Genomic DNA, 72,089 nt, shown 5'->3' with positions numbered 1-72,089 from the left:
GCTAAGTTTAGAAAGTTCTGCGTTTGAACCGAGACGGTATGACTACGTGTCAAACAACAGGAAACCCATCAAGTCCAAGTCATCCGACCTGATGGGAATCACCCCGTACGATCAATTAACTGTTCTTGATGGTTGTTCATGTTCAACCCGTTAAGTCGGTTGTCTCTTTGATAGGAACCCGTTCTCAGACCGACACTTCACTAAAGAATGAGTGGAAGGCCTGTATAAGCTCAGATTCTATCGGTTTTGAGTAGAAAATTAAGGACATTGAAGAAGCATGGAAATTAGTTGGAAAATGTTTAGATTATGATGAAATCAGTGTTTAAACATGTTGAAATCTCTTAGATCTGAGTTGTTCTTGGTGGAATGAGGTCACACTTTGAAGTTCATGAGAACCTGAGATGACGTCATCAACGAACAGCCCAAATCAGATGGATCTCATGGTGAAAAGTTAAGATTTGATGGTGAAAATGATGAGAAAGTGTGTGTAGATGATAGAAGTACAAGATTTGAGTCGAGAACTTACAAGAATCATGAGGAGTCGAGAGAAATAGGGCCAAAAGCATGTTGGTCAAACGAGAGAGCTGTCATCATGAACAGTGATGTGACAGGTGCTATTTATAGGTGAGAGGAGAGTGAGGCGGTGTAAGTGATTCGATCGGAGGGCAACCAGATCAGATGGCCATCCGATCGGAGTCCAAAATAGCATTTTACTCTTGTGTTGATCCCTTTATTCCATGCCGATATTCATCAAGAACAAAGCTCACATGATGGCATATCACTGTCATCAGTCACTTTTTCTTTAATATTTGTCCATCTCATTCAGCAAAATATTATTGAGATAACCCCCTCAGAAGAAGGATCCATTTCAGTGAAAGCTTTGCCATCTGTGGCGTTTTAAAGTGAGTGGTTTCTAGAGGATATGGCGTTTGTGTTTTCTGGGTGTGATTAATTTCATTGTGTATAGACCCCTCTCTTGTAGGAGTTTTTTGGCACGTAGTTTAGGTGGGATTTTTTTATTGTAATAAATGATAGTAATAAAGTAACTGTCTTTTCAGTTACTGTTTTTGTATTTACTATGTTGATCAGCTTTTATCAGTTTAGGTTATAGACGTCCCATCTTCTAAGTTTGGCGTTTTTTAAAATGGCGTTATGTAGACCAAGATGACAAAATACAATAACGAAGTAAATAAAATATTAAGCAGGAAAAATATTTATTGTTATTTTTGGCGTTTTGTAAGGATTAACCATTTTTAGTATTTTTTTGGCGTTTTGCTAATAAAGAGTGAAATATTTCATTTAATTATCTTAAAAAAATGAAGATTACATAGAATAAAAAAAGAGGAAAAAAATTAAAAGCCTTCGTCAGAAGGTACTTTATCCTAAAAGTATCCATCACTTGCGTCATCTTCTTCCTCCTCGGAGTCTTCATCTGGATCTTCATCCATGTCATCACCTTCACCTTCATTAGCTTCTTGTTCTCGAAGATTCTGAAGCCTCCCCTTGAACATGTTTTGCATTAACTCCAATTTTGAGTCTATTTCTGTGTTGGTACAAGTGGCGTTATGCAATTCTTCCATGAAACCCAGACGCTGCTTTGTCATGATGTTTTCTAGCCAGTATACTTCCTGCTCTCCGATGTCGTATGTAACCGTCACCATGTCTGTTTCATCATCAAAACGCCATGATGTCATGACAGGGTCCGACTTCACATCTGCTTTGATTGGTCCAAATTTCCTGGTTAATGCTTTCATAAGTGTATGTGTTTCATGGCATTCGTTGTCTAGAGCGATGCCAAGGGATAAGATTCCCCTCTGTATCTCTTATTCCATCTTCAGAATTCCCCTGACCGTCTTAACATACACCCTCCTTCTGTTGTTAAATCGAAGGACGAATTGCCTGATTGCCAGAGTGTATCTTAAGGAAACGATTGTTTCCATTTTTGGCGTTTTGGTTAAGTTGGCGTTTTGGTTAAAGATGTTTTTTTTTTTTTTTTTTTTTTTGCAGAAATGGATAGATTGAAGTGATTATGGAAGCTATGTTTTACCTCGTTTATATAATGATGTTTTTGGCACGTAATTTAGGAGGGAATTTCTTCTAATAAATGTTAATAACTGAAATTCAGTTACTGTGTTGTTTCATCTTCCTGTAATATCCAACGCCTTTTATCACTAATTTTTGGCGTTTTGTTCTTAATGGCGTTTTATTTTTTTAATGGCGTTTTATCATTTGATGGCGTTTTGAATATGAGCGATAAAAGACCCTTTTACCCTTTTTGAAGCGCGTCCCACATAATAAAATTTATGTTATTTACGAAAACGCCAACGCGCAATCTAGTCCATGGATTGTTTTGATCGGACGGCCCATAAGCGTTCTCACCGTTCTCACATTTTCTACCGTTTTCTCTAAATCCTGACCCTATATATATATATATATATATATATATATATATATATATATATATATATATATATATATATATATATATATATATATATATATATATGTGGGAAGGTTCATTGAGGAACACCAAAAAAAGTGGGGAACAGCGGGGAACCGACTCAAACGAACTTCGATTGAACTCATTCCAGCGGCGTTGGAACCGGCTTGTCGAACCCTAACTAGGATCTCTTAACCCTAAACCCTGAATCCTAACTCCTAAACTCTAAACCCTAAAGCTAAAAAATAAGGCTAAAACCTAAGCTAAACTGTAAATTCTAAACTAGAAACCCTAAAAGTTAAACCCTAAAGGCTAAACCTAAAGCTAAACCCTAAACCTTAAAGCTAAACCCTAAAGCTAAACCCTAAAGCTAAACCTTAAAAACCAAACCCTAATATATTTAGGGTTTAGGGGTCATGATTTAGGGTTTAGGGTGAAGAGATACTAGTTAGAGTTCGACGAGCCGGTTCCAACGCCGCTGGAATGAGTCCAATCGGAGTTCGTTTGAGTCGGTTCCCCACTGTTCCCTACTTTTTTAGTGTTCCCCAATGAACCTCACACTATATATATATATATATATATATATATATATATATATAAACGGGATCAGGAGAAAACGCCCTAAAGTGTGAGAACCGTGAGAACGCATCCTGGCCCAACACGTGGCGCAGGATAAGATCAGGGCGTGAGGGGTTTTTTTTGTCTTTTCAATCTTCTTTTATTTCCCAATTTTGTGTAACATGATGCTTAATTTTTGGCGTCTAAGATTATTTTGGCGTTAATTATAGTCATTAACTACCTGGCGTTTTATTGTTTCTTGGATCTGTCACGTTGAATTAATTTTTTTTTGTGTCACACAGATAATTTTTTTGGCGTTAAAGCGTTTTCCAAGTCAATTTTTTGGCGTTATTAGCATTGTTAATAATTCATTACGATTCATTAATATTTTCATAAGATTACAATAAGACCAAATGTTTTTAATGGCGTTTAGTCAATTTTTTTGGAGTTTAATATATTAACAAGGTGCTTTGCCAGTATCCGTTCTCACAGTTTTCATACTATTAGCGTTTTGGTGTTTGTAGTTTTTGGCGTTTTATATAATAATGTATTTTTTTAGTAGAGACTTAGATAACAAACAACAGATAATTATATAACAAAACAATAGAAAATGAAAAAAAAATAAAAATGGTAATCTAATTTCTCATCCAAATCTTCACTGTCATCAACCTCTTCTTCTTGAATTTGTTTTGGCGTTTTGAATCTTTGAATACCTTAGCTAGATGCCAACTTTCCTACATAACGCCCGTCTTTTTAGATGAAGCTTGTTAGTAGCATTCTGTTTTTTGGTGTGATATTCTTGTTTGGCGACATGTCATTGAAGATCAACTACTTCTTGAATGCTATTTATAATAATGGAGTCGAAAATAACATTTTACACTGGTATTGATCCCTTCATGCCATGCATATAGTCATCAAGAACAAAGCTCACATGATGATATATCACCGTCATCAGTCTTTTTTTCTTGAATATTTGTCCATCTCATTCAACAGAAGCTTATAGAGATACCCACCTTAGAGAAGAATCCATTCAGTGAAAGCTTTGCCATCTGTGGTTTTTTTAACTAGTTTTTGGTGTTTAAAGTGAGTGGCTTCTAGGAAACATGGTGTTTGTTTTTCTGGGTGTGATCAATTCATTGTGTAGAGACCTCTCTCTTATAGGAGTTTTTTGCCGCTTAGTTTAGGCGGGATTTTTATTATAATAAATGATAGTAATAAAGTAACCGTCTTTTCAGTTACTGTGTGTATTTACTTTTTTGTTCAGCTTTATCAGTTTTAGGGTGATAGACGTCCCATCTTTCAAGTTTGGCGTTTTTTCAATGGCGTTATGTAGACCAAGATGACAAAATACAATAACAGAGAAAATATTAAACTGGAAAAATACTTTTTATTAATTGTGGCGTTTTGTAAGCAATAACTTTTTGTAGTATTTTTTTGGCTTTTTGAAACTAAACAGAGAAATATAGCATTTAATTATCTTAAAAAAAGATTACACACAAGAAAACCAAAAAAAATAAAACTCCTCGTCAGAAGATACTTTATCCGAGAAGTATCCATCACTTTTGTCGTCTTCTTCCTCAGAGTTTTCGTCTAGACTTTCATCCATGTCATCACTTTCACTTTCATCGGCTTTTTGTTGTTGAAGATTCTGAAGCCTCCATTTGAACATGTCCTGCATCAACGCCATTTTTTAGTCAATGTCTGTGTTCAAACAAGTGGCGTTGTGTAATTCTTCCATGAACCTAATCCCCTGCTTTGTCATGATGTCTTCAAGCAGGTAGTCTTCCTGCTCGTCGCTGTCATATATAACGGTCACCATGTCTGTTTCCTCATCAAAACGCCATGACGTTATGACTGGGTCCGATTTTCCATCTGCTTTGCTTGGTCCAAATTTCCTTGTTACATGTTTTCATAAGTTTATGTGTTTCATGACATTCTTTATCCAGAGCGATGCTAAGCGATAGGATACCCCATTGTACCTCTTCTTCCATCTTCAAAATTGCTTTGATTGTCCTAACATACACCTTCCTTCTGTTGTCAAAACGTATGACGAATCGTCTGATTCCTAAAGTGTATCTCCACCAAACGAGGGTTGCCATTTTTGGCGTTTTGGTTAAACTTGGCGTTTTTGGTAAAAGATGTTTTGTAGAATGATAGATTGAAGTGATTATGGAAGCGATGTTTAACGTCGTTTATATAATGATGTTTTTGGCGCGTAATTTAGGAGGGAATTTCTTCTAATAAATGTTAATAATTGAATTTTATTTACTGTGTTGTTTCCTCTTCCTATAATCTCCAACGCGTTTTATCATTAATTTTTGGTGTTTTGTATTTAATGGCGTTTTACTTGTTTTGAATGGCGTGTTATCATTTTTGTTGGCGTTTTGAATTTGAGCGGTAAAAAACCATTTTACCCTTAATGAAGCGCGTCCACTTAATAGAATTGGTGTTATTTATGATAACGCCACCGCGCCAATCTAATCCATAGATTGTTTTGATCCGACGATCCATAATCGTTCTCACTGTTCTCACACGTTCCCTCGTTTTGTCTAAATCCTGACCCTATATATATATAGGATGAGGTTCTAGAGTGAACACTGGTGTATTTGTGAACTAAGTGAAGAAATCCTGGCCATTGATTTACACTTGTGTATTGATAATCAAGTGCTAGGATTAGTTCACTAGTGTTCACTATAAAGGGGGTCGTTCACAAATGAACCTAACCCTATATATATATATGGTTAGGTTCATTAGTGAAGAACCCCCTTGATAGTGAACTTATATGAACTAATTCTAGCCCTTGATTATCAATAAACAAGTGTAACTCAATGATCAGGATTTGATGATGAAAATACACTAGCGTACACTCTAGAACCCTACCATATATATATATATATATATATATATATACACACGTAACATTTTCATTTTTTTATATTAAAGTAAAGTATATAAAAGCTTATACTATTAAACGGGTAGATTACGGGTAAGTTAACTGTTAGAAATATGAGATATTTAGACGAACCTAGGATCTGTTTAATAATTTAATTATAGAAATACATTATATTGGAACTTACTCCATTTTATTGAAACTTGTGTCAAAATGTAGACAAAAAAAATCTCGTTCTAATGACATATTTATCGTTTTGTAAAACGTCATATTTTTAAAAGTTATAAGCGCCAAATGAGTGAAGTAGCTGAACTAATTATAAAAATAAAATAATAAAAAATTCAGATGTTACATTGAAAGAAATTGTGTACGTGGAGGGAATTTTTGTGGACTCCAAGCCACTATTCAAGTATAAATAGGATCATTCAGCCTACATTTCCTTCTGCTCACCTTCCCTTTTCTTTCACAGCTCTTTCGCCTCCTCTCTCTATCTCTTCATTCTATTTTTTTCTTTAATATTTCACTCCAAAGCCCTGCCCTGTTTTAAGTGTTTTAACCACTGATCACTGAGTCGATACCCTGTCCGATTGATCTAGAACCCAGCAACGCAAGTCAGAGCTCTGCCTGACTAAGTACGTTGGGGTTCTGTCTCATGACGTATTGATAAAGTTGAATTTGGGTTATTATACTTAACGTGAATGCATTATATATTTTATTAAATAGCTCAGGAGTTATACCCAAGATTGAGGCTTTTTTTGAACCCTAAAGTTACAAAGAGAGAGTTCAGAGACGAAAGACATTGGGTAATTGGTGGATTCGTGAAGATACGAGACTGGATCTTGAAGATTCAAGATGAAATGATTTCAGACACTCGGTTGAAGACCTTGATCAAGATAGTGGATGTACATTTTCAGAGTTTGGTTTGTTATTAACTTATTGAACCAAACTTCATGTCTTTGCAGAATTTGAAGTGTTCGATGTTGGGCACTGGAAATCTGACATTTCGTTCTTCTGTCGGTTAAGTTTGAAGAGCAAGTATCGAGCGATGTTCTTACATTTGGTTGTAGCTTGGTTCGCGTTAACACTATTCGGGATTAGTTTGAGGGAAATGATCTACAGTGCTTGATGTTGGATTCCTCGGGTCTCTCAAAGCGGCCATTTAAGTGATAGTCAGCAAGTCTTTTATTAGAAGGGTTGAAGATCGTTGTGCTCTGCCGGAAAGATCAAGTCTCAGCCAAAGTTGAAAGCAGGCATGATATCATCAGTCAAGGGGGAGTCTGTAAGTGTAGTATCCAGTGACTGAAGATCATAAATACCACACAGAAATGATAGCAACAATTAAGGGGGAGTCTGTAAGTGCAGTTCCTACCGGGTAACTGTGTTTTATTAGTTCTGGTCAACAAAGTCAAAGGTCCAAGTCAAAGAAGTCAAAGATGATGAAGCATGACAAGATTCCGGATTACAAGGTTAACTCGGAATAGTGGGTTCCGAGTTTGTTACTTTATCCAAGTTGTCCGGATTTAAGTCATAAACTCGGATGGTTCCTTGTGTGTTAAAGGTTCCGAATTTATGAGTTAAATTCAGATGATTGTTTGGTTATTATTCTGAGTTTGTAAGTAAGCTCGGACAAGAGTATTCGTTGTATCCCAAACAATAAGTTTCATCCGGATTTAGTCCCTAGTCTATATATATTTGTTATATAGCTTAGATTAGGGTCATCCTTGAAAACTTTGTGCACACCTTGGAAAGTTCTGTGTGACCCTAGAGGGAGAGACTGTGTGTCTAGGGAGAGAAAGTCCTGGTTTAGGTATGTGTGACCTGAACTAGGTTGGGGAAGATGATATATACTCTTTAGGTTTGTAAATTTGTGATGAATGATTCAGTAATAAAGGGTTTTCATCTTCTACATCTTTCTATCTTTCATGTTTTGATGTTTCACGTCTTGTTCTCGGGCAGTGGATGTTGTTAGGCGACGATCCAGGTGGTCCCGGGGACTTTCAATTATAAATGTTTACTTTAGGAGGTCAACAATAAGAGGGCAAACACGAGATAAATGACCATCAAGTAAATGTTAGTAATTACACAATCCTTATCTGAAAACATATGTGTTTACATTATGCATGTGTATGCTTTTGAGATATATTATGCATAAATGACATTACATTTTCATGTCCCGTCTCAAATAAGTTGCGCTGTATTTTCAAATATTACACATAAACTACATCACATTTTCACAACTTACAAATAAAATGCATTTCATTTTCACATCTTATATATAAATTACATTGCATTTTCATATCATACAAATAAAGTACATTTACATGTCGACATGAATAAACATGCACACATCAGAAACCAATGGGCCTACTTGCTCTAATCCCAAGAGTTTGGGAATCCCATTGGCTTATCACATCAATACCAAAGCTATACTTTAGGCCTTCATAAAGGGTGATGGAGTGCCGATGGAGTATCTAAATTTTGAGAGAAAACTAAAGAACATTTAGCCGTATTTGATAAAGAGGGAGGTTACCATACCTAGGCTTAAAAAATTGTGGCTAAACTTTTGGAAAGTTTTACCAACAGATAATCCGTCACAAATGGACCACACCCACAAACACAAAATGGATAGACCAACGCGAAATCCTATCGAAACATTTATGGGACGACCGAATGAGTAGGGATTGACTAGCACTAAAGTTCTATCAAACTGAAAAAAAAGCTGACCATAATTTTTTAAAAATGGTGGACTAACGGAAGATAATATGGAACACTATTGTTTAACTTTTTTTAACATCAATTCTTTTACTTTTAAATACCACCTAAATATGTAGTCGTAAGAATTTGAACATATATCATATTTTTAGGGTAATCACCAATACCATTGAATCACAACTTCATGGGATGCAAAGTTTGTTAACAACAATTATTAATCTTGGACATAGTTTTAGACCAAGTCAGTGATTGTTGTATGTCAAGAAAAATAGAAGTTATAACCATGTAGATATAAAATCTACTTTAATAAAGGTTGATCACCAAGTTGGAGTATTTTATTTTCTATTATTTATGTCTTTTTCCACACATGCCAACCACAAAAGTGTTTTATGACTCATGATGTAAATGAAAGATTTGTTTGTGATGCATGGAATATCATCTCCTAGAATGTCTCCAAAACCTCATGATCGTCCTCTCCCTTCGCATTTTTTTTCCAAATCTAATTAATTGATACATCTGAATACATGACTAAGTTTCTAAATTTAGTAAGAAAGACCCTCATTCTCATTCTCACTCACCTTGATCATACGATCAAAATAAAAAATTTGAGCTTGTTCATGTTATGTTATGTTTCTCCCACGAAAACAGGCCGATCATATTTCACCTTTTTGTTGTTATTCGTTTTTCCCAGTCTCCAATTCAACGGTCTAGATTTAGCTAAGAGAGACAGTCTTAGATTTCTTTTGTTTCCTTCATGACATCGTAAAACAAAACGAAAGGCGAAAACTGAGATATCTAACATGGAAAGTTGAGTCACCAAGACACAACCCATCTTTGAGGTACTTATATTGGAGCATTTGAAAGAATGTTTTGCTTCATATGTGAAATTGACATATATGTTGTGTAACATAAAAGCAATGATATTGTTAAAGATTTATTGGTGCCTCAATGCTATGTTTGATGATTTTGATATGTGTTTTTCTATATGTATCATATAGGTGGATAAGAAGAGACAATGTTTAATTTTCAAATAAGAGTGCGCCCAAATGTTTCTCCGACTCCTTCTCCTGGCGTATCAACCTCCGCAACAGGTTCACCAAATGCAACCGTTGGTGAGATCGATACTCGGGCACCCTTCCAATCTGTCAAAGCAGCTGCTGCTTTATTTGGAGAAGGATCACCAAGATCAAGAAAACCTTTTACTGGAAGAACCGGTGGCGAAGAGGTATACACACATTTAGAAATGGGTTATTTTCAAATCCAATGATTACAAATAGGTGGTTTTTTGGTTAGACTTAATGTTTGGGTCAATTGATATATACGATAGCGACTTCAAATGAATAAAGTCAAAGTCGCTATCTAAGATAGCGATTTCAGGTGAAAAAAGTACGAGTCTAAAAAGTGACTGTCTTTTTCACAAAAGGTGAAGTAGCGACTTTGACTTTTTTTTTCATCTGAATTCGCTATATTAGACAACAACTCTAAAATCCAACAAAAAATACACCACGTTTCAAAAGAACCCATTTATAATAAAAAGTTTCGCATTTAGCCAAGAAATCTTATCTATGTTGTTGGTGAGTTTAAATTTTAATATGCATGTTGACAGAGGGTGTTGGAGAAGGAGACACAACTACATTGGACATTGAAGGAGCTTGACAAGTATAAAGAACTTCTAAAAAGTGCAGAGAGTACAAAAGCACAAGCGCGCCTTGACCTTGAAAAGGCGAATAAGTCGTTGCAGGAGCTAACTAACAAGCTAGAGATGATAAGTGAAGGGAAGCACGCGGCAATTGAGACTACTGAGGCTGCAAAGGCACGAGCTCAAGAACTCGAGTTGCTAAAATCGAGCCAAACCCAAGTAGTTAATGACGGATGGAAAGAAGATGTTGATAATGAACAAAATCAGTATAAAACATCGGCTAATGAACTTATTTCAATCAAGCAAGAACTTACTAGCCTCAAACAAGATTTTGATGCTGCTTTAGAAGCTAAGTTGGCTGCTTTTCAACAGGCTGCAGATGCACAACATGCTGCAAAAGTAAACCATAAGAAAATGGTTGAACTGTCGAAAGAAGTTGAGGAAATGCGCGAAACCCTTCATCGCGTTGAAGTTGCTTCTGAAAAAGCACACGAAGAACATCTCAAGCTTATGGAAGAAAAAGAAGCACGCGTAGAGTCAAAAAAGAAAGCCAAAGAAGATTTAGATTTGAAAATTCAGTCTTTGAAAGAAGAACATAAACTTTCAGAACTTAGGAATTTAGGACAAAAGCTAGAAGAGACAACCGAAATGATTAAAGTTTTAGAAGAACAGTTACGCGAGGTTCGTGTTGCAGATATGGAAACTTTAGATAAAGCTAAGTTAGAGGTAGATGAAGCGAAAAAACGACTTGAAGAGATTAAACAAGAAAAGTCATCGGTTCAAACGATGGTGGAAAGATTAACACAGGAACTCGATAAAGTAAAGCGGGACATTACTTTGTTGAGGGGAGACGACTTAAAACGCGAGCAACAACAAGTCGAATTAGACAAAATTAAACAGGAAATTGAAGAGGCTAATTCCGAATTAACAAAAGCGACAAAGAGTATAAATGAACTAGAGGTAAAGATAAAAGAAACAATGGCTGTAGCTGAAAATGCGAGAAAAGAAGAAGCAGAAGTTAAAGAACAAGCAGAAACACTTAACAGACAAGCTGAACATTCTGAGACCGGGAACAAAGAAGCCGAAGAAAAGCTGGAGGCTGCTCTTAAAGAGCTTGAGAAAGCAAAAGCTGCAGAGGAGCTCGCGAATGAGCAAATACGTAAAAGAACTTCAAAGAATGCAGGTTCCGCCACGGATGATAAGATCAGGCTGACAGCTCAAGAGTATGAAGCTTTGAACAAGAAAGGCGAGGAAGCAGAACGAGCAGCTGATGCTAAAGTGGCAACTGCAATGTCACAGGTGGAAACAATTAAGAAAAAAGAGAGACTGACACTTCAGAAACTGGAGAGGAGCATGGAAGAAACTAAGGATATTGAGGCTGAACTTGCTGAAGCTTTAAAGATGGCGGAAATGGCTGATGCAGCAAAGGAGGCGATAGAAAGTGAACTCAGGATATGGAAAAACGTGAGTTGACCGCCTTGTTGTAGTATGTAACTTTGTGATGACCCTAGCTCCGACCAATAATTTCTGGTTCTGTGGCTGATTGCATAGGTTCATCACTAATCACACCAGATTTGACTAAGCTAGACTTGTTAGTTGTCACCCTTTGTTTTAGTGGACGATGAGTGATTATCCGCATGTATGTAAAAGTTTAAATCAAAGTACAATATACAGGATGATGGAAATCTTTATTAAGACGGGTGCGAAATGAAAACATTTCAATCTATGCACAATCTCATGATAATACCTAGATTTCCTTGCTGTTATTCATTATGGGAATCAGAAAACACATCAAAATGCATACATATGTTATGACCGTTAGTTAGCACACTCTAATCACTGATTTGGATATCATGTAACCGAGTAAGATCATCTTGACTATGAAACCTTTTCAACTCAGATTCAAGAGTTCGGCAGATCTCAGCCTTTTTGATGTCTGCCAATGGCATTTCCACATGCACCGATCCATGCTTTAGTGGTCTTGTTGGTGCACAATTCCCCGACTGCTTCTTCATGTAGTTGTATAGTTGTTGATGAAAAGGATGGTCGAGTGAGAAGCAATCTTCAGTTGTATTAACACCACGCCGAGAAGACCGAGAGCCATCTCTTTGACAAAAATGAGGAAGGGCAGAATAGTCCATTATCTACACACGACATATTAAAAATAAAACATCGCTACATTCATATGATTTTACTAAACAAATTGTATTCACCTTTAACAACTCATCACGGCCAGAGCCTTGCAACACTTGAACTTTTAACCTTGTCCGCTCATGCAAAAGAGGTTTTACAACCTGAAAATAACTACTTGTTACATGACATGCTCAAAAAATTGAAAGTCCAGTTTACATGGCATGAAACTTACCTTCCAACAAGCCGAGAATACGTATGGAACATTGACTATATAGTATGTGATTGTTTTCTCAGGATAGTTGAGGTCATCAATGGTAGAGATAGCAGTCAGCAGCTGTAGTCCATCAACCATAAAGTTAAACTATTACGCACAAGTATAAAGTTTTGTAAAACATTTACCTTAATTTGGTTCAATGCTGAAAGTTTCAGGCCACTCATATCTAAAATCTTCACACACTTGCCAACATAGCGTCCGGTTTTCTTCGTTGCGGCAGGCTGCAACAAATCAATGCATAAGCATATATATATAGTCTGTCATGAACTAAAGAGTAATATAGTAACCAGTGACTGCAATGGTTCCCTCACCAATATTACACGATCACGGTACTCATTAATTTGAATATGTGATTGCACATAATACTGGACCTGCAGTTAGTAAATGAATAAAATTATATAACCATTGTGATATTGTTAAAAACATTACACCAGAAAATACTATTTTAAAGTCTTACAGATGCTTTGTCAAATGTACTGAGGCCTACACCGATAGCAAAGACCGGAAGGCCCTGTCATAAACAGCATACAAATATATGAGTGAACAAACAATATGATTGTACACCTTTTGTGCGAGAATCGAAGTACCTCTCTTGTATAACCGGACACTCCGATCAGCTGTGAATCGCGCACTCCTCTATAAAAATTTGTAGGAACTATGGGTTTCTGCATAAAATTGTTGATAATTATATAAAAATTTATAGTTTAGTTTTGTTAATATGTTTTGTAGTAAAAGATGCTTACAGATAGAATGTCATCTATACCATTTTCCAACCTCCACTTTAAACTATCTAACAGCTGTAAATTCATGCAAGGAGATACCATCAAAACGTGTATAGAAAATAAAGCATAAATAAAAAAAGGGTTAAAGATTGAACCATCTTGTGGGCTTTTGCAACACTCCCATCTCTTGCTTTTAAAAACCTTTCCAATGTTTCTGCTTTATACCCTTGATGAACATTCTGTAGGTAGAGAAGGCAATCTATAGTTAGTAACCGCCGAGAGTAGGAGTGTTCGTGGTTCGGTTTGAAACCATGAAATCAACCGAACTGTTCATTGGTTGGGTTTCACCATCCACCGGCTTTGTGAATTTCAAACAGTGTCGAACGGTTTTGTTTATAGTTTATACTCAAAAAGTGTCGGATAAAAACAAACTCCACCTTAAGAAATTAGGCTATATATTTAACTTGGTTGTATTTTACTTGGATCTCTTAAGTTAGACTACATGATTGATTGAGATTTACGTAACAATACAATATATACACGTGTCATTAAAGTTTTAACTTTCGGAATAACAGTACATAATGTAACTTTTTTTTTTATCATAAACTACTAACAAGCCCAAACCCAACCATGAAATCAAACTGAATCCAAACTATTTTATGTTTGGTTTTAGTTATCAACGGTTTGGCTCACGGTTTAATCGAAAAACAGTATAAAAAACGAGAAAACCTCTAACTAACAAGCACATGATAAGAAGATAAACTGGTAATGGAAAACTCAGCATACCTGAAATGTTCTTTTGAGACGCCCATCAACTGCATCAAAAATAAAGTCCCAAAATTGTCAAAAGTTAGTAAGATTTATATATAAAGATGGAAATAAATAAGATGATGATGATAAATTCAAAAGGAGGCAACAAACCTTGGTCCATCAAGGTCTTGAGCTGATTGATTGCTTCATGAGAAACTGCACCCATCAGCTTATTCTGACTTCTGAGTTGTTCCAAAACAAAACAACCTTTCAGATGGTTTTATAAAGAAAAATAAAAAATATACTTCAAAGATGGAGGCTCTTTTATATGTCTTCAATTCTCTCTCTGGTTACTTTCAATTTACAGTGTGAAAAAGAAAGATAAAGATGTGTACTAGAAAGAATCCATTCTTTATTCTTTATTACTAGTAGAGGGAAGCTAATTTAAAGTGGGGTCAAGAAAGACAGGTGTGTGTATGTGACACATAAAGAGAGAGACCGACGTCATCATCATTTTTTTCCTAATGTTTGGTCATGCTATGATTGGTAACAGTCCAAGTCTAGAGGTCTCTTCCACTTTTAGTAAATAAGTAGTCGGATTATATGCTTTTAGCGACCAGCTTTCAATCGGTATTACTCCGGTTCGTACGATACTAGTAATTAATATTACAAGGATTGAAAATCATAAAACGAATGCCGGTACTGATACCGATACTATTCGGTCTGTATCGATTCATCACAATACTGACACCGCACCATTACTTGTTATAGCTTATGGTACAAAATAAATATTCTATGGCAAATACAATTTCACTTTTAACAAATTCTATATGGCCACTTCGAGAAAACCGTTAAAACGGATACGATACTGACATCAAAAGAAGTTTAAAATATTTTTTTATTTGTATTATTATTATTATATCCCCACTTAGATAATATTTGATTCCTTGTAAACTTAGTTGCAAAACAAATTTTCTCATAGAATCTATCATTAATGTGATCCTGAAAATTAATACCAGATATACCCTTGTACCCTCCTTGTTTAAGTCTAAAGACCTAATGTGTACAAAACCAAGGCTCAAGGCATACTCCTTGTCTTCGGTCCAATTGGGAACACATGGAGGCATTTCGGTAGTATGGTGAAGTGAACCTTTTAAGAGACGATAACATTTTTTTTGCATTTTTTCGTAAGCATTGTTTTTCGGTAGTATGGTGAAGTGAACTTTTTGTAAGTTGTGATCAACTAAATACATCCACCAGCTATACTAACATGTAATGGCAAAATGGTGAATTTGTGGGGAAAAAAACAACTAGAAAAGGGGTCCCAATAGTCAAATTAACTTTTTCTAACGAGTAAATTGCCATTTTAGTCCCTGAGTTTTGTCCAAATTTGTCATTTTAGTCCAAATAGTTTTTTTTTTGCCTCTGGGTCCCTGACTTTTACATTTTGTTGCCATTTTGATCATTTTGTTTAACTCCATCCAAAAACCCAGTTTGTAACAGGGGTATTTTAGGGATTTCCGTAAAAAATGTTTTCAGTTGCCATTTTGATCCAATTCCAAAAAATCAAAAAAATTTCAAAAAATTCAAAAAAAAAATCAAAAAAATCTAAAAATCAAAAATATTCTAAAAAATCATAAAAATTCTAAAAAATTCAAAAAAATCTAAAAATAAAAAAAAATTCTAAAAAATCATAAAATTCTAAAAAATCCAAAAATCATTAAATGTTTCGGCACGAACCGTTTCGACCCGTACCGTTTCGAACCCGAACCGTTTCGAGCCGAACCGTTTCGAAGCGAAGCGTTTCTACCCGTACCGTTTCGAACCGAACCGTTTCGACCAGTACCGTATCGAATCGAACCGTTTCGACGCGAACCGTTTCGAGCCCGTACCGTATCGAAACGGTTCGCTTCGAAACGGTTCGGTTCGATACGGTACGGGTCGAAACGGTTCGCGTCGAAACGGTACGGGTCGAAACGGTACGCTTCGAAACGCTACGGTTCGAAACGCTACGGGTCGAAACGGGACGGTTCGAAACGGTACGGGTCGAAACGCTTCGCGTCGAAACGGTTCGCTTCGAAACGGTTCGGTTTGATACGGTACGGGTCGAAACGGTACGGTTCGAAACGGTTCGCGTCGAAACGGTTCGGTTCGATACGGTACGGGTCGAAACGGTTCGCGTCGAAACGGTTCGGTTCTAAACGGTTCGCGTCGAAACGGTACGGTTCGAAACGGTACGGGTCGAAACGCTTCGGGTTCAAAACGGTACCGGTCGAAACGGTTCGTGTCGAAACAGTCGAGCTCGAAACGGTTCGCGTCGAAACGGTTCGGTTCGATACGGTACGGGTCGAAACGGTACGGTTCGAAACGGTTCGCGTCGAAACGGTACGGTTCGATACGGTACAGGTTCGAAACGGTTCGCGTCGAAACGGTTCGGTTCGAAATGGTACGGGTTCGAAACGGTTTGCGTCGAAATGGTTCGGTTCGATACGGTACGGGTCGAAACGGTACGGGTCGAAACGGTTCGGTTCGATACGGTACGGGTTGAAACGGTTCGGTTCGATACGGTACGGGTCGAAAAGGTTCGTGCCGAAACATTTAATGATTTTTGGATTTTTTTTAGAATTTTTTTGATTTTTTGGAATTTTTATGATTTTTTAGAATTTTTTTTTTATTTTTAGATATTTTTGAATTTTTTAGAATTTTTATGATTTTTTAGATTTTTTTTTTATTTTTTGATTTATTTTTATTTTTTTATTATTTTTTTGACTTTTTGGAATTTTTTTGGTTTTTTTGGAATTGGATCAAAATGGCAACTGAAAACATTTTTTAAGGAAATCCCCAAAATACCCCTGTTACAAACTGGGTTTTTGGATGGAGTTAGACAAAATGATCAAAATGGCAACAAAATGTAAAAGTCAGGGACCCAGAGGCGAAAAAAAAATTATTTGGACTAAAATGACAATTTTGGACAAAACTCAGGGACTAAAATGGCAATTTACTCTTTTCTAACATTCAAAGTGCTCAAATGGTCAAAACTAATTTGGAACCGGTTTCACCAGGTCGGGTTAGGAATCGGTATGTGTCTGAAACCGGTTCAGGTTTGTTTGGGGTCCAAGAGGAGGAACCTGCAGTTTGAATAGGTTTGGGACCAGTTTAAGCGGAAACCAGTTTGAATCCCGAATCGGTTCGGGCTAGTTCGTCGGTTTTAGTTCCCGAATTAGTTTTTTGGCCACCTCTAGTCTGATGGTATTGGTTTTGTCCCCACAAAGGTGATGTGGTTTCAAATCCTTGCATGTAGAGGTTAACGGTGATTAAGTGTAAAACTGATGAGAAAAACTAGAGATTAAATTACAAGCCAATTATTCTTTTTTTTCTTAGTTTCTTTGTCGATGACTTTCGTTTTGCCACAAAATCGAAACCCCTTTTTGGAATTTATTCACCTAGGTATGTCACGTTTTGAATTGGGCCACTAATGTGAAGGATAGCATCTTGTCGTACAACATAGGCTGGAACTTTGGTTGCAAGGTCACCTGTGATATTTTGAAGGTGCTCGTTTGGGTGGCTTTAATGAGCGATTTGAATCCGAGAAAAAGGTCAATGAAACGTGAAACCTAGTTTTTCTTATATATATATATATATATATATATGTGCGTATATATGTATATATATATTATTTATCCTTTTAACAAAAAAAGAAGCTAAAATCATAATTTTGAAAAAATTTACAAAAATTTTAACAATACTTGGTCTTAGACCTAAAGATGTTACGGAAATGAAACCACACAACCCAAACTTACAATTTTAAAAGTTGCCAAATGTGTGATTGGCACAGACTACTACAAGGACTATTTGTGTAATTAATTCTACACATCACTTTGATAAATATTTTTAAAACATCGGGTTGTGAATGTTTTTTTTCCAACAACACTCTTTCAAAGAATAACTCTAAAAACCTACTGCTAAACAAAATGAAAAATAACAAAAGATAGTCTTTAAAGAAAAAAACAACGATGTAATATTGAACCGAAATGACCTTCTAAAAGGCGGGCTTTCTTTTTGTTTGATATAACAAGTTTGGTTATTTAAAACATATAGTCCCTGCGATTTCTAAGTTTTACAAAATGACTAAAAACTTTAATTATTAAAGGGCATTTTAGTCATTTTAGTAAGATTTAACAAAAAAGTTAACAATGTTTGGTCTTAGTACTCTACATTTTGATAAGATTTAGCTTTAGTACTCAACATTGTGACAAATTAGAACGTTAATACCCGATTTTGCAACAAAAATCTATTGGTATCCGACATTGAAATTTGACAGAAATCACAAGAACGAACGGTGTAATTTTTTCTATATATTATTACACAAAGCACTCTCTAAACGGTTAAACCTACATTTGCCGGTTCGAGTTAAATTTTGACAAAACTGGAGTTTACTTTCTAGTTATGAAAAATGACTTTCTCGATAAACACGTAAATTGCTTGAATCATAGATTTACGCATTATTGTATAGACTAAGGGGTTGTTTGTTTACCTCTTAATTAGGCTCTTAATGGTTCAGACGTCTTACTGGTTCAGCACTTAATGGTTCAGACTATTTGTTTCATAAGCATACTCTGAATGGTTAAGCATTATACACAGTCTGAATGGTTAAGACCTCTAATCTGAATTGGTCAGACATTTGTCTCTGAACGGTTAAACATTATACTGGCTCTTAATGGTTTAGACTTCTTACAAGTTCAGCACTTATTGGTTCAGACCTCTTACGGGTTCAGCACTTAACCATTCAGATGTTGTCAAAAAGCACCTAAGAAAAAGCCATAATAATTGGTTGTAATTAAATCAAGTAAAGATGGAATACTTTGTGTATAGTTTGGCATATGTTAGTTATCCTGCCACAAATGAACAAAGACATAGCAGCCCGGCCAAACAAAAGGACATCATGATGTCTTTAGGCAAACTGAATATGCCCATGTATACACTTAACATAAAACAAGAATAACTAATAATTTATTTATGTATGGTATAACCAAAAGCAACGGACCATGAGCCATCACTTTATTATGGGCATAAGATTCTTTTTCTTAAAAAACAAAATGCTATAAAATTCATTGTTTCTCTTGAATCAAGCTGATTGATTTGAAGTTTTGGTTTTCTTTTTGTTTCATCAACTTTGCTTTTGATCAAAGCGGATGGTTCTCGATTGCGAAACAAACTTTATCTAGGTTTCTTGGTAGTGAAGCTATTATGTAGAAAAACATGGGGTAATCCTTGTTTGCATGATCAGTGGTGGAACTTGTTTTAAAATTTAAAATTTGGGTTATATTCAAACCCCTTAATGACAAGTGGTCGAACTAAAACCCTACTAACCAGTGGCGGACCCAGGTTTTTTTTTTCAATGGGGTCAATTTTTACGGTGTTTAAAATTTTCATGCCAAAACGTTAAAATTTTCGGGTCGGTCCTCGTTGGGGTCGGGTCAAAGCGAAGTTTGAACTAGATATAAAAAAACAAGCTATACAAGGATTGAACCCATGACCTTTTGTTATTAGAGAGAGAGGTTTACCACTGCACCAACTTTTGTTATATTTTTATGATGTCCACCTAATTGTATTTATAGGTTCCTTATAAAATTTAATATACTGGATCTACTAATTTTTTTAAAAACAGTGGGATCCGGGGACCCCGACCTGTTCAATGAGGGTCCGCCCATGCTACTAACGATGCGTGACACATCAGTACTCATATTAATCAGCAAACCTAACTTCATAATAGTTATTCGTGATAAGCTCTCATCTCACAAATGCTAGTTTACTTAGCTACGTTTGTTTAAAAAAAATTGAGGTTATAATGATATATTATTTGCTAAAGATTTAAAAGATGATTTTTTAAAATATACATATTCTGTGGTATAGAGTAATGGAATGGATGTGAGAATGAAATGGACAACGAAATGAAATGAATCATTTCATTCCATTGTGATGTTTGATTATTTATATGTGAATAAAATGAATTATTACTTTGTACAATTTGATAAACAAAAAAGACGAAGTAATGAAACACAATTGTATTAAAAACAACAAAAGTCAAAAATATAATTGCCTCATTAATAATATTACATGTATATTACATATATATATATATATATATATAGGGGAAGGTTCATTTGAGAATAAAATGTAATTGAGAAGAAAAAAAGAACAAATGGTAATTTTGTAAAACATTAAATAGTTTTTTCATTTATCTCATTTATTATCATTTTTAACTAATTAATTAGTCATAAAGACTATTATCCTTCACACGAACTTTTTTGTCTACACACATCAAAAGTTATCCTACATATTTCGAAAGTTGAAATTCATCCTACACAACTCGTAATTTATCTTACACTTTAAATTATTTTATTTTATTTTTTTGAAAAAATATATATTTTGAAGATAAGTTACAAATTATTTAATGTAGATAGCTATTAAAGAAGAAGACTACAAATTAATGATATATGTAGATTTACTAATGTACCCTTATAGTAAGATTAAATACTTATATTAAATGAAGTAAAATAAAGCATTCTTATTGGTTGAAATTTCTTTTTTTTTCTTCTTACAAAAAATTTCTTCTCATTTGAACCCTCCAGTATATACACACATACATATATATATATATACATATATATATATATATATATATATATATATTGTTAACGAAGGACGATGAATAGTTACTTTATTTTTATAATAATATATAGTTTTTTTATTTTTTTTATTTAATATATTATAATAGTTTATTATTATATTTACTTTTAATAACATATTTTTTATTTTTTTCTTTTTTAAAATCATATATTTCCTTTACCATTTTTTTAATAATTCTATTTTCTTTTTTTAGAACATATATTAATATATCAATTAATTTGATACTACTTTAATAATTTATGTTATAACTTTTTTTCTAAAAACTTAAATACGTAGTTCTGCTTGATTTTTTCTTTCGACATTCCGTTATAAGTTTTGTTAAAAATAAAGTTGTACTCAAAATAAAGTATTTATTTGGTATCATAAAACGGTTCAATAATAAACTAAACCGTTCTAATGGCCTGACTTTCTAAACAACATGCTTTATTTTCAATCACGTTTGTTTTACATTATCATTTGATCGGTTTCGCCGCAACGCGCGACATAAAAAAATTAGTAATATATTAACGGTAAAAAAATTAATAATAAAAATCTTGATATATATTTATACTTGTATTTTGATTAATAATTATTAATATAAATACAAATATAAATATACGTATAATAATAATATATTTCTTTCCATTCCTTGAAAGAATGAAAAAAACACCCCCTTACCGAGGAATGAAAATTGTTATATTTGGAAGGTGTTACATTCCTTTGGAATGCTCCATTCCATTACCAAATGATAACCAAACATGTTTCTTTTATTCCATCTGAATGATCCATTCCATTCCATATTCTATTCCTTATTACCAAACGCTATCCTAATTTTAATATGGTACTATAGAAGAACGAACAAAACACTAAACATGCATTGTTTAGTGTGTCGGCTTAACCCTTCTTCAAAGTTTGAGTTTTAGCTATTGTGTAACACATTAGGCAAATTCTATGTTCATATGATACTGGATCATTAGGTATGCTCCATCTTTGATGTTGCGAACGAGTTTTGAATGTAATGATGCGGAGAAGATGAAAGCTCAACCCTTAAACGTGTTTTAGTGGAAGTAGCACCAAGATGAGTGACCACATGGGAAGTCTCCACATAGACAACCAAAACAAATCAATGAGCTTTATGTTTTGTTTGCGATTGTGGGGCAAACCTTATCGAGGATGAAGAGTCTTAGGATAGTGCTTGTAACACCTTAGGTAAATCCTACATAGTTTTGTTTTGTTCTACCCATAGAAGAAATATTGGGCGAAAAGGAGTGTCCTGCCTTGAATATTACCAATGCATTTCCGACTGATGGTTGTGGAGAAGATCATAACTCCACTTTTAAGTGTGCTTTAGTGGGAATAGTACCATGATAAGTGACATCATGAGAAGTCACCACCTAGGCAGCCAAAAACAAATTTGTAAGCTCACTGTGGGCAAAACAAACAACCTTAGTGCTACGAGAGGCCGAACGTTACATGTTCACTTCTTTTAGATTACATTTAACACAAATAATCAAAGATAATATCCTTTATCTCTAGCTGGACATTAAGATAATGTTATAAATCAAGTTCACTTATTAACATGAAGTTATCTTTAGAACCCCGTGTGACGTCCCTAGTTGCATGGGGATAAGCCAATTCGTCATACTGTTGATTCAGGTCGCTGGTTTCGTCCTGCCTTGGACTCATCAGGAGAGAGGCAACAGATGATCTCGACCAGTGATGCGTTCGTCGGATATACACGACTAGGCATGTACACCTTCTTAATCCACTGAGGTCGTCCCTAATAAAGTCCAGGACTAGCCACTAAACCTAAGCGGTTAAGTGCAACCCAAGCAAAACGACATTCGAAAGTTTGGGATGTGACACTCTCGCACCACCATTTCATGCACATCCTCGTACATGTGCCTCACAATCGCGCTAGCACACCATAAGACAATGCATCTTCACCCGTAAGTTAAGCATAATTCACTTTGGTAAGATGGTTACCCGATAGCACAACGACAATGATCTTCATTTGGATGGTTCTGTATATTGCATCGGATTATTTAAGTCGACACTGATGTTTGTCAGTAGTTTCAAGCATATGAGGACCTGAAGAATGTGCAACCTTCATTCTGGTGACGGTGCTGCTAGACTGTACTTGCTAAACTAAATCTCGGTTGGCTTCATTGATACTATACTAGGGCGACGCTCACGATTCAATACTTGCAGCGTACAAAGACCTTCACCGAAGTGCCCGTTATTTGGTCTTCTCCTACCACCATTGCGCAAACATACTAAATATTTTTAAGCACATTTTGGCTAAGTGTCCACGTCCCAACGTATCTGATAATCGACCTACTCTGATACCACTTTGTCACGGAGTTATCTTTTGATCCCTGTGTGGCATCCTCGACTGCCTGGTGATGCCATTTCATCGCATTCTTGATCCGAGTCACTAGTTTCGTCCTGCCTTGGGTTCATCAGGAGAGCGACAACAACTTTCGACCAGTGGTGTGTTCGTCAGATAAACATAACTAGGCACATACACTTTCTTAATTCGCCAAGGCCGTACCTGATAAAAGTCTAGGACTAGCCAGTAAACCCAAGGGTTTAAGTATATCCCAAACGAAATGACCTTCGAACATTTGGCCTATAACATCATGCTGATCATAGGTACCAAAGCACTTAGGGATGAGCTTGGTACCAACCGATACCGAAAATCATCAAAAGTGAGTACCGGTACCAGTACCGAATATATCCGGTACGGTATGATTCGATACCGGTATTTGAGGGTAAAAACCGATACCGTACCGGATTGGTACCAAACCGCTACAAAAAATGTACCCGGTTCAGTAAATTCGATACCGGTACCCGATACCATTTGATCATCCCTAGATGCACCTAAGCTAATTACAAGCTTCAATCAAAAGACTTTACAGAAAAAAAATTACTCAAGGTAAACAATAGTTGCGACTCACCTTCTCTGTTAACAACAGAGTAGTTATATTATCCGTCAAGAAAAATCTTTTAGATCAGGGGAGCATGATAATCATTGTCGAACTTCAACATCAAGGATTGACCATCCACAAAATTTTAGTAGTAAGAGGAAACCAAATTAAAAATTGTAAAAAAGATGACAAATTTTGACTAAGTTATCGATTATATTATATAGTTTTATAAATTATAATATTAGTTATAATAGACCAACATATTAAAATAAATAAAAAGCAAATGAGTAACTCAAAAGTCATTAAAAAAATTCGTCCTTCTAAAAAAAGTCATTAAAAAAATTCGTCCTTCTAAAAAAACTCAAAAAGTTATTAAATATTTTTAATAAAAAATTCACCATCAAATAGAGTTGACATTGATTTGGAATAAAATAAAACGATGTATGGTAGCCATCGATTCTCCAAAAGGTGAAACATGATAATCTATTAAATTAAAATCCATAGAAAAGTCATACTTTGTGAACATGACAATTGTTTGAAGGCAGAAGATGACATTTCAACCAGAAACTATTTGCGACCATACAGCTTCACATGGCCACTAATTTTTTATTAACAAATTCTATTCACCGTTACAATATCTATATAGGGTTAGGATAAAATAATAAGAACCTAAAATTATGAAAACCAGAAGAACTAAACCTTTAAAAGGGTTTTTTTTTTCAAAAAAAGATTCACAAAAATATTAAACAAATCACTTATTTCAACAATTTATTTTTTTTAAATGCCACATGCAAAAATTTACATGAGATGTAAAAAAATTCACCGCCGTAACAAAATTTACATCAGCGCGTAAAGATGTTGGATCTGAGTTTCCTTTTGATTGTATTTTTGTTTGAAGTTAAAATGGAAAATGGATGAGTTGTGCAGCGGAATTAAAATGGTAAGAAACTTTGCATACAATCAAATGAGAGTAATACTTTAATTAAACATCTTTACACAAAGAACCGAATGATTGAATTTATTTCAAACACGATTACAATGATGATGTATGAATGCAAACTCCCCCTCAGCCAGAGCTCAACAGTTTGTTCGTGCAAAGAAGACGAATAATGTGAAGAGCTAATAGAACAGTACAAAGTACTGTACTATTTATAAGCACTTGCAAACTACTGAGCATCTTTAGCTGACATCACCATAAAAGTGACATCTAACCTCCTAACAAAATCTAACCTCTGATCTATACAGACACTGCTTCTATTGAACTACTGCTAATACATTCTATTACAAACAGACTTTAGAACTACTGCTGCAACCTTCTACTGCTGTGAACCCAGCAGCACTTATCCGGATCAGCAGTGCTTGACTCAAGGCAGTAGATTGAATCAGCAGGACTTGAGTCTTCATCAGATCTTTAATTGAGCAGCAGTTATTGGTCAGCAGTTAGTAAGATCAGCAGATAGGAGGTCATCAGTTGTTGTAATCACTTTCAAGGGGAGAGATATGTATATCAGCATCTGCTTATTCTGAATCCACTGAGCTGATCCAGTTTTGGCTTTACATTATCTGTTCCTCTGATAGGGTTCAATCCCAACAATCTCCCCCTGGAACAGATAATGCCAAAACTCTTCATTATTGTGGATATTTTATTGCCTCATCAACAGTTCCCTTATTTGACCTTTAAATTGTAATTCAAAATTCAGGGCATCTGTATCTTCATCATCCCTGCTAAGTGGAAGATCAAGGAGATCCTGCAAATCTTCAAGACTCAGGCCAAGAGCTTGTTCCCTTGATATAATCTTCACTTCTCCACCAGACCTGAGCAAAGTCAATACGCGGGTCTGTTTGTCAGTTGCCCACTTTTGTATTTTTGAGCCTGGTGGGTTTCTTGGGAGATGCTTATTTGCAGAAGTATTTGGAGAGGCTGGCCGGTTCATCACTGGCTGAGCAGTGGGAGCAGAATTTTCTTGTTCAAGTTCTTCTTTCAACGTTCTTAACAGGCCTTCTTTTACAACAGCATTGCCAGTAAAAATTTCTTGAACTGTTTCAGCACCTAGCTAGCTTTGACTCCTTCTTTTGTAAAAGGCAGTACCAGCTGGAACAGTGGATCTCCTGATTTGCAGCTTTGATGGTCCTTTTGAAACCGCTGCTTCAGGGTAGTCAGGTTTTTGAGGGATTTTAGGATCTTTCTTCCTTAATTCCTCCAACCTTTTGTAGGTTGACCTGACCAAATCTTCCTTCCATCTAGCTACTTGTCTTTTGGTGCCAAAATCAGCAACAACCAATTCTTCTTTCATTCTTTTTAGTTCCAACTGCTTTTCAGGTACATTCTTTTTAAACCTTGCCCAATCCGGAGGAGTGTGAGTGACTTTCCTTTTTTTATCATATCTTGAATTCTAGCTGCTTCAGCTTCAAGCTCAGGAACAGTCCACTCTTTGTACATGTGTCTCTCTCCTTTGTATTTCTTGTAGAACATGATGCTTTCAATGTAGTCTTTCTTCAGAGTTTCAGCTGCTCTTTCAGAAATTTGTTGACTAACATTCTTTGCAAAACGTTCCAGGGAACTGACTTGTGTAAGCAGATATTGGTAGTATCTTGAAACTTCTTTGTCAGATTTCCCTTGTGAATTTCTTTGTGAGATATCCTCTGCTTGTTTGGCCTTTATCTTCAAATATTCATCAATGTTTTTGGGCCATGGATATCCTTTGATTGAGGGCAAACTCCTTTTGGCAGGGTCATCCTCAGTATAGAAGGATTTTATCTCTTCTCTGACAGCTTCTAGTTCAAGAGGAAATTGAACACCTGCAGGAGGTAAAGGTTTGTGCATTGGAACAGAAGAAAGTGGAAATGGTTTTGGTATATTGACAAGAGCTAAAGGTTTTGAAGATGTTTGGGATGGTGAAGTGACATCATCTTTAGGAGTTAGCCTCCTCCTCTTTATTTGAGGAGGAACTGATGATGTTTTGGATGGAAAGATGGTTGTAGTGGCAGTGGTTTGTGATAGACTAACAGCTGTTGAAACAACTGGTGTTCCAACCACTGTTGTCTTTACAACAGATGTTTTAACATCTGCTGTCTTCTGCCTTTTGACAGGAGGTGATTGTGATTTTGGTGGTGATGGTGGTAAAGCAGTAGATGAAGTGTGTGTTGAGATGGTGTGTGTTGAAGTGAGGGCAGATGTTGAAACTACTGCGGTACCAACAGCAGTTGATACAACAGAGGTTACAACACCTGTTTTGGGAGGTGGTTTTTGAGCAGACTTTGAACGCCTGACCGGAATGGATTTGGGTAGCCTTACTTTTCTAGTAGGCTTCTTCTTTTCATCAAAAAGATTTTCATCATCTCTTGACCCTGAAGTACCCTGATCCGGATAATCCACCTTGGCTTTCTTTTTGGCCTCTCTATCCCTTTTTACACAAGCAACTGCTTCTGCAAGTGCATTTGTAGTCTCATCAATTTTCTTACTACCATCTGGCAAAGGGATCTGCTTGGTCATATTTGAATTTTCTGGTGCAAGGTAAAGACCATCAGTTATTCCCTTTCTTCTCCATTTTTGAATTTTCTCCCCCTTTTTGGCATTATCTTCAGGGAGTTGATCAATAAAGAATACTGGTGGAGGAGCAGTGCCAGTGGTGTGCAGGATCTGAGTTTTGAGAGCCTTTAGATCAGCCTGAGTGTCTTTGAACCTAGACTCCATAGCATTTCTTAGCTGTTGAACATGTTTTTCATGTTGCTGATCTGCCAGTTGTGCCTGATGATGGAGATAAGGTTGAAAGAGATTCAAGAGCTCATTTGTAGCAGGTGCTTGTTGTAGAGCAGGTGCTTGAGGTGGAACAACAGTGGATTGTACCTTTTGTACCTGTAAAACTGCTGGAGCATACTTTTGAGCTCTGCAACAAAGTTATCAAGTTTCTCAACACGATCCGTCAATTTCTGGTACTTTAAATCATCACCCAATTTAATGGGATCATCTGATTTCCCACTAACAGTGGTTTTATCAGTGGCAGATGTAGGGAATTTATTCCAAACACTAACCACTGATGCCCCTTTTTCTTGGTACTGGGGTCTTCTTCCTTCCACACTTGACAACCTTTTGATGATGCCAGTTGGATATATAAATCCACTGGTGGTTGGCAGAGGTGCTATGTAAGGAATTGCCTCCAAGGAAGTCTTATTAATGAAACCACTGCCCAACTGTAAACCTGTAGGTTCAACAGTTGTAGTGGCTGCTTCACTTGGATTACCACAAAGAGTTACTTGTAACTCAATGGGTGTAACCTCCTTAGGTTTTGTTGGTGGGTTAGCAATGGATGATACAACAGGCTCAGTCATTTGTTGAGGTATATTCTCATTGACAGGTGATTGAGAAGGACTGGATAGTGCCTGGTTCAAGTCAATTGCATCCAACAGTAGTTGTGTTTTTGGTGGAATTGAGGATGTGATGGTGGGTTTAGAAGGCGGAGTTGCTCCGGGCATTGAGCTGTGGATGATGGAGACGAGTGTACCCAGAGCATCATGATGTGGTGGCCCTTTGTGTACAACCTGTCCTTTTTGTGAAGAAGCAGGAGGAGTTATGGTTATGGGTTGAGATATTTGTACCAACTGCTGTGAGGAAGAAGCAGCAGTGGTTTCTAGTGACATTTGTGTTGTCACAGGCATTAACTCTGGTATCTCATCTGCCAGAGTTGCCTTTTTGATTGGTTTGGAGGGTTTTTGATTTTTCTTTTTGGATGGCCTTTTTGGTTTGGTAGGTGTGGGTTTCAAAACAGTTGTTCTGCTGCTTTGATCACCTAGAGCAGTAGGCTCAGTAGTAGATACCTGAGGAGCAGTGGTAGCTGCTTAAGTCTGCTCAGGTACCCCTGCTTGTGTTTTGCAAGGTGCTAACATACGTGAAAAATGTTTCAGATGTTAGACAGTTTATTGCAGTTATTTCACCTTGGTTTATTAGTAGCAAATCATCCTTACTGAATTTCTTTTGAAAATAATAGCTTAAAAACCTTGGAAACAGTAAAAATGATTTGCTTTCAACATTATTGACCAAATCTTTAAAGATTTCCCGAGAATAGTTATAATTTTCTTCTTGAAGGATCGCATATCCCAGATTTTGAATCTTTATAGGGATCTCATTGAAAGATGTGGTTTTGTTTGAAACACATACTAGGAGGGTATGAAATAAAAATCTTGGTGCAGGAGGAAAATAACCTTTTTCTAAAGTTAATTTCGTCATCATTGTGGCTTCATACCCTCTTTCAATGAAGTCAATGTGCAACTCGTTTTTGGTGAAGGAAGTTTTACCTGCCTGGTCATCGAGTTGAAAGACTTCGGAGATGGATTGTGGTGTAATGTGGATAGCTTTACCCTTTATGGAAGATTTGATTGCAGTGACAATGTCTCCTTGTTTTTCAAGGGTTGCATTCTTCCAAAACTCCCTTTGGGTTGCCAAGTAGATGGGTGCGTCGGCGGTGAGCAAAGTTTTGTACTTTGATTTTGCCATGATGGTGATAATGGAATCGAAAACATCTGTGGTTCCTGGTTTTGTGAGAAGACCCAGAAGATTGTGAGATTTTTTGAATGGAAGTTCAGTGGTAGTTGCCTTTTGAGAGGCTGTTTTCGATGATTTTGATGAGGGTTTTGCAGATGACTTCGATTTTGTCATTTTTGAAACGATTGATCGAAGAAATTTTGTGAGAGATGGAAAGAAGAACTGCTTTGAGAAGAGAATTTTTATGAATTCAATTCAACAGTAAAACCCTGTTTGGATGGTGACGTGGCAGCCGTTACAAAAAGTCTGACTGCTATGTACTGCCCACATGACAACCACTGGTGAAAATGAAGGACAGTACTTTTGGTGAAAGCAACGGATGAAAGCAGTGGAAAGGGGGCAGTGGATGATTTTACTATCAGTGGATAGCATATCAGTGGATAAGACACTGCTTTTGAACAACAGTGGTTATCAAGGAATGAGAGAACAGAGGTTGCCTTTCAGCAATGGGCAGACTTTTTGAAGTAGAGCAGACTTTTGAACAATCAGTGGTTATGGCAGACTTTTAAGGATTTTAATGAAATTTTCATTTTTAAGCTATTTTTAAGGATGGATTTTTGATTTTCTGAAAACATTTTGTTGCTTTTATTCATAGAAAGACAAGATGTTGCTTGTTATTCCATGTTTAGCATCCCAATCCTAGAGACCAGACTTTCAAAAGTGGCTGTATCAAGTGCTTTTGTGAGCACATCTACCAGCTGGTCTTTAGTTGGGACATGATGCAGAGAAATCAAACCTTTTTCATAGCAATCCCTCACAAAGTGATGTCTGATGTCGATGTGTTTGGTGGTAGAATGGGAAACTGGATTTTTGATGATATTTTCTGCTGCCTGGCTATCCAGCATAAGTGGTGTCTTTAAGGCAGTGATACCAAAATCCAGTAACTGATTTTGAAGCCACAGGAGTTGGGCTGTACAGCTTGCAGCAGCAATGTATTCAGCCTCAGCAGTGGATGCTGAAACTGCTGCTTGCTTTTTGCTTTGCCAAGAAACTAAGCAATCACCTAGAAACTGGCACCCTCCTGAAGTGGACTTCCTTGTTGTGTGACAACCAGGAAAGTCACTTGTTGGATCTGAGTTTCCTTTTGATTGTACTTTTGTTTGTAAAATAAGATGAAAATGGATGAGTTGTGCAGCAGAAATTAGGATGAACACAAACTTTGCATACAATCAAATGAGAGTAATACTTTAATCAAACATCTTTACACAAAGAACCGAATGATTGAATTTATTTCAAACACGATTACAATGATGATGTATGAATGCAAACTCCCCCTCAGCCAGAGCTCAGCAGTTTGTTCGTGCAAAGAAGACGAATGATGTGAAGAGCTAATAGAACAGTACAAAGTACTGTACTATTTATAAGCACTTGCAAACTACTGAGCATCTTTAGCTGACATCACCATGAAAGTGACATCTAACCTCCTAACAAACTCTAACCTCTGATCTATACAGACACTGCTTCTCTTGAACTACTACTAATACATTCTATTACAAACAGACTTTAGAACTACTGCTGCAACCTTCTACTGCTGTGAACCCAGCAGCACTTATCCAGATCAGTAGTGCTTGACTCAAGGCAGTAGATTGAATCAGCAGGACTTGAGTCTTCATCAGATCTTTAATTGAGCAGCAGTTATTGGTCAGCAGTTAGTAAGATCAGCAGATAGGAGGTCATCAGTTGTTGTAATCACTTTCAAGGGGAGAGATATGTATATCAGCATCTGCTTATTCTGAATCCACTGAGCTGATCCAGTTTTGGCTTTACATTATCTATTCCTCTGATAGGGTTCAATCCCAACAATCTCCCCCTGGAACAGATAATGCCAAAACTCTTCATTATTGTGGATATTTTATTGCCTCATCAATAGTTCCCTTATTTGACCTTTAAATTGTAATTCAAAGTTCAGGGCATCTGTATCTTCATCATCCCTGCTAAGTGGAAGATCAAGGAGATCCTGCAAATCTTCAAGACTCAGGCCAAGAGCTTGTTCCCTTGATATAATCTTCACTTCTCCACCAGACCTGAGCAAAGTCAATACGCGGGTCTGTTTGTCAGTTGCCCACTTTTGTATTTTTGAGCCTGGTGGGTTTCTTGGGAGATGCTTATTTGCAGAAGTATTTGGAGAGGCTGGCCGGTTCATCACTGGCTGAGCAGTGGGAGGAGAATTTTCTTGTTCAAGTTCTTCTTTCAACGTTCTTAACAGGCCTTCTTTTACAACAGCATTGCCAGTAAGAATTTCTTGAACTGTTTCAGCACCTAGCTGGCTTTGACTCCTTCTTTTGTAAAAGGCAGTACCAGCTGGAGCAGTGGATCTCCTGATTTGCAGCTTTGATGGTCCTTTTGAAACCGCTGCTTCAGGGTAGTTAGGTTTTTGAGGGATTTTAGGATCTTTCTTCCTTAATTCCTCCAACCTTTTGTAGGTTGACCTGACCAAATCTTCCTTCCATCTAGCTACTTGTCTTTTGGTGCCAAAATCAGCAACAACCAATTCTTCTTTCATTCTTTTTAGTTCCAACTGCTTTTCAGGTACATTCTTTTTAAACCTTGCCCAATCCGGAGGAGTGTGAGTGACTTTCCTTTTTATCATATCTTGAATTCTAGCTGCTTCAGCTTCAAGCTCAGGAACAGTCCACTCTTTGTACATGTGTCTCTCTCCTTTGTATTTCTTGTAGAACATGATGCTTTCAATGTAGTCTTTCTTCAGAGTTTCAGCTGCTCTTTCAGAAATTTGTTGACTAACATTCTTTGCAAAACGTTCCAGGGAACTGACTTGTGTAAGCAGATATTGGTAGTATCTTGAAACTTCTTTGTCAGATTTCCCTTGTGAATTTCTTTGTGAGATATCCTCTACTTGTTTGGCCTTTATCTTCAAATATTCATCAATGTTTTTGGGCCATGGATATCCTTTGATAGAGGGCAAACTCCTTTTGGCAGGGTCATCCTCAGTATAGAAGGATTTTATCTCTTCTCTGACAGCTTCTAGTTCAAGAGGAAATTGAACACCTGCAGGAGGTAAAGCTTTGTGCATTGGAACAGAAGAAAGTGGAACTGGTTTTGGTATATTGACAAGAGCTAAAGGTTTTGAAGATGTTTGGGATGGTGAAGTGACATCATCTTTAGGAGTTAGCCTCCTCCTCTTTATTTGAGGAGGGACTGATGATGTTTTGGATGGAAAGATGGTTGTAGTGGCAGTGGTTTGTGATAGGCTAACAGCTGTTGAAACAACTGGTGTTCCAACCACTGTTGTCTTTACAACAGATGTTTTAACATCTGCTGTCTTCTGCCTTTTGACAGGAGGTGATTGTGATTTTGGTGGTGATGGTGGTAAAGCAGTAGATGAAGTGTGTGTTGAGGTGGTGTGTGTTGAAGTGAGGGCAGATGTTGAAACTACTGAGGTACCAACAGCAGTTGATACAACAGAGGTTACAACACCTGTTTTGGGAGGTGGTTTTTGAGCAGACTTTGAACGCCTGACCGGAATGGATTTGGGTAGCCTTAATTTTCTAGTAGGCTTCTTCTTTTCATCAAAAAGATTTTCATCATCTCTTGACCCTGAAGTACCCTGATCCGGATAATCCACCTTGGCTTTCTTTTTGGCCTCTCTATCCCTTTTTACACAAGCAAGTGCTTCTGCAAGTGCATTTGTAGTCTCATCAATTTTCTTACTACCATCTGGCAAAGGGATCTGCTTGGTCATATTTGAATTTTCTGGTGCAAGGTAAAGACCATCAGTTATTCCCTTTCTTCTCCATTCTTGAATTTTCTCCCCCTTTTTGGCATTATCTTCAGGGAGTTGATCAATAAAGAATACTGGTGGAGGAGCAGTGCCAGTGGTGTGCAGGATCTGAGTTTTGAGAGCCTTTATATCAGCCTGAGTGTCTTTGAACCTAGACTCCATAGCATTTCTCAGCTGTTGAACATGTTTTTCATGTTGCTGATCTGCCAGTTGTGCCTGATGATGGAGATAAGGTAGAAAGAGATTCCAGAGCTCATTTGTAGCAGGTGCTTGTTGTAGAGCAGGTGCTTGAGGTGGAACAGCAGTGGATTGTACCTTTTGTACCTGTAACAACTGCTGGAGCATAGTTTTGAGCTCTGCAACAGAGTTATCAAGTTTCTCAACACGATCCGTCAATTTCTACTACTTTAAATCATCACCCAATTTAATGGGATCATCTGATTTCCCACTAACAGTGGTTTTATCAGTGGCAGATGTAGGGAATCTATTCCAAACACTAACCACCGATGCCCCTTTTTCTTGGTACTGGGGTCTTCTTCGTTCAACACTTGACAACCTTTTGATGATGCCGGTTGGATATATAAATCCACTGGTGGTTGGCAGAGGTGCTATGTAAGGAATTGCCTCCAAGGAAGTCTTATTAATGAAACCACTGCCCAACTGTAAACCTGTAGGTTCAACAGTTGTAGTGGCTGCTTCACTTGGATTACCACAAAGAGTTACTTGTAACTCAATGGGTGTAACCTCCTCAGGTTTTGTTGGTGGGTTAGCAATGGATGATACAGCAGGCTTAGTCATTTGTTGAGGTATATTCTCATTGACAGGTGATTGAGAAGGACTGGATAGTGCCTGGTTCAAGTCAATTGCATCCAACAGTAGTTGTGTTTTTGGTGGAATTGAGGATGCGATGGTGGGTTTAGAAGACGGAGTTGCTCCGGGCATTGAGCTGTGGATGATGGAGACGAGTGTATCCAGAGCATCATGATGTGGTGGCCCTTTGTGTACAACCTGTCCTTTTTGTGAAGAAGCAGGAGGAGTTATGGTTATGGGTTGAGATATTTGTACCAACTGCTGTGAGGAAGAAGCAGCAATGGTTTCTAGTGACATTTGTGTTGTCACAGGCATTAACTCTGGTATCTCATCTGCCAGAGTTGCCTTTTTGATTGGTTTGGAGGGTTTTTGATTTTTCTTTTTGGATGGCCTTTTTGGTGGTGGCAGGTGTGGGTTTTAGAGCAGTGGGTCTGCTACTCTGATCACCTGGAGCAGTGGGCTCAGCAGTGGTTGCTTCAGGGTCAGTGGCAGTTTCTAAAACCTGCTCTGCCTCTTTTGTTTTTAATTTTATTGGTGCCATCATTCTTGAAAAGGTTTCTTTTGTTAAAAAGTTTATTTTGAATGAGACACCTTGTTTGGGCAGTTCTGCTTCTTTCTCTACAAATGTTTGTTCAAAATAATAGCTTAGAAATCTCGGAAAGAGCAGAAAAGCTTTATTATCAACGTTCTTTACCAAATCATCAAATATTACCTGGGAGTAATTAAAGTTTTTATCGTTTAAAATTGCATACCCCAGGCATTGGATTTTTGCTGGTATCTCATTGAAGGACGTTGTTTTATTTGAAACACACATGAGCAGTGTGTGAAATAGAAATCTGGGTGCAGAAGGAAAGTAACCCTTTTGTAGGGTATCTACCTTTGGTTGTTCTGCATAACCCCTGTTCATGAAATCCTTTACCAACTCGTCTTTTGTAAAAGAGGTTTTTCCATTTAAATCATCGAGTTTAAAGGTTTCAGAGATGGATTTTGGAGAAATTTTTACCTTCTTACCCTGTATCGAGGAGTTGATGGCGGCGGTGGTATCTCCTTGCTTTTCAAGGGTAGCATTTTTCCAGAACTCTCTCTGGGTATCAAGGTAAATAAGAGCGTCTGCTGTTATCAAAGTTTTGTACTTTGATGCAGAGAGAATGTCAAGGATGGAGTCGAATGTGTGGTTATCGGTGGGTTTTGTGAGTATACCCACATAATTGTGTGGAGCTTTGTAGCGTATCTCCATGGTTTCAGCGGCCATTTCAGTGGCTTCTGCTGTTTTGGAAGAAGATGATGAAGGTTTTGTTTTTGATTTCGATTTTGGCTTCGTCATTTTTGATGATGAATATCGAAGAAGATTTTTGGAGTTATGAGAGGGAAACTGTTTTGTGAAGAGAATGTTTGGAATTCAATTCGACAGTGTAATCCTCTGTTTGGATTTAATCAGGGTTTTATTTAGGGAAAAAAGTGATTACTGATGTGGCAGCGGTTATTTTGATCTGAAGGCTAAAAACGGACCACGTGTCAAACATCTGATGGAATGGTAAATGATGGAAGACAGTTGCTTTAACAACTACTGATGGATCAAGCATCAGTAGTTACAACGGTAATAAAATGAAACAGTGGATGTATCAGTGGTTGAAACAATGATTTTAACATTAGTGTTTTTGAAGAACAGAGGTTGACACTTTAGCAATGGACAGATTTTAGAGAGCAGATGTTAAGGCACAACAGCATTTTAGATACAACAGTGGATAAGAACAATATGTATAACAACTGGTTGTGCAGCAGTGTTTTGACCACCGACTGATCATTTTAGCATCTGTTTGTTCAGAAGTAGGAATCTATCATCTGTTTAGTACCAGAAATGCTATTCTTTGACAAAATGCATTTTAGATGTAAATTATCAAGACTAAATTACCAGCAGTTATCTGCAAGGAAACTTGTTCAAGGTTTTGCCAAATGTCTATTGTTTAGACAATGGTTCAGCATCCCAGATGATGAAGGCATTTCTACTAGAGCTGCTCATTTTGTGTCTAATTACTGGAACTAGAACATGAGTATCTCAGTAGTCTAAGTCAATTTTCAATCAATTTATGATTAGTGAAAACCTAACTTGAGCTTAACATGACCTTGGTATGTATGTCATTTCCTTTTGACCAGTTTTAAGGATAGTAATTTCACACAAAAATAAGGAGATTACATCCTGACCAGAGATGAACTTTCACTATTAAAAATGAGTAAAAGTTCAAAATACATTTTATAGAAATTAAAATGCATCTGGTTTTATTAAAAGGAAAACACCTTAAAAAAATTAAAGGAAGTTTTGGAGCTAATCAAAAGGATCTGACACTTTTTCAAGTAAACGATCAAATTATTCTCAAGTTATTCTAACCATTATTTGGGTCATTTTCTTGTCAATTGATTGTAAATTTCTTTTACGCACAATCACTGGATATGCCATTGTTACCAGAACAATTTCTGTATTGATGAATGCACACAGTTGTATGATGACCACTGAAGATCTAATTCTAACCTCACAAGTGTTTTATGCTAATACTCTTTTCTTTTGATTTCAAAAGTTTTGAGATAGCCACACTTTGGGATTTTTATTTCCCTTTTTCCCTTTTTATTCATATGTTCAGAAATACTCACTAGGAGATTTTATTTTGAACATACCTTGTCCATAATCACTTTGAAGCAATGTTTTAAGAAATCTGACCATGTTTGAACATGTTTTAGTTCAGATTCCACATTACTTATGATTAGGACTGTTTTGACATTTTATTTTTCTCAGTATGTGTTAGACAAGGTTGATTTGGTCCTTTTGTAGGCACTCAACATGCCTTTGAACACATGAGAGATTTTGACTAAAGTTTTTCTCCCTCTTTTCGATATCAGCAGTATGCAGGTGTTTTAGATGAACACAAGTTTTGCTGATCTAAGGTACATACTTCAGTGTTTAAAAAAAACATCACAAATATCGAAACAACAATTGTAATTCATTTTAAAACATTTAACGATCCCATAATTTATCAGATATTTTGCAAATCTGTAAACTATAAGTGACATATGTATGAAAACATTTGTTGTGTGAGATTTGTGTGTCATATGTCATCTTGGTTGATTTACAGAGTTTTTTGAATAACCATTTTGATCATGATTTGCTCATTACTCTGGCTTTCAACTGAATGCAACCAGCCTTAGTATCAATGAATTTTGAGCTGAACTATTATGTCAAATTGATTGTTGGATCGAATTTGACTGTCCTGCTCTGATACCAATTGTTGGATCTGAGTTTCCTTTTGATTGTATTTTTGTTTGAAGTTAAAATGGAAAATGGATGAGTTGTGTAGCGGAATTAAAATGATAACAAACTTTGCATACAATCAAATGAGAGTAATACTTTAACCAAACATCTTTACACAAAGAACCGAATGATTGAATTTATTTCAAACACGATTACAATGATGATGTATGAATGCAAACTCCCCCTCAGCCAGAGCTTAGCAGTTTGTTCGTGCAAAGAAGACGAATGATGTGAAGAGCTAATAGAACAGTACAAAGTACTGTTCTATTTATAAGCACTTGCAAACTACTGAGCATCTTTAGCTGACATCACCATGAAAGTGACATCTAACCTCCTAACAAACTCTAACCTCTGATCTATACAGACACTGCTTCTATTGAACTACTGCTAATACATTCTATTACAAACAGACTTTAGAACTACTGCTGCAACCTTCTATTGCTGTGACCCCAGCAGCACTTATCCGGATCAGCAGTGCTTGACTCAAGGCAGTAGATTGAATCAGCAGGACTTGAGTCTTCATTAGATCTTTAATTGAGCAGCAGTTATTGGTCAGCAGTTAGTAAGATCAGCAGATAGGAGGTCATCAGTTGTTGTAATCACTTTCAAGGGGAGAGATATGTATATCAGCATCTGCTTATTCTGAATCCACTGAGCTGATCCAGTTTTGGCTTTACATTATCTGTTCCTCTGATAGGGTTCAATCCCAACAATACTGTTGTAACTAATTGTTGAGATACCAATTTTCTAGAACTTGAGATGATACCTTGGCAGCAGCCATCATTGCACAATCACATTTAAGATTCTCTTCCTCATCAGCTCTCTTCTTCCTCACCAGCCTTTTCATCTTTCTTGTCTTCTTCAGACCATAGATCTGTCATTGGTTCAATCAGGGTACCTGAACTTTCTCCCAGCAGTATTTCATCAGTCACAGCAGTAACCACTGCTTCAGTCACCTCTTCCACTGTTTCAACCTTCAGCTGTTCCTCCTCAGATTCAACCCCCTCCTGTATTGACTCTAATGCCATCAAACAAAATTCATTGTGAGAAGAATCATTTGAAGCATATAGTGCAAAATTTTTATCATTAAGATTTTCAGGCATACTGCTCCAGTCAACAAACTCTTGACTAAAGAAACTTTGTTGTTCAGGTTGTGTAACTACCGGAGCAGTAGTTTGAGGTGCATATTGCACTTGAGCCTGGGGAGCAGGGGTTTGAACAAATTGGATCTGTGGAGCAGCTGTTTGGACATAATGCACTGGCATAGGGGCAACAGCATAGTGAGCAGTGTTCACATGTGCTGCTGGGGCATATTGGGCATAGTGCACAGTGTTTTGAGTTTGAGGTCTAGGATTTGAACTAGGGTGAGTGACTATGGGACCAGTTGTTTGACTCCTACATTCCCTAGCAAAGTGTCCCAACCTGTTACACTTGTAACACTTGATTTTCGATTTATCCAACCCAACCCTTAGGTTCCCATGAAGACCTGGAAATTTTCTCTCAGTTCTCTTATAAAACTTGCTAGTTCTAACACTTAGCAAGGCCAGTTGGTGCAGGATGTCCATTTCTTCTAGGTCAGTGGGGTCGAAATGCTGTAAATCATTGAGTTCAAAGCTTAAATTGTCTGACATCTGGTTTTCATTTGCAGTGAATGCATAACCTGTAGAGTGAGGATCAGGGTTGTTAAAGTTTGCACCAGCAGTTATGTCAATGAAGTGATCATAACCCTGATCCTCACCACTACCACCAGATTCTTCTTGACCCACAAGAGCAGTGTTACCGAATGAATAATCATCAACGGTTTTCCCTGACTCTTGTAACTTCCTTTTCTGGTTCAACTCCCTCTCAAAGGTCAGGAGTCGACCATGGAGTTGGGTCAAGGTCAGATCCTTGAACTCAGGTGCAGTTCTGGTGACAATAGCTATTGTGTCCCATTTTTCTGGCAGTGATCTGAGGAACCTGCTATTTTGAGTCGAGTTTGAAAACGTGACCTTAACAAGCCTCAGTTCACTGATAAGACAACTGAAACGCTCAAATTGTTGAGTCAGTGATTCACCTTTAACATGACAAAATGTTTCATACTGTTTGTTCAGGATTTCCCTATTGTTTTCTATGACCTCTTCGGTACCTCCAAACTGTTCCTTAAGTGTGTCCCACAACTCTTTGGCACTGTTACAATGTAACAGTCCAGCATATATTTCGTTGGGGAGCGCTGATGCAACAATACTAAATGCTTTAGCATCCAGTTCAAATTTTTGATAATCCGTTTCAGTATAATTTTCAACAGGTTTAGGAACTTGTTTTTTAGCATCTTCAACACTTGGCACTGTAGGAACATGAGGACCAAAGATAACAGACTTCCAACAACCTGTGCTTTGTTGAGCGAGGATGTGACCCATCCTCCTCTGCCAGATGTTGTACTCATTTCTTTTTAGCATAGGTGGTTTAAAGAGCGAGCCAATGTTGTTTTTATCGTCCTGAGATTGTGACGTCATTCTTGTTGTTTTACAGGTACTGAGAAATCAACTATAATGGTGATTAATCCTTACTCTGTTTTTCAACGACGAACAAACGATCAGTATCAACTGTTTTGAGCTGAACTATTTACGTCAAAATGATTGTTAAATCAAATTTGACAGTTCTAGCTCTGATACCAATTGTTGGATCTGAGTTTCCTTTTGATTGTATTTTTGTTTGAAGTTAAAATGGAAAATGGATGAGTTGTGCAGCGGAATTAAAATGATAACAAACTTTGCATACAATCAAATGAGAGTAATACTTTAACCAAACATCTTTACACAAAGAACCGAATGATTGAATTTATTTCAAACACGATTACAATGATGATGTATGAATGCAAACTCCCCCTCAGCCAGAGCTCAGCAGTTTGTTCGTGCAAAGAAGACGAATGATGTGAAGAGCTAATAGAACAGTACGAAGTACTGTACTATTTATAAGCACTTGCAAACTACTGAGCATCTTTAGCTGACATCACCATGAAAGTGACATCTAACCTCCTAACAAACTCTAACCTCTGATCTATACAGACACTGCTTCTATTGAACTACTGCTAATACATTCTATTACAAACAAACTTTAGAACTACTGCTGCAACCTTCTACTGCTGTGAACCCAGCAGCACTTATCCGGATCAGCAGTGCTTGACTCAAGGCAGTAGATTGAATCAGCAGGACTTGAGTCTTCATCAGATCTTTAATTGAGCAGCAGTTATTGGTCAGCAGTTAGTAAGATCAGCAGATAGGAGGTCATCAGTTGTTGTAATCACTTTCAAGGGGAGAGATATGTATATCAGCATCTGCTTATTCTGAATCCACTGAGCTGATCCAGTTTTGGCTTTACATTATCTGTTCCTCTGATAGGGTTCAATCCCAACAAAAGAAAAACATCAAACAAAACTACTGACTCGACAATTCTTTTTTTGCTTTTTTTATAGATGTGTTTATAATAGGGCTGTTCAAAAAGCTCGCGACTCGGAGCTCGCTCGGATTTAGCTCGAAAAAAGCGCGCTCGATTTGGCTCGGTTTAAAAGTGAGTCGAGCCGGCTCAGCTAGGTTAGAAAGTGAGCCTAGCTCGACTCGGCTCGTAACGAGCCGAGTTGGCTCGGTTCGGCTCGCTTTGTAGCTCGGCTCGGTTTAGCTCGAATTATTTTACTTATAATAAGTTTTAATTTTATATACATTATAATATATTACAAAAAAACTGATTATTATTTAAATGTATATAGATTTGTAATTTTATATTTATGGCATATTTGAAGATTGATTACCATACTAATGAACTAATATTGTATTTTATTGAAATTAAACTTATTTTGCGTTGTTAAACTTGATTTTGGTTTGAATTGTATTAGGTTGAACTTATTTTGAATATATTCTTTTAAATTATTGAATAATATTTTAGTCTATTAAATTTTAAGAGGTATACATTAGTTTTTTTTTTTTTTATAAAATCGAGCCAAACCAAGCCGAGCCGAGCTAGCTCGGTTTAAAACCAAGCCGAGCCCGAGCTTAGATTTTCAGCTCAGTTTCAAATCCGAGCCGAGCCTAGCCAGCTCGGTTTATAATCGAGCCGAGCCCGAGCTTGGCCTGGCTCAGCTCGGCTCGGCTCATGAACAACCCTTTATAATATTTTCATCTATGTTTGTGCAAAAAAATGTGGCACAACTCGCGCGGGAAGTAGAAGTTCTCATTGTTCTCACAACTCGTGGTGGTTCTTAATTAAACCAAAGCATATATATAGGAAGTGTAGAATACAAATCCTCTAATCATGCATTACGTACGCGAGCATAGGATCTAAACACATGTCCCTGGTTTAGTTTTCCTACATAAGGGTACATCAGACAATTCATTTTATCAGCAGTGGGGCAAATTGGACAACTCATTCAATCAGCAAGATCTCGAGTAGTTCGTTACACCACTATCCAGGTAATTATGAATCGTATCAGTTTCAATTTTTGATAATTTTTAAAACTATACATTGCTGTTTTCGTTTATGTGCGATTAGCGTTTAATCGATTGTTGTTTTCAATGGATCCACATAGTAGCACCGGACGAAACACAGATGTTGATTTTGAAGATGCTGAATTTGTTAGTGAGCACGGTCAATTGGGTGGTGATCAGAGAGTTACGATTAAGGAAGCAAGAAATCCTAATTCTGCAAATGCAGTAAATGAGGGTTCCAGTAGTAAGTTGTTAATTCAGATGTTTAAATGGCCAATGTTAGTTGTTTTTTATACTCGATGTAATGATCTTGTATGATTGTAATTGATTGGAAGGGTTTAATGTTGTTAGAGGGTAACTGATATGGAATCAAAATGTTTAACTTCACATGTGATGAAAGGCATATAACATGCTCGTTTCGCATGTTATGATATCATAAATCGCATTTATAAAACATGGAATCAAAATGTTAATTCTCATGTTATGAATCCAACAATTCGCACATGGTAAAAGTCATAACATGTTGGTTTCGCATAGAATGATACCATAAATCGCATGTAGTTTTCATTATATATAAACATGCTGGATTAGCAGTTCTTAATAAATGGTTTTTTAAATCTTTTTTTATTTAAATTTGTAGATGAAAGGCTTTATATTCCGGAGGTTGAAGCATCAACTATACATGTGGTTGGCATGAAATTTATTTCTATTGAAGTGTTTTACCAAACATATGCCAAGTTAGCTGGTTTTTCTGCCCGCAAAGGTGGTGAAAACCACAGTGGTGGTATAATCAAAACTAAATATTTTGTGTGCTCGAAAGAGGGACATAAGCCATTGCTTATTGACGATTCTTATTTGAAGTCTAGAAATCCATACAAAACAAGGAAAAAAGGAACCATTAGAACCGGGTGCAAAGCGCAACTTATGCTTGGTTCGGTGGATGGGATATCATTTACAGTCAAGAAATTTGTTGATGGTCATAATCATACGTTTGTACGTCCTGAAGATCTTCATCTACTACCAGCTTACAGGCAATTGTTAGAAGCCCATGAGGAAATGATATGGGAATTAGGTACTCAAAACCTTGGCCCGGTCAAAGCTTTTCATATAATGAGAAAACAATATGGTGGTTTTGAGAAAGTTGGTGCCACTGTCGATGATTGCAAAAACTTTAGAGCTCGAATTAATAGCTATATAGGAGAATATGATGCAGACATGGTGATCAATAGGCTGACCGATAAAAAAGAATATTTAGTGGATTTTTCATTTGAATATTCAGTTGATGAGAACAAGCTGTTAACCGGTTTGTTTTGGGCGGATGGGTTATGCAAGAGTAACTTCATGGAGTTTGGGGATGTAATATCGTTTGATGCCACTTTCAAAACAAACAAGCAAGTGTACATGAATGTCATTTTTAACATTTTCGCATGTTGTATGAATTCATAAACTGGCAAAATTGCATGTTACTAAAACATGAAAGTTAGGAGTTCAATATATCGCACATTAACTGATTATGTAAAGTTCCTATGCGAAGTGTTCCTTTTCGCAATAATTTTTAATTTCTTGGTGTGTAGGTATAAGATGGTGTTTGTACCGTTTACTGGGATAGACAACCACTGTCGAAACGTAACCCTTGGAGCTGGGTTGCTGGCATCGGAGAGGACTGAGTCTTATAAATGGCTTCTAAATTCCTTTGTAAATTCATTTGGACGTCAGCCAAAGGTTGTAGTGACAGACCAGGACCCTGCGATGAAACAGGCTATCGAGAGTGTTTTCACTATCAGCAGACATAGATTGTGCATGTGGCACATAATGAAAAAAGTGACAGACAAGGTTCACTATGCCATTAATAGTGTGTCATTGCCATCTTTTATTTACATTATATATCCGTTACATGTTGATAATAAAATTATTTTTTTTCATGTAGGTTAGATACGAGTGTGCAACAACTAGGATTTTAAAAGGAGAATGTGTGATATTGTATGGACAGATTCCATTGAGCCTAAAGTATTCGAGAGAGAGTGGAAGTTCGTAATGATTGAGTTCGGTCTTACCAAAAATAAATGGATTGATGATATGTTTGTGATGAGATCCATGTGGATTCCCGCTTTTTATCGGCATGAGCCAATGTCTGGACTTATGCGAACAACTTCAAGATCAGAGAGCGAGAACCATTTTTTTTGCTAGGTGGCGAATTCAAAGCTCACTCTTGTATTTTTGAATCATTTTAACGGTTCAATGGATGTCCAAAGGTTCAATCATAGAAAGAATGATCATATATCAAGATATACTTAGCCCGACGATTGGACCAAATCTACTCTGGAAGCAGATGCTGCTAAAGTCTAAACCAAGTCTATATTCTTCAATCAGCAGATATAGATATACGCAACTATTAGTGAATGTCTGCCGATGGAGACCAAAATCGAGGGTGACCAGTTAAGGATATCGATGAAAGACTTTAAAGTTCATGGAGAAGGTTTTTTAGAGGTAATACACAAAATATTTACTTATGAAAAAAAATACGTTTTACAACATGCGATTTGATGAACTCCCATGCGATTTGGGAAGAGGTTTCGAAGAAGAAGAATAAAAAACGTGCGATCTTTACGTTTGTACATGCGATTTTATGTGTTAAACATGCGATTTTTTATACATAAGGTTTTTATTATTGGAACATGCAATTTTATGTGTTTCCATGTTATAACACGCGATTTTATGTGTTTTTAATGTTATAACATGCGATTTTTACTAAGTTGTATGTGTTACCAACATGCGATTTTTTTATAAATTTAAGTGATGTGATTTCTATAACACATTTGCGAGATCATAAGCACACAAAATAAGCATAATATTAAAGTTAATCACAGTTAAAAGTCTTCAAAATAACAACCATCAAAAGTTATCAAAACAACCACAGTTTCAACATAGTCTTGATTAACAAAACAAAAGACAATATAAAGATGAAGATAACCTACTTTCTCGCAGTAAAGATCTTCTCATGCTCACTCGAGCTGAACTCCATCTTTTCTTTCACTATATACAGCGCATCCTTCAGAAAAGAGAAGACCCGGTCATCAGCTCGAGACTGTTCCTTAATGTGCTCCAATGCTGTGTCTTTGAAGTTCGAAGTTGGTTGTTCAAGGGGTTGTTCCCATATGTCTTGATTTTTATTTATCCCGGGAAGAACCTTTCCCTGCACATCAAGAATCAGGTGAGAAAAGCTGACATCGGTGCTCATTTCTGTCAACGTGCGAGTTGACAATAGTTCTTTGGTTGCAATGTTCTTCAATTACTCAGAATCAGAAGACATTTTTCTTGTTTTGATGTGCGACTTTTTGTGTGTGTTTGTTTGGTGTCTTAATTTGGAAGATTGTTATCTCTAAGCATCATATATAAAAATAGAAAATTTATTAGGTAGATGGGGTGGTAAGTTATGGTATTTATGTTATAAGTGATCATTACAAGTCAAATTACAGTCACATCGATATTAATTACTTTTTTTTCTTTATATAGAGGTTTTTAATATTAATTATAATGTTCACTTGACAATTTTATAGTGTTTTATATAAATGGATTTTTATTACTTTATTTAATTTTTATCATGCGACTACGTAGAAAACTTAACATGCAACAATAACATGCGAATAATGTATACATCAATAATTCAGTTATAATTTAGTTCACAGTGTTTTTTGTTTTCATATGGAATTTTCTCTTTATATCCCAATCTCAAACCACTTATTTCTTATCTTTTAAAAAATGGTAGACTCCCCAACATCCTCTTCTACCTCGTGTTCTGATTCAAGTATTAAACAGGCTTTAAGAAAAAGGATTTAGGAACAAATTTAAGAGGATCACTCATGTCAAGAGATGTTGGAAACCAATATTTTTCGTGTAAAAGAAAATATGAAGAGAAAACAAGAAATCGTGAATGTAGGATCGTGTCTCGACCCGAACGAGTCGTTCAGAGGATATTATATCAAATATAGATGCGGAAAATAAATATTTGACTTAGGAACAGCTAGCAAATCACTTTAAACTTCTATTTGCATTGATTTCTGACAGTTTACATTCAAATCCTGGACCGGCAGCACTTCGGTACAGTTTTCAAGAACCGTTTTTTATCTGGTTCGCTTAAATGACCTATATATAGTGCTAGGAGATCCGCTTCAATGGACAAGTCCGAATAAGCGGACCTCCATTGTACGTATAAGCGGATCTATCAGGTGACATACAAGCGGATCTATTCCTATGTCACTATAAGCGAACCTATATCTAAACACACATACAATATCCTGTTTTCTCGTAAAACGCGCCCTGATCTAACAATCTAAGACTAAGACTCGATACAAGACAAAGTCGACAGATGCATGCACCAACAGACTCCCCCTCAGATGTTGACGAGTCGACTATCGAGTCATGACAATGCTGTGTCTTCACTTCTTCCGTCTTGATCAGTCTCTGGGCTTCTCTCTTTATCTTCATCTCTTTCTCGTTTATCACCAACAAACTTCTTCTCTTGAATGTTGACATCTTTTAAGTTCCTCAGCTCCAACATGCACTCCCCCTCAAATATTGACTTTTCCTGAATAAAACTCTACCTCAAACATAAGTTTTATGACAAACATTTAAGCATATAAACAATATTTGAAACTTATCACAAATAAATCAAACAATCAGATACTGATGAACCACTTGAAATTGTATCATTTTATCAAACAACACACTCTCTCAAACCATCTGTTCATCATGTTTAGCACTTAGAATTTTGAAAATCAGCTTTTCAATATCAGTTGTCGAAAATCTTTTTGACTTTTTCAAAATTTATGCTAAAACACACCAAAAATCTTTTTGGATTTTTGAATGTAAAGAAATGAAATGCAGGGAAAAAAAATATTTACAAACAATATTTTTGTGAGTTTGTGCAAGAGGATCATATCAGTTTTGAGACAAATCACTAACACCGTTAAGCTTTAAACATTCTCAGTTCTAAACAATTTACCTAGATTGTCAGTATATTGGTCCACTTTAAATTTTCACACAAATTTCAATCGATTCGAGATATGATATTAGTGTTTTAGAAACTTAAACTTAATTGTGTATCACTCCACTTGAATATACTCCTGTATCCAAATCCCAATATTCAGTCTTACAGGTGAGTATATCACAGATGATATCTGTAAAGGGGTTATGTGCGAGGGCCGTGAGAGCTCAGGTCGATACTTCCGTATACGCAGAGAGATGACGGCTTCGACTTTAGGTGGGTCCCCTTTAGAGGATCTTTTGATTACAACAGCAGCGACTATCAATTTTATTGTTTCATCAGCTTGCTGAGGGCGAGCTTATATTTCAAAGCTTTTCGCAGAAAGTATTATTCGGGGACTAGGTCAGTACTTCCATACAGCAGAAGTCCCGGAATAATACCCCAGATATCACTGAGTATAAAGACCTAGTATCTCAGAATATGGGACCTTTCAAACAAGATTTCGGGGGTTACCCATATATCCAAGAATAGTTACCCACGAATCAAGCAAGTTTGAATTTAAGTTTATATCTCATTTCAATTTACTAAATGTGCGAAAACCTACTGACACATCCGCAGTAATATTGTTTATCACATTTTTACTTTACAATTCTTTAGCATGTTGTGATAGTCCACTGATGTACTATCATTTCCTCTTTTTCACAACAAAACTCATTTTTGAATTTTATCATGTTTTGTCTTTTTCAAATTTTCTAATGTTTTTGGATTTTCTGAAATTTTCTACTCCCCCTAAAATGCAAACACATTAAAAAAATTTGAAAAATATCTAAGCTCTAGACACACTTGAACAAAAAACAAACTGTACAAAACTTGACAACCGATATCAAATTGCATCAATTCGCCATTCACTAGCGCATAAACAATCAGAACTCCCCCTATCAATAAACTATTTTCCCATTTAGATTTCAAAACACTTAAGTTTGTTTTAATCAAAATGGTTTTTCCGGAAAATAAGTTTGATTGATTTTATCACTTGTAGGTTTATCAAACATAGGTTCGGGGTTGTGGTTCATCATATTGTCTTTTAACCAGTTGTAGGAAAATACAAGTACAAATTAATGTCCTTGATTTACCATATGCAATCAAATCGTCTAACCACTTGTAATTATAACCAACAAACATAAACAAACCTCTTTACTGTTTGTATGATTGACGTTACCAAAGAAACTCAAGAAAGATGCCGATTCATGCTCCACGCTTACCAACCTGGGAGCTCCGGCAAGTCCTGAAACTTACTGTTCGTAGTATGTACTATCCCAGTCACAAACCAGGGATACTTCAACCTTTTCTTTCTTTGTTTTCTTCTCATAAAATTCTTTAACCCCTTTGACTTTTCGATCAATCATTTTTCCAAAGATATGTTTTACCTTGGGGTTAAAGACCTTCTCAGCATCAAATTCCTGTTTATCATTATAAAATTGGTTAGAAATTTCAATTTTACCAATTTTCTTTTTATAATTTCAGCCCGAAGTGATGGAAACTCCTCATCATTCACAATCGGAACTGATTTTTCATCTTTTAATACATCTTCACATTTTGAAACAACTTGTGGCTCATCTGACTTTGTGGAGTCAGATTCATCGCCTGAAGATAGCTCCTCTGATTTTGACCTATCAGAATCATTGCTAGAGCTTTCACCAACCTTCTTAACAACCCATTTCTGGTTGTCAGATTTAGCTCTCTTCTTGTAAAACTTGTTCGAACTCTCACCAATTTCAAATGTAGAATCTTGAAACAATTTTGTTCTATCAATTGGTGGTTCGAATTCAACTACTCTTTTCTGAAGTTTACGAGATACTCCCTGTTTTGATTGTATTGCCTTAGAACAGTCTCAGGCAATATGTCCAACAGTGTTGCACCGAAAACAGGTTCTTGTGTCTTTCTTCTGTTCGTCTTGCTTCTTTGCAAGAAACTCACTATTTGATTCCCTCCAGAAACTTGTCTTTTCTTCTTCATCAGTTGATGTGCCTGAAACAAATGACATTTTGGATTTAAAATCACGAACATATTTTTCATTTTTCTATAGGAGTAAAACCTAACCCTTTCTTTTTGAAATTACCGTTATGGTTTGATTTCTTTTGAAAACCTGAACCAGAACTATAATTCTTTTTCTTGTTCAATCTTTGTTGCACTCTTGAGGTGTAAGGTCTTGGTTTTTCATTAAGACATAAGTCTTTTATTTCAGAAATATTAATTTCTGTGAGTTTGAAAACCTTGTTTATCAATTCAGTTTTGACACCTCTTATTGGAAATTCCTCATCAGAATATAATTTGTCAGAATCATTCAAAGTGTATGCAACTTTGAAGAATCCATCATCCAAATTAGATTTTGATAACAAAAATTTTCTATCATAAACTATTTTGCCCTGTTTTTCTGTTTGACATGGAGTGCTTGACTCAGACTTTGACTCTGACGCGAACTCCGACTTTGACTTCTCTATTTCATCGTTTTCTAACACATGATCCACGACTTTCTTCATCAGTTGAGACTGTTGATTAGTGTCAGACGATGTAAACACAACGTCAATACTATCTGGTAAATTGACTGACGACTCCGACTCCCACTGTAAATTCGTTGCCTTTTTGACTCTTTCATCTTTTGGGTATCTTGGCAAATATCCATTTTCCAGCGGGGGTGGACACTTGTTATAACTGACTCCTTGTTTCTTACCAGAATCTTTCTTGTCAATCTTTTTCTTCGTGTCATTCTTCTTCTTTTCCAAAGTCTTTTCATCAGCAATTTTTTAGCTTCCTTTTCTTCAATTACCTCATCATCTTCCCATGCCTTCATACTTTCAACCGTCGGATAAATCCTGTCAATGACATAAGAAGTACATGAGTAACTTTTTAACAAACGGTTAACTCTTTCAGTTTCAATTCTTTGCAGATCAAGCTTTTGTTCCAAAGCAGCACACTTCTCGATGTAATTGTTCAAAACTTTTTGTTTGATCATGAATGCTCCTTGAAGTGTCTTCATTGCTATTGCTTGTTCTTCACTTGATTGATTGTATTGATCTATGGACTTGTTTAGAACATCATAAGATTCTTTTAACTGATTTATGTTATTAATCAGTTCACTGTTTTTCTTCTTGAAAATCTCACAGTTTTCACAAATCAGAGGAATCTTTTTAGCATTAACTTCAGCATTAACTTTAAACTTTGGAACCTCTTTCATCTTTTGCCTTCTGTTTACAAAAATATCTTCATCATCACTGCTGATTGGTGTTTTTACCTTTTTCTTCTTCTTTTTAACTTTATCATCATCACTATCACTTTCGGCGATCAACTTCATATAAGCTTTGAATTTTCTTGCCCAATACTCAGTATCATCATCACTATCACTTTCAACCTTTGCCATGAAAGCAGTGTAAGCTCTAGTTTGATCAGGAATATAATCATCCCAAGTAAAATTTTCCCAGCTAAAACCCTCTGGTAGCTTTTCATCTTCTTGATCAATCAAACAAGCTTTCACATTATCTGGAATATATTTATCCCAGTTGAATGACTTCTTTTCATCTTGATTAACCACACATGCTTTCTTTCCAGAATCTTCAATTATGGGTCTTCCATGTGCAGTTTGTGCTTGATGTTGATGTTGTTGTGATGGTGATTGAGCAACTTGATAGTAGATGGCTTTTCTGGAATAATCATTGTTGTTGTTGAAAGGATTTTGAACTCCACTTGCTTTGTGATTAGTGCACTCCCTCTTGAAGTGACCTTTTTCCCTGCAACGAAAACAAGTGACTTTAGATTTATCAAAACCTAAAGTAGAAACATTAGCATCACGAAGATCATCTCTCCCCGTTATCTGCTTAAATTTCTCAGCTCTCCTTAATACGCTAGCCAAACACCATTTTATGTTCATCAGCTCCATCTCTTCAGCATCTATCTGGTCGTAATCTTCCTTGGTTAACATTGGATTCCCAATACGACCTGCAACAAAACAAGTATAATATTCCAAAACCATTCCTAATAAAGACATTTGACTTTTGGCAACTTCTTCAGAATAATCTTGATCATTTTCAAGATTTAAAACAATGCTACATTGAAGTTTTCTCCCATTTTTCGTAGCAGAAATGTTTGGATCAAAAGATGGAAATGATGTAAAACTAGTTTTGCTGCTTGATCCTTTAGATGAGCTTTCAGATGAATTTTTGACACTGTAGGCAGTTTCAAATTTCAGAGATAGATTTGATGATTTCTCATTCACCCCTGCTTTATAGTATAACCCAATATCCTGTTCACCATCAAAATCTTTCATTCGAATAACTTTTCGTTGTTCCATTTCTTGAGCTTCGATTTTTTCAATGAACTTGCTGAGTGTCAAATTGCTAAAACCTTTCTTGTTTCTTAACATCATAAGATATGTGCCCCAAGTTTCATATGGCAAAGCATCAGCAAGTTTTTCGATCAACTCTTCATTGTTTTTCTCAATACTCAATCTCTTCATGTTAGCAAGCAAATTGCAGTATCTTTCGATAATCTCTCTCGTACTTTCATTCTTTAACCCGTGAAACAGATCAAATTCTTTCTTTAGAAGCGATTTCTTGCTTTTGACCATTTCTTCACTACCATGAAACTTTGACCTTAAAGCTTTCCAAATCGAATATGAAGTTCCATTGTGTTGCAAAAGCACCATTATATCCTCTTTCACTGCTTGTTGAAGAAGACTTAACATCATTTTCTCATCTTTGTATTTCTTTCTAGCATCAGCACTTAGATCTTTTATCGGAGGGGCTCTTCATCATCATTCATCGGTCGAACATATTTTGTCTCGACACATTCCCAAGCATCTAGGTAATTAGCTTTTACCCAATTCTCAAAACGACCTTCCCAACCTTTAAATTCTTCTATGTTTATGAGTTTGGGTGGTTTTTGCATTGTACCCGTTTCATTTTCGAGCATTGTATTTTGTGCAAAAGTGATCGGTGTAACCGGAGTAGCGAATGCGTTGAAAAATTCCTCGTCCATTTTCAAATTTTTATCAATTTTCACAACAGCCCTTATAAGCGGAACCCTATGTTCACAAAAGCGAAACTGCTGAGTACACACAAGCGGAACCTAGTAAACCAAATAAGCGGAACCACTAGGTTCAAATAAGCGAATCTACTTGATGTTCACTGAAGCGGACCTAATGTTGTTCACTGAAGCGGACCTGAATAATGTTCAACGAAGCGGACCTGAATGATGTTCAACGAAGCGGACCTGAATGATGTTCAACGAAGCGGACCTGAATGTTGTTCAATGAAGCGGACCTAAATGATGTTCAACGAAGCAGACCTGAATGTTGTTCAATCAAGCAGACCTATTGGTTCAGACAAGCGGAACTCTCTGAAAAGTGTAACAATAAGCGGAACTACCCTGTTCTTTGAAGCGAATCTATGAAGTTTGAAGCGAACCTCTTGAACTTTGAAACGGAACCTTCGAACTTTGAAGCGGAACCTCTTTAACAAATGTAACAATAAGCGGATCTACCAAGTTCTTTGAAGCGGAACTATGAAGTGTGCGTATAAGCGGAACCTGTTCACGAGCAATTTTGACCCATTTTTAATCCGAATTTTAACATCAAACTTTCCAGGGTTTATCTCTATCCAATTATGCACAATCCTTGAAATTTTGAGCTGATTTTGACCGGAGAAACTTTCTGAACTGAAGAAAGAAAGTGTAGAAGTGAGAAATTTAGACGAATTCCAGCTATTCTCTGCAGAACTCCTCCTCCTGAAGCTCTGATACCACTTGTAAGATCATGTCTCGACCCGAACGAGTCGTTCAGAGGATATTCTATCAAATACAGATGCGGAAAATAAGTATTTGACTTAGGAACAGCTAGCAAATCACTTTAAACTTCTATTTGCATTGATTTCTGACAGTTTACATTCAAATCCTGGACCGGCAGCACTTCGGTACAGTTTTCAAGAACCGTTTTTTATCTGGTTCGCTTAAATGACCTATATATAGTGCTAGGAGATTCGCTTCAATGGACATGTCCGAATAAGCGGACCTCCATTGTACGTTTAAGAGGATCTATCAGGTGACATACAAGCGGATCTATTCCTATGTCACTAGAGCCTATATCTAAACACACATACAATATCCTGTTTTCTCGTAAAACGCGCCCTGATCTAACAATCTAAGACTAAGACTCGATACAAGACGAAGTCGACAGATGCATGCACCAACAGTGAACTTGCTTTCTCAGATACAAGAGAGTAGTCTTCGAGAAATCGATGTGATCTTCATGGTTAATCTGGGTGAGAGGGAAGAGAAGAAGTTGAAAGACCTTGCGGGTGCAATAACTATTTTAAGATGCTCGATAGACATGAAAATGAAGTTTCTTTCATCTTTAGAATGAGTTTGTGTTTGTTGTATCTTTGTACTTTTTCCTTTTCAAGTGGTTATCTAATAAAACATCCAAATTTGTACTTGTATCTTTGTACCTTTCCCCTATTTCACATGTTATGTTATGATATAAAAATTAATTTCGCATGTTATGTTTTCCCCTATTTCACATATTATATATTTTCGCATGTCATGTTTCTCATATTTCAAACATGCGATTTCAACATAAAAAGTTATTGTAATACATACAATAGTCCAACATAGACAAGTTTATACTGGCTTTCCAAAGTATCCATTCAACCTGGCTGGGATTTTTTTCTCCAAATCTTTCATAAATGTGTTTATGTCCAGCCTTTTATCGAATGGATTTGTCTCTTTAATTATTCTTTGACGCTCTAGATTGTACTCAGATCGAATAATCTTACTAAGATATCTGTGTCTCAGGAGATGGAGTTGTGAATTTTGTCTATTGTTTACCTCATTTTCTTTCACAAATCCAGATGTCCAAGGTGTTTTTCCCTTATATGTTTCCGTATGTCGCGTTGTAAACACTCCACAATCTACACCGTCAGTAATAGTTCTCCACTCCATCTCTTTTCTTTTCATTCTATAGCGGATTCTTCAAGTTGTTTGATAGTTGTTGTAGTTTTTAAGGCCTTTTTAGGTATAAAACCAGTACCCTTTTCTGTAACAAAGCAACATTGTGTTAGTAGTTTTACATCATTATAACATGGATATGAACAAATTTGGTATTACCAGGGTGTCGTCTGGAAGCCCTTTGTATCTATCATCAAACACTTGTTCAACTGCTGAGTTATCAATTAATTCAACTTGGCCGGTTTTCATGTGGAAGCACATGCAATAGAAATGGTCACCTTGAAGTACTGGAATAAACAAAAGGTTAACTAATCCAAGTTTTTATACCTCATATTTCTGTAAGATGTCTTCAAGATTTGAGGTAAATACGTTTAGCCGTTGGTTGTCGGTGTAGTTATCCTCGTACATGATATATGGCTGTATTTTAAGTAAATACATGTAAGGTCAATTAATGTATTACCATGTGAGTATACATGCGAAATTATTACATGCGGAATGTATTGAACATGCAAAAATGTTTACATGCGAAAACGGTGAACATGCACTACAAAAAAACTGTCATTTAGTGACACACAAAAAGTGCAACAAAAATCCATAAAAATGCCATGAAAGACCCCTTAAGGAATGAGTGGCACACAAAAAAAATGTCACTAGAAGCAGTGCCACTAAAAGGCTTTAGTGGCACTTTTTAGCGTGCCTCTATATTTTTTTATTTATTAGTGGCACTTTTCTTTTAGCCACAATATAAAAAAACAAACTTTTTGTGGCACAGTTTTTATGCCAGTAAAAAGTTTTTATGCCAGTAAAAACTATTCCTAGTAATGTATATATACTACTTTTAGTGACACATAATTTTTGCCACAAAATAAAATGCCACTACAAACATTTATCCTATTAATATTGTAGGATCGTTTTTACGACCAAAACGAGTCGTTCAGAAGAGTTCTAATCAATACGAGAGGCAGAAACAAATGTATCGACTTTGAATTAGCTTGATATACACTTTAATTGTCTTGTTTATTGATATAACAACGTTTTACAGCTTGGAGACACTTCAGCAGCACCTCGGCACCGGAATCAGATCCTTCCAAACGAAATGACCTAGACACGTATTTATAGGCATACTATTTCGTACGAGATGGTTCATGCGAAATGGCCATCTCCATTTCGTACGAAATGGACTTTCCATTTCGTGCGAAATGGTCTTTTCCATTTCGTGCGAAATGGTTACATTCACATATTTCTCGTATTTTGTGCCATGATCTATCTAATCAAATACAAGACTCAGTACAAGACAAAGTTGACAGTCATATGCACCAACAAACTCCCCCTTGGATGTTGACGAAAGGGTCGAGTCTTCAAAGTCTTCAGTCTTTATCAGTCTTCTCGCTCTCTCCAAAGTATTCTCCATTGTAAGCATCCTCAATCTCTATCTCTTCTCTCTCTCTCTTCCAGAATCCCAATCTGTCTCTATCTTCTCTTGATCAGATCTCTTGATTCCTTAAGTTCTTCAGTTATCAGCAGCTTGCGTGAACAGCAGGATTCAAATCTGACTCTCTATCATTTAAACTTCCCCTTGAATGTTGATCCAGAATTAGAGACTGGCTCTTGCATCTTCAGACTCCCCCTTTCGACAAACTGGGATCGCAGTCTGGAATAACTCTTGTTCTAGGATCATGATCTGGCTTAAATTCTGCTCAGGCTTAAAGCAAAAAAAAACCACAGGAATCGGAACCTGGCTTTAACCTGCACAAACTCTACCTCACAATAAATCTCACAAATTTAAAATTTGACAAATTTATATACCACATGCAGATATTATTCAAAATGATTTAACATATAAAATTTCTGATAACCACTTGTAAAAATAACATTCAGATTTGACATTTTCATTACGAAATCTTTTCTCATTTCAAATAAACTCCCCCTCACCTGTTATTCATCATGTATAGCACTCGGAATTTTGAAAATCAGCTTTTCAACATCAGTTGTCGAAAATAAGATGAAATAAAATCTTTTTGAATTTTTGGTTTTAATAAAATGTAGTTAAAGAAATATTTACAGACACTATTTTTGTGAGTTTTTGTGAAAGAGGATCATATCAGTTTTTAAGACAAATCACTAACACCGTTAAGCTTTAAACATTTTAAGTTCTAAACAATTCACTTAGATTGTCAGTATATTGATCCACTTAAATTTTCATACAAAGTTCAACTGTTTCGAGATAGGAATTTAGTGTTTTAAGCACTTAAACTTATTCGCGTGTACCACCTCAGAATATACTCCCGTATCCAGACTTCTATATTCAGTCTTACAGGTGAATGTACACTAATGATATCTGTAAACAGGTAAATGCGAGACCATGAGAGCTCAGGTTAGAACTTCCGTTCAGACAAAGAGATGATGGCTCGACTTTAGGTGTGTCCCGTTTGGGGATCTTTTCTTCAACAACACATGATTAGCATTTTCAATGTTTCATCATTTTTTATGCTGAGGGTTGGCTTTAAGATTAAAGCAGTGCAAAGTATTATACGAGGACTAGGCTATTGCTTCCGCAAAATCAGAAGTCCTGGTATAATACCCCAGATATCATCACGCACAAAGACCTAGTATGACTGAAATAGAAAGCCCTTCAAACAAGATTTCGGGGGTTACCCATATATCCGAGAGATGTTCCCCACGAGATAAGTAAGTTATGATATTTAGGTTTATATCTCGAAAACAATCTACTGAATGTATAAAAACCTATTGGCATATCTCAGTGATATTGTTTATCACATTTGACTTACCAATTCTTTAGCGTGCTGTGATAGTCCACTGATGTACTATCATTTCCTCTTTTTCACAATGAAACTCTTTTTGAATTTTTTAAATGTTTTTGGCCTTTTAGATTTTATCATGTTTTTGGATTTTTCAAATTTTCGAAATTTCTAAAATTTTTACTCCTCCTAAAATCAAAAATATGTTTCAATTTTTGATTTTCAAGGAAAATTTGAAAACAAGCTATATAAATAAACTGACAAACTGATTTTCAAGCATCAATTCTCCATCCGCTTGGCATAAACAATCAGAACTCCCCCTGACAACAAACTATTTACCCATTATGATTTTAAAACACTTAAGTTTGTTTTAATCAAAGTGGTTTTTCCGGAAAATACTTTTTGTTGAAATTTACCACTTGTAGGATAGGGGATACATTCATCACATTGTTTCTCCAACCATTTGTATGAAAGTTAAATCAAGTTCAACTTAATGACCTTGATTAACCACTTGTAGGATCAAACACCTGTTTGTTCACTTGAACAATACTACTTATAAGATGAAATATGACAATTTTAAGTTTTACCACATATAGGCTTTTCAAACAAACATTTTCAGGAAAGATGCCGATTCCTGCTCAACGATTACCAACTTGGGAGCTCCGGCAAGTGAGGATTTTATGTAAAGAATACAGACACCCAAGCCTGACCAGCTTTGGATCTGACCTTCTCAGTTTCACTCGGGGTATGAACATTCCTTTATTCTTCATAAAAATCTTTCACCCTTTGGCCTTACCCTCGACCATTTTCTCAAAAATATTTTTCACTTTTCCATTAAAAGCTTTTTCGACATCAAATTCTTTCTTTTCAGAATAGAATTGATTCGAAATTTCCACTATACCAACTTTTGATTTTAAATTTTCAGCCCGCAATGGTGAAAAATTGACATCATCCATTGGCGGTACTGGATTTTCTCTTTTTACCTCAACTTGTGGCTCCTCTGACTTTGACGAGTCAGATTCATCGCCAGATTTCACATCTGATTTCTTAACAACCCACGTTTGGTTGTTAAGATTCACTCTTCTTTTGTAAAATCTTTTCGAACATTCACCAACTTCATATGTTGAATTTTTAAACACTTTGAATTTTTCAATTGGTGGTTCGGTTTTATCAACAATTTTTTCTTTGAGTTTAGAAACAACTTCCTGTTTTGTGTTGGTAGCCATTGGACAGTTCCAGGCGATGTGACCAACTTCTTGACATCGGTAACAGGTTCTTGTTTCCCTTTGTAACCAGCTCCATTCCTTTCAAACTTTTGTTTTTCTACAAGAAATGCTTTGTTCGATTGCTTCCAGAATGAGCTTTTCTTCTCTTCTTCAGAACTTAACCCTGAAACAAGTACTGTTTTTGTTTTAGAAATTTTCCCAATCCTTTCTTTTTGAAATTACTGTTATGGTTTGGTTTCTTTTGAAAACCAGAACCAGAACTGTAACCCTTTTTCTTGTTTAATCTTTGTTGAACTCTTGAGGTGTAAGGTTTAGGCTTTTCAGCAAGATTTACATCTTTTATTTTAGAAATAATTTGATTTCTGTTAACTTGAAAACCTTGTTAATCATTTCGGATTTAACACCTCTTATTGGAAATTCATCATCAGAAAATAATTTGTCTGAATCATTCAAACTGTATGCCACTTTGATTGGTTCGTCATTCAAATTAGATTTTGATAACAGAAATTCTTTATTGTAAACCCTTTTAACCGATGATTTTGGACTATCAACTGATGATCTCGAAGTCTCAGATTCGGATTTTGATTCTGACTCCTCATCTTTATCCAACACCTGATCGACCACTTTCTTTATTAACTCAGACTCATGATCAGTGTCAGACGATGTGAACGTGACGTCAATGTTTTCTGGTAACTCATCAGTTGTTTCAGACTTTAGTTTTATACTGATAGCCTTTTTGACTTGCTCCTCATTTGGTTTTCTGGGAGAATAACCTTCCCAGATCGGAGGCGGACACTTGTTATAACTGACACTTTGTTTCTTACCAGTATCCTTCTCTTTTGGCTTCTCATCTTGAAATGCTTCAAAACCTGCAAAAGTTGGATAAATTCTATCAATCAAATAATAAGAACTTGAATAACTTTGCAGCAATCGTCTGATTCTTTCATTTTCTATCTTTTCCGTCTCCAACTCCTGCTTCAACTTTGCACATTCTTCAATATAGTGATTGATAGCCTTTTGTTTAGACATCATCACTGCATTCATCATGGTTAATGCATCTTCTCTTTCGGAATTTGTCTTTTGCAAACTATTCACCGTTCTGTTCAACACATCATATGATTCTTTCACGTAATTAACATCGAACAATAATTTTTCTTTCATCTTGTCAAGCTCACTATACTTCTTGTCTTTCTCTTTACAATGTTTGCAAGGTTCCAAACATTTTAAACAAGGTTTCGTGATCTCAACAATTTTTTCAACTTCGACTATCTTCTCAACATCAACCACCTTCTCAGCAACTTTAACTTCTTCACTCTGTTCATGCTTCTCTTCCTGAGCAACATTCTCGCATTTTACTTTTTTCTGATTTTTTGCTGCTTGTTTCTCCTTTAGCTTCTCCAATCTATCTGCAAAATAAAATTTAAAACTTTCAGGAGATAATTGAGTTTTTCCAATGTTTATATGCATTTCTTCTTCATCATCACTGCTATCAGTTGATGATTGATCAAAGACTGTTGTCTTTTCTGAGCTTTCTTCTGAAGAGACAGACTCTTCATCTTGACTTTTCTCGTCTTTAGCAAACATATCCATCCACTCTTTCATCAAATCTGGTTCTTGAACTCTTTCTGCAATGAAAGCTCCAAGCTTGGAATCAGCCGGAATATATTTGTCCCAGCTAAAACCTTCAGCCATTTTTTCATCATCTTGATTAACCAGATAAGCTTTCTTCTTTCCATCTTCAATAGCATTGGATGATGATGGTTGTTGAGAAACTTGTTGATATATAGTTTTCTGATAATAATCATTATTCCCGAACGGATTCTGAGCTCCACTTGCTTCTCGATTGGTACATTCCCTCTTGAAATGTCCTTTTTCCCTGCATCGAAAACAAGTAACTTTAGATTTATCAAAACCTAAAGTAGAAACATTAGCATCACGGAAGTCAGCTCTTCCTTTAATCAGCTTAAATTTCTCAGCTCTCCTCAAAACACTCGCTAAACACCACTTAGTATCCATATGTTCCATTTCCTCTGCATCGATCTGATCGTAATCCTCTTTTGTCAACATAGGATTTCCGATCCTTCCTTCAACCAAACCCTCATATGATTCTAACACTGTAGCTAATAATGCCATATGACCTTTAGCAACTTCTTCAGAGAAATTTTGACCGTTCTGAAGATGCAACGCGATGTTGCAATGTAACACATGATCATTACTGTTGTTTGAACTTTGGAACTGATGACTTGAGATTGAAACATTCGGACTAACACTCGAGTATGAAGAAAATCCACTGTTGCTGATTGGACTTTGATTGACTGATCCGGATGAGTTTTCTGCACTGAAAGCAGTTTGGACCTTCGGACTTGCTTCAACATTCTGAACACTCGCTTTCTAATACATCTTGATGTCTTGTTGACCACTTGGATTGTTCATTCTAGCAATCTTTTGTTGTTCAAGATCTTGTCCTTCAAGTTTTTCAATGAACTGAGAAATTGTCAATTTATCATATTCTCCAGTGTTCTTTAAGATCATCAGATATGTACCCCATTCTTTCTGAGGTAAAGCATCAGCTAGTTTGTCAACCCATTCTTCTCGATCTTTGTTTACATTGAGCGCACTAAATGGCAATATCTCTCAATCAGTTTCTTTGTAGTTTCACCCGGCAAGCTAGTAAACAAATCAAATTCTTTCTTTAATAATGATTTCTTACTCCTGATCATCTCTGTACTTCCCTCAAACTTAATTCGAAGTGCTTCCCAAATCGATCGTGAAGTACCAACATGTTGAAGTAATATAAAAATGTCTTCCTTCACAGCTTGCTGAAATAGACTAATCATCATTTTTCAGCTTTATACATATCTCTCTCTTTATCCGACAATTCAGAAATAGTTTTGTTAACTCCCACATCTGTACGAGGTTTAACATACTTCTTTTCAATACATTCCCAATACCTCAAATGATTAGCTTGAAACCAATTTTCGAATCGGTCTTTCCAACCATAATATTCTTCAATGCCCATCAATTTTGGAGGTTTCTGTAACGTTCCTGTTTCATTTCCCATGTTTACACTCTGAGCAATGGTAACAGGAGTACTCGGGGCAGTAGCAAATGCGTTGTAAAATTCTTCTTCCATATTTCGGTAAAATTTCTCAAATTCAGACACTTTCAAGCGAAATGGTCAAATTCAAACGAACTGGATCTGAAACTAAATGCCACTTTCAAACGAAATGGGATCACTTGGTGCGAAATGGATGATTTCGTACGAAATGCACAACTTTCAAACGAAATGGACTCTTATACTCACTTCGTGCGAAATGAACTTACTTTCAAGTGAAATGAATTATTTCGTACGAAATGACAATCTTTGAAGCGAAATGGACCATAAACTTCAATTCGTGCGAAATGGAAGGTTCAATCCGTGCGAAATGATGCTGATGTCATCCAATCGGCCATGTTTTTGTCAAACTGATCAGGTTTTAAGTTGATTTTAGGGCTAATTCTTTCAAGGATTCGTTAAAACACTGTTTTGCACGTTATATGTGAAAATTAGCCCGTTTTAACCGTAAAATCTTGCTTAATTTTGAAAAAGAAGGTGTAGAAGTCAGAATTTAGATGAAATCAAGCTGAATTCGGTAAGAACTCTTCCTCCTGAGCTCTGATATCACTTGTAGGATCGTTTTTACGACCAAAACGAGTCGTTCAGAAGAGTTCTAATCAATACGAGAGGCGAAAACAAACGTATTGACTTTGAATTAGCTTGATATACACTTTAAGTGTCTTGTTTATTGATATAACAACGTTTTACAGCCTGGAGACACTTCGGCAGCACCTCGGCACCGGAATCAGATCCTTCCAAACGAAATGACCTAGACACGTATTTATAGGCATACTATTTCGTACGAGATGGTTCATGCGAAATGGCCATCTCCATTTCGTGCGAAATGGTTACATTCACATATTTCTCGTATTTCGTGCCCTAATCTATCTAATCAAATACAAGACTCGATACAAGACGAAGTCGACAGACATATGCACCAACACATATCATTAATTTAGCTGTTATTTATTTACGGTATAATATAGAAATAAAAATGAAAACATGTAGCAAAATAATAATGTCATAACTTCAACTAAAAGTTCAAACAAAACATACTATAAGTGTTAGAAAACAAATGAATGTCTACAAAAGAAGTCAAAACGTTCTTTCGATACGAATCATACTCTAAAAAACTTAGTGCCAAGCAATCCATTAATCTTGTTATCTCTATTCCTCCAAGGCTTCACATGTTTTCAGCTCTATCATCAATGTCGTCACTTCTTGAAGATGATAATTCGTTACTAGGTAAAGAGTTGCTAGGAGCCGAAGAATCGATGCGAGGGACCTAAAAATTTTTAATGGGAATAAATGCTAATACAAAGATATATTTGTGTAAAAGACAACATAGTAGTACATGTATGTAAGTACCTGTATGTTCATATTGCTAAGAACTGTAGGCAAGTTTGCATCGGGGATACGTTCTTGGATAATGTTCATCATAACGTTCACAACACTTTGAAGCTGATGAAGAGTATGTGAATTAGTCGAAGAATCACCTTTACTTTTTGTGGCTGGCATTCTTCCAACTAATCGAACATACCCTTTTTTCTCTGGGCCTTTAACTTTTGAGTATTCATCATTTGTAAAATCATGCGAATCTATGGGTTTGCTTGCAGAGTCACTTGCAATAGCTTTTAGTGAAGCCTAAATACATAATAATATAGGTAAGCTTATAAAAAGTGAACACGCACATGATATGTAAAAATATTTTAATGCATAAAAATACATTACCACAACGTTAGCTACTTTATCATCAACAAAACTTCCATCTTTACGAGTGTGAGTTGTTATATACATTTCTCCTCGGGTCGGGTATACACCATCATTCTTCGTTGCCTATAATTTATGCTTAATGATTAGCAAAAGAAATGAAAAACTAAATTTTACAATAATATGTCAAAATAACTAGAATAATACCACTTCATGAGCAAGTCTAGCAAACGACTTTGTCCCGGTTACATGAGGCTCCTTCATCTTTGAGCGGCTCAATCATTTTGCAGCGCATGTAGTCTATAGTAAATGGTAATTTAACACATGATAGGATTTCTTTCATCTAGTTTCAAAATTATATATATATTGCATAAGATATCAAATTTACATATCATTGTTACTTGAAATTTCGGAGTGAGCCATCGAGTAACAAGTTCTTTAAATTGAGTTGGATTCACTCTATCGTCATTATTAGTTTGTTGCGTCACAATTTCGTCAATAGTAAGGCTTGGATCATATCCACATGACTTTAATAAACCTTTCCACGTTCTCCATTTCCCCCCATGTTTTGGAGTATCTATTCTTTAATCTGATTTGTTTCGTCTGGATGAATAGCAAAATTGGACTACAAAAAGTTACAATATATTAGCGTATACCTCTTACCTTAATGAATGGATGCATATCATGTTTGATAAAAGACATACCTTAACAAGCGAATGCATATCCTCTTTATTTTTCATAGGAACTTTTCTCCGGTCAGAATACTCAATTGATACATGATCAGCCATCCTCACAAGTGTCCCAAGATACTGAACAAGTTCTTTGCCTTCTTCCCCACTGGTCGTCCATAGTCATTAAATGTGACATCTATTCTTTCGGTAGTGTTCAGTTTCCATATTTCGGCCTTTTGGGTATGACCTCTAACCTTTTTGGGAGCACCTAAACAAGTTTGATAAAATAAGACATATAAAAAACATAGTCTATGTGTATTATCATCTTCACGAAGTCACAATAATAATGGTAATTTAGTTATATATAGATAACGAGTTGCTGAAGTAAAAGGTCAATATTTTTGAAAACTGCAAGCTATTGTTGGTGTAGGCAACATAGTGAGCTTTTGTACTAACAATTGGACACCATGTTGTCGAACTATCTAAAGCAAGTGAAAATAAACAAGTGAAGATGAGTTTGGGGATGATGTGTGGAAGTGGGAGAATAATTTTGCTTTATGTTTTTAGTAGGACGATCGGTGGGATGCATGTAACATTAGACTTTCGAAAAAACTTATATATACTATTGAAAGAGAACATAAATTTGTTAGTAAGTTTAATCAGAACCTGTTGCTTTATCTTTTTCAGGGCCATGCAATTATTCTTGATCACTGTTTTCATCTACAGAATAGTTGTGATCTACCATGTCTCCATGCTCATCATCTTCATCAACACCATCTACTTCCATATCCACTTTATTACCTTCTTAAAGCATAGAAGAGTACATCAATATAAAAGGTACTTTTAATTGAATAAACTTTAAGATTAACAAAATAATACCTTGAAATATTTCCTCGTCCTCGTCATCATCCTCATCAACAAGAATCATCCTTCTCTTTGCTCCTTCTTTATTCGGTTTTGTTGCATTTGAAGTAGATGGAACCTTTTGGGAGACATTTGGAGCAAGCACCCAATGTAGTTTCATTAGATTAGCAGCTCTACTCATGGACATTGGTGGAATATATTGTGAATGGTGGCGCTAAAACAGATTTATTTTCATTAGATCACATTTCTACATAAAATAAAATAAACAAAGTTTGAATAATCATATTACCTTTTTGGGTACTACAATACTTCTACCAACTTGTTGGTTATCTAGAATATAATCTACATCCCCCGCACGAGTGTTCTGTTTCACTGTTTTTTTCTTCATTTTGTTACCGTCTACCAAACTTGTCATAGAGTCCACAACGTTTTTAACTCCTAATTCTCGTAGTCTTTTTTGGTTCTCCTGAATCCTCGCTAGTCTAGCTTCCATGTACACATTACCTAGTCAAAGTCAAAAACTAACCAATGAGAAGAAGAAAAAAAAATACATCAAAGAATTCGGAGAATTTGCATTAGGACCTCGTGCATCATGAGAATTTGAGGGATAATCTTGCATTTTACTGATGTCGGTAGAAGTGGTATGTAGTTGTTTGCACTTACCTGTCTATTAAAAAACATACAATACAATAACAATATTTACTATATAATATTATAATAACATGCAAGAAACAAAGTGGGTTCGAAGAAGAAACGAGGGTTGCGCATATCGGTTATCAACATCAAGGAACTGAATATGGGTCTGATCTCCAATTGGTGGTGGCGTATCAAGGCCTTAGGCTCCCAACTTTGGGCCCTAGTAGTTAAGGCAACGGTAACATTGGCAGTACTATTGTGATTCCGAGTAGGGGTGCAAACGAGCCGAGCTACTCGAGCTCGACTTAAAAAAAGCTCGAACGAGCCGAGCTTAAACGAGTTCGTGCCCGGGCCTAAAAAGAAGCTCGTTTAGTAAACGAGCCCGAGCCCGAGCTTTGCTTATCGAGCTCGAGCTGGCTCGCGAGCCTAAACGAGCTTTCTGTTTATATATTATATAAAACATATATTTATATAATAATAATTACCATTTATATAAATAGAAAAAAATAACTAAATTATATGTACAATAATAATTATATTTAATGTAAATTAATTAATAAATACTAAACGAGTCTAGCACGAGCCGAGTTCAAGCTTGAAAAATTATCTTCGAGTCGAGCTCGAGTTTAATTAGAAATAAAGCTCGAATCAAGCCGAGCTCGAGCTTGAGCTTTCATATGTTAAACGAGCTCGAGCTCGAGCCTGGTTGAGCTCGGGTTCGGCTCGACTCGTTTGCACCTCTAATTCCAAGCAACAATGACGGGGTTTAGACTATACCACAACAGTTAACAAGGAGTTTTGGAAAGTTAATTTGGATCTCAATAAATACATCAAGTGTGATTGGAAAGGGCGATACAACCTTGTTTTGGCATGAAATTGGACCTAGGGAGATGCGCTAAAGGTCCGGTTCTTATGCCTATTTCAACCGGTCAAAGACAAAGCAGCTTACGTTTCTCATTACTCTAAGGAGATGGGATGCGGGTAGTATAATATTAATGTACTGGTGAGTCAAGGGTGGTTTTATGGGTCATGCTGGGTGTTGGTGCCTTGTTAGCATCTTGCTAATGGGTACTGTTGTAATTCTTTTGATGTGGTGTGGAATAAAACTTGTGTTTGGCAGTTAAAAATAAGAAATACAAAAATCCTAAATATAATACATATACATGTATAGTAAGTTTGTAAGGATCTAAGTTTGATATGATTGTGTTTGTTTAACTAAAATGAAGATGAAGCAGAAATAATTGCAGCGGAAATAGGTGAATAAACTTTCAACACAATCAAAGAGAGAACAATTTTAAGCAAACATGTTTAACATAGAATTGAATGATTGTATTTGATTACAATAAAAAAAACTATTGCATGCATGCACAAAGTCTCCCCCTCAGCTTGAGCTCACATGTTCGTATAGAATGACTTGGTGATCAAGAGAGCTAATAGAACAGTATAGAGTACTGTTCTATTTATAGTACAGAACAAACCACTGAAGCATCTTTGCTGACGTCACCATGAAAGTGACATCTAACCTCCTAACAACCTATAACCACTGATCTATACAAGCACTGATCTAAACTACTGATTTACATAATACAAATAGAAAACATAACTAAACCACTGATTCTCCATTCCACTGTTGTATCTTCAGTAGTGCTTTAAGTCTTCAGCAGTACTTGAGTTGCATCAGTAGATTGGGCATCAGTGCTTTGTCTTAAACAGTCTTTGGTGATCAGCAGTTGTTGTAGATCATCAGTTGTTGTAAAAGGGAAGTAGTTAGAGGATATCAGATGTTAGACCACATTCATGGGGAAAGACTGATGCAAACAATTGCTTATTGTGAATCCACTAATCTGATCCAGCTTTGGCTTTAATCAACTGTTCCTTTAGTAGGGTTCAATCCCAACAATCTCCCCTTGGAACAGATGATGCCAAAACTCTTCATTATTTTGGATTTTCATTGTCTCATCAAGAGTTCCCTAACTTGACCTTTGAATTGTAATTCAAAGTTCATAGAGTCCTCATCATCCGCATCCCTGCATAGTGAAAGCTCAAGGAGATCTTGTAAATCATCAACACCCAAGCCAATTGCTTCTTCCCTTTATATTTGCTTCACCTCACCATTGGATTTGAGCAGAGTCAATACGTGGGTCTTTTGATCAGACTTCCACTTTAGTATCTCTGAATCCAATGGGTTTCTTGGGAAAGTTTTTATTGCTGATGAATTTGGAGATTGAGGCCTGGTGATGACAACTTTGGGAGGGTCTTGAGATTGTGCTGAGTCTTGTTTCTCTGCCATAAGTGTTTGAAGAACCATCTTCATGATATACTCTTCTTGAGCCTTTTCTTCTTTTGTCATTATATCCATCTACTTTTGTTTCCTTCTTTGATAAAGGATGGTAGCAGGTGGAACAGTGGGTCTCCTGATTGGTAACTTTTGTTGTTTGACTGGAACCACTGCTTCTAGATAATCAGGCTTTTGAGGAGCAGTGGGATCTCTCTTCCTCAACTCTTCCAACCTTTTGTAGGTAGCTAACTGTGACACCTGTGTCACTTCAGCCATCAAACAAATACCAAACCAATGAAATATTGTATTTCATACTTGGGATTTGTATAAACATATGTATCATTTGCACATATCAACTCTTGTTCGATTTCAGGCTTTAGATCGCTTTCTAGAGGGTTATACGCGCACTGATGCGTAAATATAACCAGTTTAATGCAACAAACACTCCGGAATAGTGACATAGGCTTAACATACCTTAAATAACCTTTACATAACTTAGAAATAAGTTTTGGAAGGTTTGGTGTGCCGAAATCAAGTTTATTCGGTTACAGGGACTAAAATCGACAAACTGCGAAAGTATGCCGATTCGTATTGTAACGAACATTCTGGAACTTTACCATAAGTTAAACATACCCTAAATATCCTTGATATAGCTTAGAAATAGGCTTTGAGGTGTTCGGTGTGCTAAAATAAACTTTTGGGTCATTCAGGGACTAAAAGCGTAAAAAAGTGCATAAGTTTGCATTTTCGCGCATAACTTACGTTCTGAATACATCCGGACATCCAAAAATTTATGTAATCGTTAAAATATTATGTTTTAGTGATTGGCTTGTCAAAAATCCATTCGTCGCGCAATTTGGATCGTTTTTGCGTCCGTTACGACTTCCGTCGTAATTAACCGAACAACGCAACCGTACGGCCAAACGAACCGACATCCGACATATTTTTGAGCATGTTTCAAGTTCCCTATACTTGAAATTCATTTTAGATCCTTAAAATTGGGTTAACAGGGCTTAAACGTGCCAAAACGCATCAAAAACCAAGTTCGGTGTCACAGGGGCCTGTTCTGCCAATTTTGCAAACTTGCTGCCAGCACCTAGGGTCCTTACGGACCGTATGGGACCTCTTACGGTCCGTAAAGGAGTCCCAGACCAGCAGACTTGCAGAAACATTGAACCTGGCCTCTATATCATCCTCCCATGGTTTTTAACCCCTGATTTTGATTCTATGGGCTGGTATTTGGGTACCCCTTGTATGGCAAAACCATGTGCCCACTTGTATGGCCAAGATTGAAGCTCGATTATCAAGAAACGATCCTAACAGTTGTACCTTTCCTATAAATACCCAACCCCAACTTCATTGAAACCCACTTGATTCTGAGATTTTCTCTAAGTTGGAGTTATAAACACTTCATACCTGAGAAATACTCGGAAATCAATCTTGCGGGGACCTTCTGTAAGTATTCTTTCGTGTTTTTCGTTCGTTTTAGCGTTAAAGTCAAACTGTGTTTGACTTTCTTCATTGACCAGTTTATGGTCAATGCGAAGTTCGTTTGAACTTCATAACGTGAGCGTAATCACGATGGTTATAGTCCCTAGCGACTATACCTACTGATTACCACGTTATCTAGGCTCAGTGACGAGTCGTAGTTTCGGCCAAAATGCGTTTTCTTGCGTATTTTGTAACCAAACTGTCACACCCCGACCACGTAAAACAACAAATCGTGGCGGAAACGTCGGGGAGTGTTGTAACAGAATCATTGTTTCACAACCATGGATCAAATAGTTTTGTTTTATTGAATTATTGAACTAAATGTTTTGATACAATTTAGATAAATACAAATAATTGTTTCTCAGTTTTAAAGTCGCTAAGGCACAAGTCCATCCTATGTGTAGCATGCATCAGCAATCATCACATAGTAGTACCTGAAACACATATGAAAATAGGCACGTCAGCATAAAAATGCCTTTGAGTAACATAGGGTTTTGTGTATTAGATTCATGGCTTTGGATAATACGAGAAAAGGTTTTATGTTTTTAAAATAGCCATGAATCTAATGTAAAAGTTTCGTTTCTGAAAACATGTCGTTTTGGAAAAGGGTTTATAGTATAGACAAAAATAAACTTTGGTTTTGAAAAGTATGTACAAATAGTATTATAAAGTATACTTTAGTTTTAAATAGTTAAATGGATAGTATATCAAAATATACCTTAGTAAATAAAATAATAGCTTTGGTAGTATATCTCAAATATACTTTGGTTTAAGGATAAAAGCATCGGTAGTATATCAATTTATACTTTGGTTTATGAAATAACAAAGTTGGTAGTATATCAAACTATACTTTGGAAAACAGTAGCATATCAAACTATGCTTTGGTAAAAGTAGTATATTAAAACGCATGTTGGATTTTGTGCTTAGTATATCAAAATATACTTTGGTAGATCACATTTGAGAGTACATCAGACTGTACTTTTGTAGTATATCAACATATACAAAGAAAGTGTGATTTGGTATTCATTCAAGCCTTAGTGTATCAAACTACACTTTGGAGACTATAGAAATACCACGAAGGCAATTTCTATTTGGTTAAAATTTGGTTTCTGACATTCCATACAACAGGAATGGGGTGTCTAGTCCTATAGCGCTATATCATACTACCAATCGGCTGGGTGAATGTATAAAAATGGTACAATCCAACAATTTGTTTATTAAGTTTTGGAAAATCAGTGTTTAAACCATAGGTAATTGTTTAATTTGTCAAAAGAATATGTATTAAGCATGTGTAATCATATAGTTTAAAATCAGGAAAATAACAGATAGGCATATATGTTTCACCCCAAAACAATTGAAAACAGTAAAAGAGGGGACTATGTACTCACTTGAGATTTCAAGTATCCTTGATTAAGTGTCCTAACAAAGCTCGGGAAATCAAGGAATCAAGTGGCACCTAGTATGGATCACTATGTTAATAATCGGCTCCTAAATCGGGAGATAGGATAGAATGAGGTTCTATAAATCAAATGAGTAATTGAACTCATATGGTATGATTTATTAGTCCCAACATTCTGATTGGAAGGCCTACCTAAGTGCTTTTGACCCGTTTCGACCCATTATGGTAGTATAAGCCACTATAATGCGTCGTTTGCGCAAAACTATGTTCGGATGGTTAATTATGTGCTATGTCAAGTCTTACATGCCCAATTATCCCTATACATGTTACTAAATCAGATTATATGTCGAAAATATGTTCACATAATCAAAATACGGATTTTAGCTTCAAAAGGGCATTTTGGTCATTTCCTATGGGCATACAAGCTAACTAGCAAATGACTAACCAATCCTAGGTGATCATAAGGTTATAACCTCAGTGGTTATTCCCTATGAATCTATGATCACTTACTAAGCTTGGTCGGATCCTAAAGATCGACCAAACGGGTCGGGTTCGGAAGTATAAGCGGTTGTTTAGACCGCTTACCTTACGACCCTAGACAAGCACAAACTAATAGTGTCGAGTTAGACATGTCAAAACATGTTTAACCTACTGATTTGGTATCAAAACAAAGTGTTTTGATACCCTAAAGTAGTTCCGTTGCAAAATGCGTGCTAAAACGCATTTTGACCGAAACTTTGACTCGACACTACAACTAGTTAACGTGGTAATCAGCGGCTATAATCACGAAGGATTATAACTATCGTGATTACAATCACGTTTCAAAGTTCAGTTGAACTTTGACTTGACCAATTGATGGTCAAAACCGAAAGTCAAACTGTTGGCCAAACGTTTGACTTTCTGCATTACATAAGGAAAAAGCCATAAAAAGAATGAAAGAAGCTCACTAAGGGTCCTTGCTATCTTTTCAACAAGAAGACAAAGTCCCAATTCAGCTTAGGAGAGCTCCAAAGCAGATGTGAAGGAGAGAAAGAAGGAATGAGCAATGAACAAGTGAATGGAGTGGCCTATTTATACTTGTTGGTGATCAACAAGATCATGACAAGTGGTTTGTTTAGCCATTAAGCAAGAAATCTTGACCCTCCAATTGTCACAAGCAGGTACAAAGCCTTGGTGACCACTTAAACTTGCTTAACACACCAAGAATTTACCAAAACAGCCCCCGAATTTGCAAACTGTTGCTGAAAACAGACTTTCTGCCCAGATGTGATCGTCGCGTAGCGCGACGGCATAGGCAGGGGATGGTCGCGCTACGCTACCATGTGTCTGATTCAGCAAGTTTCAAATAATTACAGTTTTGGTCCCTGCACGTGTTTAAAGCCTTTTTCGATGCGTTTAAACCCCGTTAACCTCATTTCAAGGCTCTAAAATGAAGTTAAAGTATAGGGGACTCAAAACATGCTCGAAAACATCTCGGATGTCGGTTCGTTTGGTCGTACAATCGCGTTGTTCGGTTAATTACGACGGAAGTCGTAACGAACGCAAAAATCGATCCAAATTAAGCGACGAATGGAATTTTTGCATGCCGATCACTAAAATAAAAATATTTCAGTGTGTACAAAAATTTTGGATGTCCAGATGTGTCCAGAACGTAAGATATGCGCGAAAATGCAAACTTACGCCATTTTTGACACTTTTAGTCCCTGTAACATCATATAAGCATGTTTTCGCACACCGAACCTATCAAAGCTTATTTCTAAGCTATGTTTAGGTTATATATGGTATGTTTAGCTTATGATCAAGTTCCGGACTATTCGTTACCTTACGAATCAGTATAGTTTCGCAGTTTGACGCAATTAGTCCCTGCGATCGAATAAACTTGTTTTTGCCATACCAAACCTTCCAAAACTTATTTCTAAGTTATGTAAAGGTCATTTAAAGTATGTTAAGCCTATTTCACTATTCCAGAGTGTTTGTTGCGCTAAAACTGATTACGTCTACGCACCAGTGCGCATATAACTTTCTAGAAAGCGATTTAAAGCTCGGAATTTAACAAGAATTGATATGTGCAAAGGATACACATATTTATACAAATCCCAGGTATGAAACACAATGTTTCATAGGTTTGGCATTTGTTTGGTGTTCGTGGTGACACAGGTGTCACAGTCTCCCCTACTTTAGGAAATTTCGTCCCGAAATTTAATTCTAGAGGAAACTTGTGAAGACAACTGTGATCGTTTCGCTTTCAAATGAAGCCTTCGTTTCCCAAGTAGAACTCTAGGTCACGTTTGGATTCTTAGCGAATCTGTTAACTGCCAAAATGTCGTTGTTGTAGTACCAAAAACATGGGGTTTTGAACAACGGATAGGAGAATGTTTCCTATGAAGACTATTATAGGAAACTTGTGTGTGC

The 72,089-nt window shown here is 36.4% G+C and overlaps 4 protein-coding genes across 4 annotated transcripts; 2 read left to right on the top strand and 2 right to left on the bottom strand.

The window, feature by feature from the left end:
* The first annotated feature begins 9,615 nt into the window (after positions 1–9,615).
* On the top strand, positions 9,616–11,712 carry LOC110924729 (WEB family protein At1g12150-like). Its single transcript, XM_022168722.2, has 2 exons — positions 9,616–9,825; positions 10,207–11,712. The coding sequence occupies exons 1-2, from the start codon at positions 9,616–9,618 to the stop codon at positions 11,710–11,712; spliced, it is 1,716 nt and encodes a 571-aa protein (XP_022024414.1).
* Positions 11,713–11,908: 196 nt separating this feature from the next.
* Positions 11,909–14,506, bottom strand: LOC110922174 (phosphatidylinositol/phosphatidylcholine transfer protein SFH9). The gene is made up of 11 exons (XM_022166486.2): positions 14,290–14,506; positions 14,155–14,183; positions 13,524–13,607; positions 13,390–13,443; positions 13,234–13,311; positions 13,104–13,157; positions 12,958–13,017; positions 12,772–12,867; positions 12,605–12,706; positions 12,453–12,533; positions 11,909–12,383 (listed from the first exon to the last, which is right to left on the bottom strand). The coding sequence occupies exons 1-11, from the start codon at positions 14,342–14,344 to the stop codon at positions 12,072–12,074; spliced, it is 1,005 nt and encodes a 334-aa protein (XP_022022178.1). The 5' UTR covers positions 14,345–14,506; the 3' UTR covers positions 11,909–12,071.
* A 27,147-nt stretch (positions 14,507–41,653) lies between these two features.
* LOC110924730 (protein FAR1-RELATED SEQUENCE 5-like) lies at positions 41,654–43,601 on the top strand. The gene is made up of 4 exons (XM_022168723.1): positions 41,654–41,810; positions 42,207–42,963; positions 43,141–43,399; positions 43,494–43,601. Exons 1-4 carry the CDS (start codon positions 41,654–41,656, stop codon positions 43,599–43,601), a joined length of 1,281 nt encoding a protein of 426 aa, XP_022024415.1.
* Positions 43,602–61,811: 18,210 nt separating this feature from the next.
* Positions 61,812–62,397, bottom strand: LOC110925621. The gene is made up of 3 exons (XM_035986298.1): positions 62,392–62,397; positions 61,997–62,272; positions 61,812–61,913 (listed from the first exon to the last, which is right to left on the bottom strand). The coding sequence occupies exons 1-3, from the start codon at positions 62,395–62,397 to the stop codon at positions 61,812–61,814; spliced, it is 384 nt and encodes a 127-aa protein (XP_035842191.1).
* Between the last annotated feature and the right edge of the window lie 9,692 nt (positions 62,398–72,089).

This window comes from Helianthus annuus, chromosome 17 (assembly GCF_002127325.2).
Source record: "Helianthus annuus cultivar XRQ/B chromosome 17, HanXRQr2.0-SUNRISE, whole genome shotgun sequence".
In the NCBI taxonomy this organism is placed as follows: domain Eukaryota; kingdom Viridiplantae; phylum Streptophyta; class Magnoliopsida; order Asterales; family Asteraceae; genus Helianthus; species Helianthus annuus.
This window is presented reverse-complemented; position numbering and strand designations above follow the sequence as displayed.

Excerpts from the sequence above, each read along its gene's own strand:
- LOC110924729 (XM_022168722.2), top strand. The coding sequence starts at position 9,616 with ATGTTTAATTTTCAAATAAGAGTGCGCCCAAATGTTTCTCCGACTCCT. Across the intron at positions 9,826-10,206 it reads GAAGAACCGGTGGCGAAGAG|AGGGTGTTGGAGAAGGAGAC; the intron begins GTATACACACAT and ends GCATGTTGACAG.
- LOC110922174 (XM_022166486.2), bottom strand. The coding sequence starts at position 14,344 with ATGGGTGCAGTTTCTCATGAAGCAATCAATCAGCTCAAGACCTTGATG. Across the intron at positions 13,158-13,233 it reads TGTCCGGTTATACAAGAGAG|GGCCTTCCGGTCTTTGCTAT; the intron begins GTACTTCGATTC and ends TGTTTATGACAG. Across the intron at positions 12,534-12,604 it reads TATTCTCGGCTTGTTGGAAG|GTTGTAAAACCTCTTTTGCA; the intron begins GTAAGTTTCATG and ends AGTTATTTTCAG.
- LOC110924730 (XM_022168723.1), top strand. The coding sequence starts at position 41,654 with ATGGATCCACATAGTAGCACCGGACGAAACACAGATGTTGATTTTGAA. Across the intron at positions 41,811-42,206 it reads AGTAAATGAGGGTTCCAGTA|ATGAAAGGCTTTATATTCCG; the intron begins GTAAGTTGTTAA and ends TTAAATTTGTAG. Across the intron at positions 43,400-43,493 it reads TGAAAAAAGTGACAGACAAG|GTTAGATACGAGTGTGCAAC; the intron begins GTTCACTATGCC and ends TTTTTCATGTAG.
- LOC110925621 (XM_035986298.1), bottom strand. Across the intron at positions 61,914-61,996 it reads TTAGCAATATGAACATACAG|GTCCCTCGCATCGATTCTTC; the intron begins GTACTTACATAC and ends AAAAATTTTTAG.